At 39.2% G+C, this 67,074-nt stretch overlaps 1 protein-coding gene across 2 annotated transcripts; it reads right to left on the bottom strand.

Moving 5' to 3' along the window:
* Positions 1 to 6,639: 6,639 nt before the first annotated feature.
* Positions 6,640 to 31,905, bottom strand: kitlga (kit ligand a). Of its 2 annotated transcripts, none has more exons than XM_034288457.1 (10): positions 31,633 to 31,905; positions 16,981 to 17,088; positions 16,689 to 16,745; positions 16,315 to 16,467; positions 15,775 to 15,961; positions 11,466 to 11,519; positions 10,586 to 10,611; positions 10,023 to 10,135; positions 9,826 to 9,877; positions 6,640 to 9,641 (listed from the first exon to the last, which is right to left on the bottom strand). In XM_034288457.1, the coding sequence occupies exons 1-9, from the start codon at positions 31,645 to 31,647 to the stop codon at positions 9,847 to 9,849; spliced, it is 744 nt and encodes a 247-aa protein (XP_034144348.1). In that variant the 5' UTR covers positions 31,648 to 31,905; the 3' UTR covers positions 6,640 to 9,641; positions 9,826 to 9,846. The 2 variants fall into 2 exon arrangements, with proteins under 2 accessions (XP_034144348.1, XP_010881909.1); XM_010883607.3 differs by having other exon boundaries at positions 10,514 to 10,611; positions 31,633 to 31,904.
* Between the last annotated feature and the right edge of the window lie 35,169 nt (positions 31,906 to 67,074).

Genomic DNA, 67,074 nt, shown 5'->3' with positions numbered 1-67,074 from the left:
TCCAGAATTGGGGGCCATTATGGGCCCATTCTGCCTTTCAATTTGAGGCCTATAACATGGACTTGATCGAAATGGTGAAAAGCACCCAGTCTGTGCCCATCCAAATATGTAAAGTTTTCTGGATGAAAAAAGCACTTCCACTGTATGCCAGTCAAACACTGAAAAATCCCTCCTCAGAGTGTAGTGCTGTTCTTGGGCAGTTATTGAGTGGAAAACGAGAGCGAAAGCATGCAGTGAGGTGTTTGGGAATTACAGCTTTTGGACCACCCAAGAAAAAAATGATGGCACATGATGACTACATTGCTTTGCATAGTGTTGGTGATAGGGTGGAGAAGCAGGTTGTAGAATATTATGATCGAGTGTTTGTCAATGGTGCGATCGTTCACTCCCAGGCATACCACCGTTCAAAGAAGAGAAATTCAACTGTAGTTCGTTTAAAAACTGACAACACATACTTCTCAGTTAAAACATTCATGGTGACAGATGTAGGAAACGGCAGTACTTGTTATGCTATTGGACGCTTTTTTGAGGAGGGGAAGCACAGCTTTTCTGCTTGTGTTCAAAATCCTCTACACTTTCATTCAGTTGAGAAGGTGCTGTCTCACCTAACTGCTGTACATGCCTCAGCAATTGAACACAAATGTGTGTACATGCCTTTAGAACAGCACAGATGTGATTACATTTTGAATTTTCTTAACTATTATGAAGTAACCGTTTAATTTTGGTATTTTTTTGGTCTGGCATCAGTGTCATCAGTTTTTGCAGCTCTGACAAGCTTTGTTGAAAGCACCAAAAGTTTGTTTTCTTTGAATGCTAGTGGAGAACCCAGGGTTTGCATAGCTGCTTAAGTTAAGAGAAATGCGTTTAAATTAAGGACCCTGGATTTTTTAAGACAAACAAAACTGTATATTATTCTGTAATCTGTATGCATCTGCATATGTAGTGCATGTATGTACTTTCTTACATATATTGATGTATGGCTATTCATGAAAAAAATTTAATTTGTTTTCAAATAGAATTTGTGCATTTTTTTTTTTTAGATGAGCCAGTTAAAAAGTGGTAAAATAATAATAAATAATACATTTTATTTATAAAAGATTTGAAAATGGGATAGAAATTGAAATGAATTGTGTAGCCTTGAAGTGTGTAGACTAGGAGTGTGTAGACTTGATAAAAGTTCAAACTGTTCAAAAAAGGAAAACAAGGAATAAGGAAAACATAGGCATGTAAAATGTATGTTTAAATAGTTTTGCATATATAAATTAAACATATCGGTGACATATATGGTCAAAACATACATTATTATATAAATAATAAACATATACATATGCATGTGTCAATTTATAAATTGTCCATATTAAATAAGTATATTGATATATATTAATATGATGTATATGATTATTATTTATATGCTAAATATAAGACAATATATTGCTATCACATATATACTCATATCTCTAGATTTATGTTGATATAGGTTTATAACATATATGCATTTGCCATATTAAATGAGTATATGTTATAAACCTATCAACATCTATCTAGAGATATGTATATATATATATGTGATAGCAATATATTGTCTTATATATAGCATATAAATAATAATCATATACATCATATTAATATATATCAATATACTTATTTAATATGGAAAATGTATATAGGTTATAAACCTATATCAACATATATCTAGAGATATGTATATATGTGATAGCAATATATTGTCTTATATGTAGCATATATGACTGTGTCACTAGCGATATAGGGACATATATGTCATATATTACATTTCCGTATGGGTGATGTTGGGTCATGTTGGTGAACTGTTGTTGTTATTTTGCTGGCATCTACATTCAATCAAATTGAGCATTAACCAGATTCAATAAAGCAGCCTTCATGGGAGAGTGGCAACAGGAAAACAACCCACATCCAATCTTGGCTAGATTTTGCCAGATGCCATGTGGCAGCCTGTGAGACTAAGTGGAAGAGGATTATGTGGTCTGATGAAACCAAAACAGAGCTCTTAGCCTCAACACCACATATCATCCTGAGATCACCATCCCTACCACGAAGCATAGTGGGGGCAGTATCATGCAATGGGTTTGCTTCTGTGGATTAGGGCCTAGAAAGATTTTGAAGATAGAGGGCAAAATGGATGCAGCGAAGTACAGAGAAATCTGGGAAGAAAACCTTCTTGAAGTCTGCAATGGACCTGGGACTTAGATTAATGTCCACTCCAGGACATTGACCCAAAACATACAGCCAAAGCCAAACTGGAGTGGCTTAAAAACAAAAAGGCCAATGTCCTGGAGTGGCCCAGTCAAAGACCAGACCTCAATCCAATTGAGAATATGTGGAAAGAGTTGAACATTGTTGTTCACCAAAGGTCCTGATCCAGCTTGTTGAAGCTTGAGCAGTTTTTCAATTACGAATGTGCAAAAATGCTGTCCAGATATGCAAAGCTGATAGAGACTTAATCAAATTGACTCATGGCTATAATTGCTGCCAAAAGTGCCACTACCAAATATTGACATATGCAATCAATTATTTTCCATTTTGTATTTGTAATTGATTAAAGTTTTTGCCTTGGATATTACATACTTTTTTGTTGATTAGTGGCAAAGCTTCCTAATTCAATCTATTTTGATTCAAAGTTTTAACACAATAAAAACAGTTCAAGGTGGGGGAATATATATGAGAGCCATTGTATATGTACAGACAATTCTTCTTCTTTGCTGGTCAGCCAACCCAGTAAATATGTAGGAGAACATAATATGGAGTGTTGCCTTGTTAATATCTCGAAGTGGAAGTCCGTTTTTTTCTCTTCCCATTTCCGCAGCAAACCAAAAATAACTCTAAGATGCAATTATAAAGATAGTGTCACACTTTCAATGAGTAGGTCAACCTGCATCTTTGGATAAGAGTACTTTATTCATATCATATATATGTTGTTTACATTTTTACAAAAATACAGAATACAGTAGTTGCCCAGCTTTCGCCTGGGTCACAATTACTTTTTGTTTTGGCACCCAGGCTAACTTCCTGCCTACACGCCTGTTGTTTGTTTTCCTCAGTGGAACACATAGACGCAGAATTCCCCAATTATAATAATAGAATTCTAAATATGGAATTCTATTTCTATTGACCTGGTCCCAGAAGCACTGTTCAGGGACCTGGTCATTTCAATCTAAATAAGCAAAAAACATATAATAATTAATACCAGAACAGAGCTCTCTTCATCATGGACCACAGGACTGAGGCTCCATGGAAACACACTGTGGTTACTTTCCAAACAAACCCTATTCATTACAGTACTGTGAGGGAGAAGTACACTCCCTGAAAACCACTTTGTTTTTGTTTCATATTTTTACATGTATTCATTTATCGTAATTTCAACACTATTGACAGGTAAACTTAACCTAATTTATTGAAGAACACTGAAAATGATAAGTTGCAATAGTTTACATATTTAATAACAATAAAAGTAATTTTCTTTTGCAGAAAACGTTAGTACACCCATAGATGTATTATCCTATCAAACAATCAGGTGCATTAAAACAGGTATAGAAAATCATCAAATTCCACTGAAATTCAACACTACTGTTGTTTGCTCCTTGGGGTTTAAGGTCGAGTGTTTCTGTAAAAGCACTTTGTGACATCTGCTGATGTAAAAAGGGCTTTATAAATACATTTGATTGATTGATTGATTGATTAAAGAGCAACTTATATACATTCCTTACATAAAAAAAAAATGTTTGGTCTTTTTTTTATACATGTATAAGATCTTACCTATATCAAAATAACTCTGAGGCCTGCAGAAGGAAGGTCTTTGTTCTGCAAAAAAAACCTCCCAGTCAATTTTGGAGTTTGATAAACTAGAAAGGCCTATATTAAGTTATTTACAGTAATGGTGGCAACATTTGCACAATTATATTTTTATAGATACAAATATGTAAATAATTATTGCAAAGTGTAATTTCTCAGTGTTACTTGGTAAATGAAGTTACCTTTATGTGTCAAAAGTGTTGAAGATCATATATCCATATATTTAATCACACAATGCTTTCATAAAGTATTCAGACCACTTCATTTAAACCACATTTCGTTATGCTATTGATTAAATTTATAATTGATTGCTTAAATTTCTTTGCCATAAGTCTACATGTAATGACAAAGCAAGAACACTTTCCATTCGTGCCAATTTATTGAGGAAAGTATTCAAACATTTTCCTCAGAACTTTGTAGGACTTTTGACAATGATTACGGCTTTGAGTCTCTTTTCGGTTTGCCTCTAATGGCTTTTTATTTGGGCATTTTCTCTAGATCCTATCAATAAGATTGGATGTGGAGCATTGGTGAACTAAGATCTTCAGATTTTCCCACAGATGTTCAATGGGAATCAGGTATGGGCTTTGACTGGGCCACTCAAGGACATTCACAGACTTGTTCCAAAGCTAAAGCGTTGGATGTGTGCTTCATGTCATTGTCATGCTGAAGGATGAATCTTGAGCCAGTCTGAGGTCTAATGTGCTCTGAATCAGGTTTTCTTCAAGGACCTCTCTGTTTTTTTCTGTGTTCATCCTTCCCTCAATCCTGACCAGTCCCTGCCGCTGAGAAGCCTGACCATAGCATGATGCATCCATCACCATGCATCTTCATAGGTATGACATTCGCAAGGTAATTGTTTTCTCCAGATGTTGTGACTGACATTCAGGCCTAATAGTGAGGATGTATCTGAGCTTAAATGAATTAAAACAAACTTACATTTTATTTTTTTGCTTTGTCATTTTGGGGTATAGTGTGTAGATAGACATAACAAAATGTGAAGAATGCACTCTACTGTTAAAACGTTTGGGGTCACTTAGAAATGTTTTATTTTCCATGAAAACAATGGCTTTTTTTCAAATGATCTTCCATTTGCAGCAATTACAGCCTTGCAGACCTTTGACATTCTATTTGTTCATTTGTTGACATAATCTGGAGGGATTTCACCCCATGCTTCCTGAAGCACCTCCCACAGGTTGGATTGGCTCGATGAGCACTTTTTAACGTACCAAACAGTAAAACTGCTCCCACAACAGCTCAGTAAGGTTGAGATCCGGTGACTGTGCTGGCCACTCTATTATAGACAGAATACCAGCTGACTGCTTCATCCCTAAATAGTTCTTGCATAGTTTGGAGCTGTGCTTTGGGTCTATTTCAAGCGCCAAATCATACATGGCATGGTGTTGCAAAATGAAGTGATAACCTTCCTTCTCAAGATCCCTTTTAACCTGTACAAATCTCCCACCTTACCACCACCAAAGCACCCCCAGACCATCAGATGATTGACAGATGTCTTCAAGCACTCCTGCAGCCTCTTTACATTTGGTCTGCGTCCCACAATTGTTCTTATTTGTAATTGGAACACCTCAAACTTAGCAATCATTCTCTTTCCAGTGTCTGTGTTTTGGCCTTCTTAATTATTTTCTTATTATTGTCCAGCCTGAGATGTGCCTTTTTCTTTGCAATTCTGCCTAGAAGGCCAGCATCCTGGAGTTGCCTCTTCCCTGTTAACATTGAGACTGGTGTTTTGAGATTACTATTTAATGAAGCTGCCAGTTGAGGACCTGTGAGGCATCTGTTTCTCAAACTGGACACTAATGTATTGGTCCTCTTGCTCAGTTGTGGACCGCAGCCTCCCTCTGTTCTTTCTATTGTGGTTAGAGCAGGTTTGCGCAGTTCTGTGAAGGGTGCAGTACACAACAAGATAATTCGTTTCTTGTCAATTTTTCGCATGGAATTGCCTTCATTTCTCATAACAAGAATCGACTGATGAGTTTCAGAAGAAAGTTATTTGTTTGTGGCCATTTTGAGCCTGTTATCAAATCCAAAATTGCTGATGCTTCATATACTCAACTCGTCTAAAGGCCACACAACATGCCATTGAAAAACCACAGGACTGATGGTTGCTGATAAAGGGCCTCTGTATGCCTATGTAGATGTTCCATAAAAAATCAGCCATTTCTAGCTACAGATGTCATATACAACAGTAACAACGTCTACTCTATTTGTATTATTTGGACATAATTTGCTTTTCATTCGAAAACAAAAACATTTATAAGTGACCCCAAACTTTAAAACGGTAGTGTATATACAGCTCTGGAAAAAATAAAGAGACCACTGAAAATGTAACACTTCTGTTCCACACTCAAAACTTTCCTTTACAACTTTTTTGGAAAGGAAAGAAAAAGTGGCAGTGGTCTCATATACATATATATATACATATACATATATATATATATATATTTATATATATATATATATATACACACACACACACACACACACACACACACACACACACACACACACACACACACCCACACACCCACATTTAATTAACAAACCTCCAAGGGGTTGTACTTACTTCCTCACAAGTGTATATAGTGCATTATATTTGACCAAAGCCCTTTGGGCCTTCATTAAAAGTATTGTAAAATATATAGGGACAACTTTGCCATTTGGGGAACAATCCATATCTCTGTGTTTATAGGTCTAAGATGGACAGGAAAATGGGGAATGCCACCCCATTTCTGTTCACAGCTTAAACATGTTTCAAATCATATTAATATTCATACAAATGTAAAACACCTGCAAAACTTCTGGAGTTTAATCTTGAAAAGCTTACATATGTTGTTTTTTTGTTGTTGTGGCTATTGTTTTAATGTATCACAATGCTTTTTGTGTATAACATAATTCATTTGGGGGAAGGAACAACAAAACAACACTTAATCATAACAAGCATTTTCAGCTACTCATGCTGTCACTGTCACTTTTGTCCAGAACTATAAGAACACCAATGTGGTATTTTTTAACATACACTCCATTCATGTTACGATAACACTCTTCTAACAGAAAAGTCCAATAGCTGAATTCCCCAAATACACTGAATCAAATAAATAGGTTTCGCCAATAGAATTGTTTCCAACAGAAGTACAACAGTTAAACTGTACAAGCATACAGATTTCTTTTTAATATATGCAATTTAGAGCTCAATTCAATCAAATCTACATGGCCGTATTTACACAGTAGCTATTTCCCAATGCTCGAAGTAACTCATACTGGTGAACCGTATGAAAACCTACAACTACTACAAGGGTGACCTTCTTACAGGGAAGATTTTACTTTCAGAATTAAGTGTTTTTGCGTATTTAAAATAAAGACACCTTGTAAAGATTGCTTTGGAGGATTTGAATCAATGACAGACTTGAAACTTTAAGATATTTGTTTAGTGTAGAATTTCTATGTAAGAGTTTGATGTTGTGGATTATTATTGTTCAAATAAAGAAGACTATTGCTCTGACTAATGTGTTAATTATTAATTAGACTTATGGATATTTAAAATGGCTTCCAATTAGACTTGGAATTGTGTATTGCAAGAAGGGTAACAGATCAACATAAAGGGGCTGTAAAGAATATAGAAGTAACAGGTCACTTCCATCATAGGGAGATTATTACAACTAGCAACAACATGCTTATCTTATAGTCTGCAACACCTTTTAGGAGACTGTTTCATCTCTTTGGTCCGCGGCCACAGAGACAACCAGCACCTATCAATGAGATATGTTTGTGGACTGGCTTTTTTAGTCAACTGTGTACCTCCATTGTTTGGTTGTCTCTTGCTGGATTGGTGAAAAGTCATACACAAAATACTGGGTATTATACAATCTTCCAAGTGATCTTGAATAAACAGCATATTGGGATTTTTGAATGGATCCCCTGTATTGATGTTGGAGTCGCACAGCATGAATCCAAACAAGGCACAAATCCAGGTAGCAGCGTTGAAAACACCACAAGTGAGGGAATGCGTGTATTGGTAAAAGTACTACATATGGTCGAGCATCAAACTTAATACAAAAGGTTAAGTTCTTCATAACGTCTGTCAACAATAGGAGTGTATGCCTATTTGAGGGCTTGCATTTCTGCATTTGCACAACTGTGTATCGAGCAGTTTTATTCAACATGTAAGATAGCAACCAAATTGTGCAAATATGCTGCTGTTTTCCTACATACTCTTAATTCATATAATAGTTGGGTTCCTTCTGGATAAGGAGCTAAATATTCACCTCACAGATTATACCACTTTTCAAAATGTATAAATATACTAGTAATTTAAAAACCTTATATTCTGGGATTTGGTGTATGTGGAACACTTTCAAATCTTATTGTTACCACCAAAACAGATGTTTTAGCTGAATTTGGCTTTTCAAAAAGTTGAACTTGAGTGCAACTGTAACAATGCTGTATATGTGCAATACACAGAAAATGCATTATGGCTGGTTAGGCTGCCATGCTGAAGTGTAGGTACCTCTGTAACTGCTGCTCATCTGGTGAACCTCAATCTCCAGAATCTGAATCTGATACCATATCGGTTCACTTTAGGCTAGACCACCTCATTGCTGTGCATTGAAGGCATAGACAGACCTTAAGTTATTAAACCCTTAAATGTTAATTTCTGTCAGTATGGATATGTAAGATCTACACTTGATCTAAAACATAATTTGTTACTGTGTACAGTGAGTTAAATGGAAGTTAGTCAAAGCAGCACATCTGTGTTCATCCACACCTCCAACAAATGCCTTTCCTAGGACCCTTTCATAAACAACACCATGTATGTGTGTGTAAATAGCTCCATGTTTCTCTTAAGAATATACTACATAACACATGTTCATACATGCTTGTGTGCTGCTTGTGTAGGCTTTATGCATGGCAGAAGTATGGGTTATGTAGTCCTTATAATGTGCCTGTAGTCATTTGGGGCTCCATTCAATCAAACCTGCATTGCAGTATTTACACAGTAATTATTTTTCCAATGGTGAAACGAACTCAGAAATTATATTACTGGTCACAGGCCTGCTTATTGAAAATAAGGTTGAATATTGAAAATAAAAACACTGAGTAAATATTGCTATGGTGGGTTTAGATAAGCTGATTAATTTTCTTTTTTTCCCACAACCGCAGCAATAAGCTGCTATCAGCATTTCGAGTAAATAAATAAATACATCACACATGGCCAAAAACATAAACAAAACAGATGGTTAGATCCGTTAATATTTCTAGCTAACTAATTTGAACATTTGTTCTCAGGGAGTGGAATGCTGCTGAGAAAAAGGTGAGTTAAGTAAGGGCGACTAGAGGTAGTCCTTTATGCTTTAGAAAGCCATTTGTAGGAGGTTTTCTCTGCCCCATTCTTCAGTAATAGACCTCCAGCCAAACCCACACAATGTTCTTATGGGGGAAGGCTTTTTCCCGTTCACTGTGTTTTTGTCATATTTCAATAATTTTTAGTGCCTCCAGATGTTTCCACGGTGATGTTACTCTTCTTTTAGCTTCCCTTGACGAAAATGTTATAGTAGACGATGGATTAATATATTAATGTACGAAGAAATCAAGCTTTCCCCACCTCATAGCAGGTGTGATACAACAGAGTAGACATCCATTTGGTCCATGCAATGCCATTCTCTGGTTCTCTTATGTGAGCACTGACAGTTTCTGGGCAGGAATGAAGTCTTTCATCTCAGAAATATTCGTAAGAAATTCTGTTTTTTACGTTTGCTTTTGTTTGGTTGCTCTTTCTCCGAAGCGCCTATGTATACCTATGAGAGGTAGAGAAAGAGGTAAATATAAATTACAGTAGTGATAAGCTTTTCATACCTCTATCTGAAAATGGTCATAGTTCTAAACTCGTCATTGTCAAGCCATGCATTTCAGTCTAGAGTTGGCTAACTGGTTTTCCAACGTACATAAAAAACACAATGCGAAGACTAACATGAATCTTACCTATTTCCAAGGATTGAAGATTTACACCGTCTCAATGATGTTCAATCTGTTCCTGTAGTTGACAATATAAACAAAATTAAAAAACGTATGAATAATTACAAATTCTTGATTTAGTACATCTTCATAGAAAAATGAAAATGCCTATAACCCACTTTTGGGTTTGAATCCTACATTAAGTTAAAAACAAGTGGCTTTACTTTTCAGATGTTTCTTCTAGTGGAGGTACCACATTCCCTTCAATTCCTGTGAAGAGGCCTCCTTCCACAGAATTATTTTCATCTGGTTTATCTTTGTTCCTCCGGGATTTCACCTATCAGACACCAAGGAAACCCATGTTAACCGCAAATACAAAATTAAAGATGCATTAACAATGCTAAATAAATATCCTCACGCTGAACAACATCTACCTATAGCAGATGTTCCACAGCAAATTTCAGTAGTGAATGCATATATTTTCCTGTCCTCCCATGGGAATCAAACCCAAAAAGCTGGCTTTGGAAGCACCTTGCTCTACCAAGGCGCTTCCAATGCCAAGACCAAAACGATCTACAATTTGCAATCAAAGCAATCAACCAAATAACACAAACAGTACCATGTCAATAGACTAATCAACATTCTGTACAGAGTCGATCCAGACCCTTCTGTCACGTTTTAAGTGGCATGTTCTCAATGTCAAAAGTCTGCTTACCTTCCACACAAACAGAAACACGATTGCTACAATAGGAATGACAAGTAGTGACAAGAGGCTTTTCCCCAGTACCTCAGGCGAGACCAGAGACTCTGTCCCTGTGGGGACACAAAAGGTTATAGTCAGGAAAAGGTGAAGAAAAAAAGACATTTGACATCAGACCATTCAAATGTTTGAATAGTTTGTATTTTAAATGCTGCCTAATGGTATAATGTTATCTCTTTACTTACTTATCTTACTGATTCAGCTAGAGTGGCTTTGAATTAAACATTCATAGAGATATACAGTGGAACTAAAAAGTCTACACACCCCTGTTAAAATGCCAGATGTAAAAGAATGAGACAAAGATAAATCATGTCAGAACTTTTTCCACCTTTAATGTGACCTATAATGTGAACAATTCAATTGAAAAACAAACTGAAATATTTGAGAAAAAAATAGAAAAACTCACAATAACCTGGTTGCATAAATGTGCACACCCTTAAACTAATACTTTGTTGAAGAACCTTTTGATTTTATTACAGCACTCAGTCTTTTTGGGTAGGAGTCTATTAGCATGGCACATCTTGACATGCCAATATTTGCCCACTCTTCTTTGCAAAAATGCTCCAAATCTTTCAGATTGCGAGGACATCTCCTGTGCACAGCCTTCTTCATTCTTTTACATCACAAAAACCTGGCATTTTAACAGGGGTGTATAGACTTTTTAAATGTGCTTTGTGTGCTTTGCCTTGAAAATGTGACCGGCATTTTCCTTCAATCTAATTGTTGAAGACACGCACAGAACCTGCGCCTCCCTTGCAAATGTTGCTTTGACACATTCTCTGGTGGCCCTGAAAATATGCCTGACTGAGATGTTTTCTCACATTAAAATCAAAGTTTTCCTCATTGCATTAGAATTCTTAGGATACCATGCAGTCTTGAAAATTGTGCAACAGTTTTTGTTACTTACGAGTACTGCAGCTTTTTTCTGCGATGTCACATTTGGTAGGATAGTTGACTGGTTCTGCAAAGAGAGGCGAGCAAGATGGAAGAATGTAGATAGATGTAAAGTGGGGGGAAAAGAAAGGGTGGAGAGTTAATGCCCAATGATGAAAACAGTTCATTGTCAGATGGTTAAAAAGTCACAACACAGTTGCCTTTTTCTTCCCACTCAGACAAAACATATTATCTGTCCACTTCAGGGAAAGAAAGGAAAGCGCTTGGGAAGATCTGAAGATTGCTCTGTAATCAACACTTTCACAATTGGGGTTTCAGTTCTTTTTTTCCTTTCATGGGGTCCATCAAGGGACGTCTTCCTTTGGCTCCGTGACTCAGCTGCAGCATAAATGTCACAATGACTTCCAAGCACCTGGTACATTGCATGTTTTGTCATACAAAGTCCTTTGAACACAAAATAGAAGATTCTGTGTAGGACACAGAAAAAAAGACACGCAACACAAGCCACCACAAGAGATCTGACCTAAAAAAATATATTTTCACAAGAGGATTCATTTATCAGAGAGGTGCCACTGTCCATCCGCAAACAGGACAGACAGTAGTTCTATACTGGACATAGTATATGATAGCATTATAGTAGCATTAAAGTGTGCAGTATTACATGGAGGGAAATTCTTAAAACACCAGGTTGCCCATTGGACACATCGACACCATACTAGTTGAGAAATCTCTGGCATATGTTCTTAGTTAAGCACTGCATGCCTGGTCACTTTCTACATTGTGTACAGGATATTACTTTCAATACACTATGATGCACACTTTTGGTTACTTGAGATAACACTGTATGAGCCTGCAGTACATTTGACTATTTGGCAACATTGAATTGGTCTGGCAGACACCAAATATTTTAGTCCTATTAATTAGAGAGTTTGGAAATAGTTTTTTGATGTAGGGGTACCGAACATCAGTTGCTGACTTCAAGAAGGTGAAAAAGACTGGTTGGATATCTCTGTTTGTATTGAACCAATCAGGATCTACGATTACTAATTAAGTATTGTAGTTATAAGCTGACGATTTCCTTACCCCACTGAAGTTTGTCATTTTCCGTATTTGTCAATTTTAATTTGGTGTCCTCCAAATGCATGTTAATCAACAATTCGTCAAACTGCTATTGTAACTACAGTACTGTCCATGTGTAGTTTCAACCCCTCATTTTGCGAGTAACTCAAGCATTAATAGGTCATAGTATGACAAAAAAAAATGTGAGCTACATAATTTCAAACTAAAAGGTCCACAACAAAATGTAACAATAAAGAGAAAAAAATCAAAGCATGTGCGAATTCAGTTCATTTTACAGGATGATATAATGCATAAACATTTCTTTTGTTCAAGTTTTTGTTTGTTGTAACACAAGGGTCACCAGTAAGAGAGAAGTAGGTCTCTGTCTGGTTCTATATAAATATATGTTAAAGAAATAAATAAGAGATAAAAAACATGGAATGGCTGGGTGTCCCTGAGAAGGTGAAATGCTTTTTGTTTAGTGTAAGTGTACTGTACATAATGAACTTTATTTCAGCTTTCGCTCATTTTCCATTATCGATCAGTTATACATAGTGAACAACAAAGGACCCAGAGTAAACCCTGGGGAACTCCTTTGTGAACTACAGAATTAGATTCAACCCCGTCCATTAAAATGGACTAGGTTCTATCAGTAAGGTAATTCAGAAACCATGAGCAATTGTTCACAGCCAAGGCCAACAAGAACAATTTCTTTATCAAAATGTAATGATCAACTGTGTCGTAAGCCTTGTATCGGTCAACAACCAGAGCTACACAATAAGATTTGTCATCCAGTTCTTTGGGCATAGTAGTGCCTTGGTTCTTTGGGAAGTTAAAATATAATACATTCTGCATTAACCTGGTGATTGAAAATGTTCATATTAGTAATGCCCCGAGTCCACAACAGTCTTGTGTTTTGACAACAAAGTAGAGGAACTGTTCTTTAGGAGTTTTAGTTTCCAGAAATTTTCTGGATTCCCATTGTAATCTGATAACATATTTACATAATATTCAGATTTTGCATAGATTCCTGAACTGTTTAAAAGCCTGCCTGTCAGAACTTGAAGCTGTTATTTTAGCTTTAGCCTGCGCTATACATCCTTTATGAGTATCATCCGATACATCATGATTGAACCAAGGTTTGGATCTGTTCATCACCCTATCTCTTATATATGGAGTGTGTCTATCTGCAATGGAATTGAAAACACTAGTGAAATTCTGTAGTGCTAGCTCAGCTTCACAGATAGCAGAAATGCAGTAAAACTTAGAGAGCTTTGAGGTTTGTGTGTGGGTGGGGGATACTGCTTGAGTGATTGATCTAAAGGAAATATGGAAATATGGATCTAAAGTTGTCAATGTGCATTACTCAAAATCCAGAGCGGGTTGTGCTATGATTTCAAGATTAAAATTTGCTTTTAATAGGAAAGATCATCCATCCATCACAAAACATTCGATTTTTAAATGTTTTATAAATAAAGTATTTGATACACTGCCAATTTTGCAGGTTTTTCCTCTTACAAAGCATCTAGAAGTCTGTAATTTTCATCACCATCTACAACTGTGAGTGACGGAATCTAAAACAAAAATCCAGAAAATCACATTGTATGATTTTTAAGTAATGAATTTGCATTTTATCGCATGACATAAGTATTTGATACATCAGAAAAGCAGAACTTAATATTTGGTACAGAAACCTTTGTTTGCAATTACAGAGATCATACGTTTCCTGTAGTTCTTGACCAGGTTTGCACACACTGCAGCAGGGATTTTGGCCCACTCCTCCATACAGACCTTCTCCAGATCCTTCAGGTTTCGGGGCTGTCGCTGGGCAATACGGACTTTCAGCTCCCTCCAATGATTTTCTATTGGGATCAGGTCTGGAGACTGGCTAGGCCACTCCAGGACCTTGAGATGCTTCTTACGGAGCCACTCCTTAGTTGCCCTGGCTGTGTGTTTCGGGTCGTTGTCATGCTGGAAGACCCAGCCACGACCCATCTTCAATGCTCTTGCTGAGGGAAGGAGGTTGTTGGCCAAGATCTTGCGATACATGGCCCCATCAATCCTCCCCTCAACATGGTGCAGTCGTCCTGTCCCCTTTGCAGAAAAGCATCCCCAAAGAAAGATATTTCCACCTCCATGCTTCACGGTTGGGATGGTGTTCTTCGGGTTGTACTAATCCTTCTTCTTCCACCAAACACAGCGAGTGGAGTTTAGACCAAAAATATCTATTTTTGTCTCATCAGACCACATGACCTTCTCCCATTCCTCCTCTGAAACATCCAGATGGTCACTGGCAAACTTCAGACGGGCCTGGACATGCGCTGGCTTGAGCAGGGGGACCTTGCGTGCACTGCAGGATTTCAATCCATGACGGCGTAGTGTGTTACTAATAGTTTTCTTTGAGACAGTGATACCAGCTCTCTTCAGGTCATTGACCAGGTCCTGCCATGTAGTTCTGGGCTGATCCCTCACCTTCCTCATGATCATTGATGCCCCACAAGGTGAGATATTGCATGAAGCCCAGACAGAGGGAGATTGACCGTCAACTTGAGCTTCTTCCATTTTCTAATAATTGCGCCAACAGTTGTTGCCTTCTCACCAAGCTGCTTGCCTATTGTCCTGTAGCCCATCCCAGCCTTGTGCAGGTCTACAATTTTATCACTGATGTCCTTACACAGCTCTCTGGTCTTGGCCAATGTGGAGAGGTTGGAGTCTGTTTGATTGAGTGTGTGGACAGGAGTCTTTTTTATAAAGGTAACGAGTTCAAACAGGTGCAGTTAATACAGGTAATGAGTGGAGAACCGGAGGGCTTCTTAAAGAAAAACGAACATGTCTGTGAGAGCCGGAATTCTTACTGGTTGGTAGGTGATCAAATACTTATGTCATGCAATAAAATGCTAATTAATTACTTTAAAATCATTCAATGTGATTCAATGTTTTAGATTCCGTCACTCACAGTTAAAGAGTACCTATGATAAAAATTACAGACTTCTACATGCTTTGTAAGTGGGAAAACCTGCAAAATCGGCAGTGTATCAAATACTTGTTCTCCCCAATGTATGTATGTATATATATATATATACACATACATATATTTGAAATTATATATAGAAGACAAAAGAGACAATTTTAAGAGATTTTGGGACAAGCTGTGTGGTTGTGTTGTCTCATGTATCTAAAATAAGCTTATCTAATTTCTTTTGACCAGACTTTGCTCTCCAAAACCATCCCTACTTTTATAGAGGAAACACCTGAAAACGTACCTGATGAAGGGTATGGTAGTGGTGTCGTTGTTGGTGCTGTTGTGGGACAGGGAGGTGGATCACATTCCTCTGGTGAATTTCTATTAGAACGAGCTGTTTTTAGAATATTTTCAACAAAATGAAAATAGCGTCCTGTCTGCCATTGATCGTCTCTGTAGTGGCACTCAAAATCATTCATGACTGCCTCCTGTGAAGACAAAAGGGGGGTGAATGTGGTGAGATTCAAAACATTAAGATATGTGAAGACCCATGATATATTAATTAGAAATAAATGTTCATACATTTGCAAAATTAGCAATTAGACCATCAATGATATCATTCATTGATGACTAATAAAATGAGGAAAGTTATAAGCATGTGAAGAAAAATGCAAGGAAATAAAAAGACTTCACAGATAATTAACGAATATGAAACATATTTAATGTACAGGTTAAAAGTAAATTTGTAATAATCTTGGAACATCCCCTTAGTAATACAAAAAACTTGTAATGAGCTTTTACAGTTACAGAGTAAGTGTTAGATACAAAGCTGCAAACCTACCAAGTTCTTGATGTGATATCGTGTTTCTTTCAGCATTTCGATCAATATGCTGATATTATATTTGTTGGATGAAATGTTTCCAAACTTTTCTGCTAATCCTTGTAAACTGACTTCCAAACGAAAAACGTTTAGTGTTACCCAACACATTCCACCCTAAAACAAAATAAACAAGGAACTAGAAAATCAGGAAATAAGAATCATGGGACAGATATGAAACAGAAAAATGACATTTAACCACTTTTATGACATTTAACCACAGACAATGGTAGTCCACCCTCTAATGAAAGTTAAACAACATTTTACAAGTAATGTAAACTCTTAAAGTTGGAATAATATTGTCATACTTTTACTGAGTTCAAAAAACAATATCTCACCACGTCTTCAGGAATATAAGACACAGGAATTTTGTAATCTTTAGGTATATTTTGTTTCTGAAAAAAGTTGAAAATATCATGAAATATTACCAAACTTCTTTGAGAACAATGTGTTAGTTACCAAACCACAAAGAAAATGGTTAACACTAATGCCAGAAGTTCAATTTTGTGAAATATATTACAATAAACAATAGTTCAATAAGTGATATTAAAAATATGTCTGATTCTAGGTGAGTCTAATGGTATCCAATAACAGAAACAGAAATAGAAATTGTACTTTACGGGACCTTACCAATAGTGAAATGCTTGTGATGTCATCTGTTACAGCGTTTCCAAATTCACTTGATTGGACAAGTGTGATGATGCACAGCAATAAATGGACACACACGCGTATCCAAATCTGAAAACCAAGACACACACACACACACAATATCATGAGAGAGGTCTTCAGAAATAAAAATATACCTTTGCCTACAGTTAAACATTTTCACCTAACGTGAACCCCCAGGTAGTTCCCCTGCTAGTCATAGGTAGAGACCCTCCCAGGTGTGAGAAGAGAAGATGATGTGTCCAGGCCACATTCTTTTCACCATGATGATAACACTGTTCCCTTACAAGAAGTCTGTTTTCAAACACTAGGGTCTGTAAAACAAATTAGATTTTTTCACATTATGCGGTGATAATCAGCTGACTGGATTACTTCACTTCTGTTATTACCTAAGTGCCCCACTTCAATTGACTGAATTGCAGACCAGAGTTGCAGACCAAGCCTTTCAAGGTCTAATGACTAATACCTGCAGTGTTTCAAGGAGGGACTGTGTCTGCCCCCCCCCCCCCCCCCCCCCCCCTCCAGCCACTGCCTTCACCCCGTCCCCATGCTAGTCTGAGCCTGTTATGCAACAAACCAACCCAGACGCACAACTTCCCCTCACCTTCCCCCCAATGAGCGCAGATTAGGAACAGGAGCAGGAGCTGATTCCAAACTCTTGCTTTAAAGCCATGGTAGCGACCAGAGCCAGAGGCCCTCCAGAACCTCATAAACAAGTGCTGCGTCGAGGAGCTCAACAATTTATGGAGCACATCCCAAATTCACCCATTCCCCATACAGTGCATAACTTTTGCCCAGGGCACATCGTAATTCACTAAATAGGAAACAAGATTCCACTTTGAATCTCAGACAAATAACGTGCTTAATGTTGATGTGCTTTCGTTTCTATCGTCATGAGACAGCTTAGGTATACAAAGACTACCAATGAGACAAGGAGGGAAGATGAAGATAACACAAATTGAAGAGCAGACGGAACCTAATTCGATTCCACATCACTCTGTTTAATTATTCTCAACAGAATCATCTTTATATGAAGGGAGATGTCCATGACGGACACAAGACTGAAGTCAGATGGGGGGTACAGGGGAGGGATCTGATAGATAATAGGTCTACAGAACAGGGATTTTAATTAAGAATGTCACGTTTCCTTGGAGATACTGTACGTCATCAGTCCAAAATGACCAGGCTGATAATAAAACAGTAAGGTTACAATGTGGCTATAATGGCATGATATGAACAGTGACATAGCCGGTTAACCCAGCTTTACCGAGACAGATTAAATCTCTTTTAGAATGTGTTACACAATCCACCATGAGGCTGGCAGCGCATCTCTCCAATTCAGAGGGGTCGAGTTAAATGCAGGAGACGCATTTTGGTCAGACCTGGTGATCCATTGATGACAATCTTTTTAATGAATTCCTCATTTTCATCTGTAAAATAAATTATTCGTACTGTACATTTACTGCACAGATGAAATATTTGTTTGGTCAGGACTTAAGTGATCACAAGACCTTAAACTGTCAAAAACATTTCAATCAATTACAGAAAATGAACAAAATAAATAAATGGCACCCCTACACTTTAAAAATAATATCCAGGAGGTTCTGTCATTGCTTTACTATTTGACCTCAGCTGAGCCAAAGTTGGAAAAGGTCACTTCGGTGTCAAACTTTATCTTAGAACATGCCATGTGAGAAAGATAAGAATTCCATGTCCTGACGGAACAGCCTTTGTTTTTTAGATCCCTGTGGACTTCAGAGAGGCATGTTTGGACAGTGGTGAACTGTCACTGGTTAACCACTTTAAACTGGTATTGACTACAGGACCAATAATAACCCTAAAAAATATGATTGGAATTTGTTTAATTGCTGGTTTGAAATGGCCCCAGGCCATTGGTTGCAGATAATCTAAGCCCTAATTTGCATTTAATGCATCACAATCCTAAATAACATAGCAAACACACAAGTTTGGGGTTTCACTTTCTGGGGAACCCCCAAAATAATATTCCTAACTAAAACCTTTTTTTTTTAGCCCCAAAGATTACTCTAATGATAAACCTTTCTCTCCAAAGTGTTCAGTTGAATAACATTCCTTGCATATGAAACAGAAACATTTGTGGAATGTGTTTTAATGAGACAATTCTGCAAACACCTGTCTACACATATTGCATCAATTGTAAATTTTAACTGATTTATGTGCAAGATGTTAACAGAGGCAGTCCGATGGATGAGTATGAACTACCTAATTATAGACCTAGCTAGGGTTGCACCATGAACTGGCTGATAGCTGAGATTCTTTTAACACAGTCGCCTGGGGTTGATACCTGTGTTTTGTCATTTTTGTACCTGTGTGCTCTTGCATAAAATAAACACAAATTTAGCTACTACTGATGCTTCCAGTTTCAACAAACGGAAATTCAATCATAACAAATATTTCTATATGTCACAGTAACAAAAGACTCCCAAATAAGCCCAAATAATAATAATAATAATAAATCATAATAATAATACCGATTGCTGGTCAAATATCAGTGCATCCCTACATCTAGCAAGAATACGGTATATAGTGGTTGTGGTTGTCAAAGCCAAAAAAAGGTTGTTTTGGAGAAACGTCCCTAAATTTTGGAGCAGTACAATTTAATGATCCTGTTGACAAACTAGCTAAGGTTGTTTTTAGATGCTACTACCTATTGTTGGTGTTCAATTAATAACATATCTGTTAATAATGCCGCTTTCTTGAACAACATAATTAGTAACAATAAAAGTATGGCCAAAAGCAAAAATATTAAAAACACAGTGTGTTATTAATTGGAATTTTATGCTTTTTTTTTAACAATATGCATGTAGAGAACATTGGTTGTAAAAACATATAGTGGGTGGTACGTAATACAGCTTTTATAAATAATGTGTTGTTAACAAGTATGGTTAGAAGAGGATGTTATCATTCTGTCAGTGCTACAGTAGCACCCTCAAGCCAGATAAGCTCTCTGAGACAATTCCCTTGGTGATGTCAGAGCTGGAGTAGTTACCAATCGTTATGATAGTCTGTCAAGTGGGTACGCCAGAAGACTTTTTCCTTGAGCTGTTTATATGTTTGAACTCACAACAGACAGTATGGTTCCAATATGAAGATCAGAAAGGAAATAATGCGCTTGCCATCCTTAAAGAAAAATATGTTAATGGAAAATGGCTAGTTTCTAAATTCTAACATACATGAAGATAATTTCTATAGGAAATACAGTTGTCTCATAAGTTTGCATACCCTGGCAGAAATTGTGAACATTTTGCATTCATTTTGAAAATATGATTATCGTTAAATAAAAGTTTTTTTGCTTGCTCAGTGATCATATAAAGCCATTTATTATCACAAAGTTGTTTGACTCCTTTTTAAATCATAATGATAACAGAAATCACCCAAATGGCCCTGATCAAAAGTTTACATACCCTTGAATGTTTGGCCTTATTACCAACACACAAGGTGATACACACAGGTGAAAATGGCAATTAAAGTTGAGTTTCCCACATGTGCCATTTTAAATTGCAATTAGTGTCTGTGTATCAATAGTCAATGAGTTTGTTAGCTCTCATGTGGATGCACTGAGCAGGCTAGATACTGAGCCATGGGGAGCAGAAAATAACTGTAACAAGACCTGCGTAACAAGGTAATGGAACTTAATAAAGACAAAAAATGATATAAAAAGATGTCAAAAGCCTTGCAAATGCCAGTCAGTACTTTTCCATCACTTATTAAGAAGTGGGAAATTCGGGGATCTCTTGATATCTGATGAATGTAATGTTATTTTAATGGATGAAAAATCACTGGCAAACAAAAATGTGTTCCATTAACGATCCACACAATATTTTCTTTCTATCCCAACTTATTAGCACTTTAAATGAGTTGCCAATAAGTTGTAACTCTCTGTAAATAACAACTGTCACCATGTTTACATGTAGAAAACTGCCACTCAACATACAAAACACAAACACAACTCTAACACTCACAGGTGAGGTGTGAACACGTACAAGCCTAATTAGTCCACAAGCGATCAGGATGTTAGCATGTATATAAAGGGCTGCAAGGAAGCTCCACTGTGTTTGGAAACCATGGATGACCAGAGGTAAAGGTGGAACAGAATTAGAAAGAGAGGAGGAAGACGAGGATAAGCACTGCAGCACTGTTGCATTTTCCTGTATTTCAGAAATGAGAATCAGAAATTGAATTATCTGACTACTGTGACCATATTTCCTAGACATAACGTTTCAGTCTATATTATAGATATAAGACTAGATGTCTAAATGTCATAGTGGGATATCTGGAACACCGTAAGGTTGTTGATTTCATGTGAGTAGTTCTTGTTTTCATTAAAGCTGATGTATGTATGTTTTTTGCATTAACTCATTGCTATTCTGTTAATCTGGATCATGGACGAATTCCTACCATATCGGATGGGCCCAGGCCCGCATCTGAAAAACCTTGGTATGCTAAGGAGAAAAGTGGTTGGCCCTTGCAGTGGCGGTACATTTTATCCTGCGCTCAGGAAGTGATGCGTTTGACATATCACATGAAGAGCTGAGGCTGGACAAAATAAGGAAGTGGCTACTGTCATTTTGTGAATCAATTAGTGAAAGTCGCTAGACAATTTGTATTTGTTTTTTTATCGAAGAAGTTCAGAATGTAACGGTACCTAAGAAAATATGGCTTAGATCAAAAGAGAGCAAATCAGGTAAAAGAGAGGCAGATAGACGCCTTTCAGAGTGAACATTGGTGCAACTGTCTATCCACGGTGGATGGAACTCATTGAGCAAAATGCATTAAACTTCAATGCTGATGTGGCAATTCTGTTAAATAATTAAGAAAAATTAGCTGAAACACTAGGTACCTAGCTAACCTCATACTCTTGTTAATAATTGCCCTATTGATGTTAATGTGGTTAGTTATACGGACAGAGCAGACATGGCTATAGTTATTGACTGTACATCTATCCAGCAGACATTGTTCGCAAGTTTTGCTACTACTACCAGCTTCTAATAACGTCAGCTTGCCAGCAAGGACAATGTTTGCTGCCTATAATAACCTCATACTGTTATTATTAATTGGCTAAAACTAATTACCAGGCATAAACGATTGGCCAATTTGGTTAACTAGCTAACTTTCTGTGGATAAAGAGGCGAGCTGTAAACTCAAATGATTGCTGCCTTATTTCCAACAGTAAACCAGGTTTTTCAGGAATGCAGGTTGAAATGAATTACAACCTAACATTAAAATATGTAAGTTACACTGTTCTGAAGCTAGGGCTTTAAAGGCCTGTGTTCCCTTTTTTTTGGTTGCATTACTGCTCATGAGGTCTGTTGTGCTGGCCACACTGAACCATGTCCTCATTCTCTACAGCCACTTTGATCCTCGGTTATCCATTAACCAAATAGATCCAACAGGCCCTCCAGATACCCAGGCCTGTGCCTTCATCTCCAGCCCTCTCCAGAACATACAGTAATCTCATTGTAGAAAAACACAGGGCCATGCATATCATTAGTGCCACATGGCATCATTTAGACAGTCCGTTTCTTACAGGCAAAGCCTGTTCCTAATCTTATCTAAATTATTTTTGTCAAACGACAATACGACATCTCTGCCAGTTTTAATAAACAAGGGTTTTATAGGAATTCAAAATAGTCCGGATTACAGATAAAATCTGTTTCAAAGCTGTGTCCTATGAGAAAACGATGGTTCTCTAGTGGAGTGTCTATGACTACATTTCTGCAGGGTCCAGTACATTTCTTACTGTCTGGAAGGGATCAATAGTTAGTTGGTCCTTTGTAGGCTTCCGGTTTTTCTAACATCTGACTTTGTTTTAAGGGCAACAGAGCAAACATACATTCAGCATATTGGCACTGCTGAATAATATTTTTTTCAACATATCCAACAGCAACCGCAAAAATTAATACGGGCCTTCAAATGAGAGTGTGTTAACGTAATGGCATTAGGAAAAGTAAAGTCTATAACACAAAACAGGAAACACAGTTCTATTCCCACATTGATTCAGAAAGCGTACCGGCGCCCACTCAAACATGAATTAATTAAATTTGTATCCACAAATTACATTGTTCCTGCTTCTGTCCACTCAGGTGCACTTAGAAAGGACCATTAACAAAATAACCATCGAAACCGATAGCATAAGAACCATACTGTCTATGATATAAAGGCTAACTCAGTATCAGGTGGTCAACAGAAGTGTGGATAAATTGAGTAGCGCATCTTGGGATCAATAAAGAACTTATTCTTATTTTACTACTACTACTATTCCGAGGAAATAACAAAATGGAATCATGTAGAAACCAAAAAAGTGTTAAACAAATCAAAATACATTTATATTTTAGATTGTTCAAAGTAGTCACCCTTTGTCTTGATGACAGCTTTGCACACTCTTATTATTTTCTCAAACAGCTTCATGAGGTAGTCACCTGGAGTTATTGTTTGTAGTGATGGAAAACATTGTCTCCAGAAATACTGTGTAAGATGCCACTGAATCTGAAATAAGTATTCAACTGGCCTGAGATCTGGTGAATGAGATGGCAATGCATATCTCAAACAATAAATTGAGCATAAGTCTTTGTCACTGAAGGTCTTCACTGATATACATAGATCCTATAACCCAAGATCCAATCCAGTAGCTGTATTGGTTGTATCCAAAGTTTTGTAGTTGGCCTCACAAATAAATCTGTTAATATATTTAAAAAAGGCAATATCTGATGAAATAAAAAAAAAACACTATAAATCCCATTTGCTATGCATTGCATTTGACTGAGGACAGGTTCTTTCAACAGAATTAATCTCTCCTCTCCGCTTGTCTGCCTTGTTTTGTCTGGCTGGAGCTCACATTTTAGTGAACTTGCAAAGGCCTATTGGAACATTGTGTCAACTGAGCCCTCATGGTTTCCCGCGTCAATGAGCTGAGTACAGTTCTATTTGTGCATAACAGAACTGTTTAGATGGTCCATGTTATAGCATTTCCTCTGGAGATAAGGAATCATAAATATGTTACTTTCTTACACAAAAGTGCATATAATAGAGCAATGAAAAGTAATCACCTACAATCAAACCTCCCTGAACTGGAACTTTTATAGGACTGCGTTTGTGCTTCTAATGAGTGAAAGACGTTACATTTGGCACACACCCATTACCATCTTATTTTGACATTTAAAATGAAAAAACTAAGCTGCACAACACATCATGCATCACACAGGCCTGGTCTCCACAGGAACATGTAGGACTCCGTTTAGGTCTGGGTCCTATTGCATGGGAATTTAACTTTATATCAATATTGTGATCTGGACACAGAAGCTCCTGAAGATATTGCACCAATGATTTCCTTGGTGCAATATTTTTTCAATGATTCCATTGATGCAATATATTTTCAATGATTTCATTAATGCAATATATTTTCAATGATTTCATTGGATTTCAATGATTAGATTGGTGCCCATTTCAATTTACTGAAATCTCTTATTGTGTCACAGCACCCAGAATTATTGGAAATGGGCCTTCCTAACATTTATATACATCACCCTAGTCAAACATAGGTTCAGGAATCTGCTTTAGGGTAGAGTCTTATGATATTAACTGTATTTGGCAGGGATTTGGACATCCATATTATTGAACATGCAACTTGCCAATAAAACATTTACTTATCCTTCTGCACTAGATGTCACGTTTACACTAGATATCACATTTACACTAGATATCACATTTACACTAGATGTCACGTTTACACTAGATATCACGTTTACACTAGATATCACGTTTACACTAGATGTCACGTTTACAATAGATGTCACGTTTACAATAGATGTCACGTTTACACTAGATGTCAAGTAGTTTAAATCAATGTAAAAAAAAAAAAAAAGAATACTTTTTTGAATACTTAATAACATATCAAGGTTTCAAGGACTTGTGAGGCTGCTGAGGAAAAGGAAGTCACTATCTCAAAACGATTGTAAATAAACAGTGACTAAAAACACTTAATATCACCTGCATATTTGTATTTCACTTGCTTTCAATGACAAGCCAAACATAAATGTGATCAAGTGTGTGTTGAGAGCTTCAAACTCTTAAGGTCTGTTCGTGTATGGAAGATTTAGATAGTCATCTTGTCATGGACATTGAATCATTATGCACTTGTAGAACATTCTCAGCATTAAAATGTGATGGCACATTAAGAGCATGTTCAGCATGCCAAAAAAGGCTGTTATTGTTGATATGTGAATTGTAAAAAATATGGTGTTGCACAAATATGATTACCAAGCAAATTCAGCCGTATTGGTGTTAAACACTGCCAAGAACACACATTGAACACTGAGGAATAGTTCACCCACAATAATTTACTCTCCTCTGTAAATCATTGTCTGGCTTGCCTTGGCTCTTGCTTCCCAAGTAAAACTGCAGTAACACTTTCTTTGGTTGGTCAATCAGTAGATGCTTTACACACTATCAACAGGCTATCACTAAAATCTTAATTAAATATCTACTAACCCTAACCTTAAGCCTCATCCTATCCCTCACCCTTACTCTAACTGTTATTGTAACCCTAAATCTAACCTTTACCTTAGCAGACATTTACATAGTTTTTAGATATTTTGTTAATATTATGAATTCATATATACTATCCAAATCAAGTGTAACCAAAATTGCTTGTGAGGCCACGTCTTTCACAAACTCTTAACTGTAATCCTGATGACCAATTATACCCACACGGGAGGTTCAATACACAAGATTAGTCATACACAAAACACTCTAACCAAAAGGTTTAGAAAAACAGTGACTGCACTTCCCTGTGAGTTGGTGCCATGAGAGGGTACCTCTCAAATGAGTTTGCAAGCTTTTTAATGTGTTGCTGCTCTTTCTGTTGTGTCGGCCAGGTTTCACATTTACTTCAATGCTCTGAAGTCTTTTGTGTGCTTGTTTGCACCACTTGTGCTCTCATCAAACTGTTTTATAACCTTGGCGTCATCAATTCTGACTCACCCTCAGAAAATCCAACACACTGCCCTCACTTGAACATTTCTTTGAAAAGCAAAGTTCATTAATAATTTGACAGCGAGGGGGTGGGGGCGTATCTGCGGCCACAGGCGGACAGTAAACAATTAACTACACATCCTAACTGTAAGACCTTATCACATTGGACAGAACTGCGAGGGAAAACAGACTCACGTAATGACGAACTAGCAATGTTTGCTTTGTTGTATGACAACCCTCCCTCCGTGTGTCTCACCAAAGGACATCCCTTAGCCACAGTGTATTGGCCAAGTACCATGTACTAATTTTTAGAACCACGCAGACCACAAATTAACCTTCACATGCTGACCACTAGCATACCACCACAGGTCATTTATTTCTAGAACCCTAGCTTCAAACCCATATAATTGCACCCCTCAGAAGTGAAAGCTACACTTCTCTGAAAGAAAATCTGGTAAAAAACTTGCCAACATTATTTGCCATTTGAACCCCATTTGCCTTCATTGCACATCTATACATTCCACTCGTTAAATACATATACTTAATACTTGTAAATACTTGTACATTGCCCTCCTTTATTTGCACTTCTGGTTACATGCTAACTGCATTTTGTTGTACTGCACTTGTAGTTGTTCAATGACAATAAAGTTGAATCTAATCTAATTATTTAGCAACAATATGAGGAACATGGAATTTTTTTACTACAATTCCATAATGTTATTCCTTTGTCCAATGTAATTTATACATTTCCTATTCTTATTTCACATGTTTGTATTTCTCAGATAGCATTGGAAAACAGAACTAGTTGGGAACCACTGCTTTAAATGTATCTCTCTTGACCCTGCTTCTAGGAGTTCACCTCCAGATTAACGCGGCTAATCCTAGCTTTTATTAACCGGTCACTGAGTCAAGGTAGATACTTTTAGCTGTTATCACTTTATGCCAACAGATTACTAGGTAATAATATGCGGTATAATATGCGGTCAGCTTGTCGCAGTGGTAAAGGAAAGCATGTAATCCCAGTCTACAACTCAGACGCTGAGTTTACAGAGTGGTTTAAAAGTATCTCATGGATGACACGTCTTCTATAGACTGCAGTGCATTCTGCATAAAGACACGCCACACAAAGGTGTCACAACACCACTCTTTGGGGCTCTAAAATTTTAACTGCAATGTTTAGCAACCTGGGTGTTAAACACTGTAGCAAAAGTTAGACTTCTAGAGCTCAGAGAACTGATCTATTGCTCTTCATTAATCCTGTCACAAGACATCTGCTGCTGCCACATTAGAAACATCTACTGTAGTGAAAAAGTCTGAGATGTGGGTTCGGCTGTCTATAATGCTATAGATACAAGAGCTAATAAAGGCATTGATAAGTTCTCCCAACTTCTCTAATCTGGGCGATTGAATTCACTGCCAATAGCCAACAAGGTTGTCTGAGTATGGACTTAGCGCTGTAACTGTTCCATAACACCTGCCAAAAGCAGTTAACAGTGTTCCACAGAGATCAGAAAGCTGCAGTTGATAAAATGGAAGCAATATCCAACCAAGCAAAACCAATTACATCCTGCATATGTATATGTAGCACTAGTACTGTGAGTCATTCCCTGAGCCTATCCCCAGTCTTTGGTGGAGCACTGCAGGCTCCTACAGGCATTCTGCTGGTCAGTCAAGCTTAATTGGGTTTTGGCGTCTCGCAAAATAACAACAAATATGGCACTCAGTCACAGTGCTTCACTAGCATTTTAATATGGGTGAAGTGGGTGAATAACTTGCTGAAGAGTGAAAAGCCTATCTAGTGCCACGTGGGTGTAACATATGGTAAAAAAAAAACGATTGACAATTGTCCCGGCTGGGCATGGCCAGCAGTTGAATTAGCATACCTAAGCTGCTTACAGATCATCCAGTCTGATCCATTTGACTAGCAATTTCAGGCATGTGGAGTCAAGACCTACGGAGTCAAGACCTCTTTACGGTGCACTCCTTTTGAACGGCGCTCCATGGGCCCATAAAGCTTACCCAATTCATTGCCTCCCACTTTCTCTGATGGAACCCTAACTCTTTCTAAATGTGCTGGGCTCTCTTCAGAGGTCCCATCGTAAAGTGGAGATGTGAACAAACTGTCAGCGGGTGACCCCTCTCTGCACCCCCAGTGTCTCTGCAGGTCCCCAGAGGCACCGCCTTCTACGGAAACCTGGGAGCGGTGAGCCCCCATGTCTGTCCGGGAATGGGGAATGGAGGTTAAGAGTCCAAAAAGAAGTAAACTGATACATTGGCCTCATTATAGTCTGGGAAGGCTTAACTAGATTTGTGAATTTTGAAGGAAGAGGTTTTATAACCAACATAAAAACAACCTATGAGGCATGGGTTGCCTGTACGGTCTGTAGGCTCTGTACATGGCAGACATTTGGGGATACTTTTCATGTACTGTGGGTAGGCAGGCCTACAGTACATGGTATACATTTTTCTTGCCATGCAGCTCCCGTTTTGGACCTGTGTATGTGTAAACTACAGGCTGTTAAAGACCCTTAGGAAACAAGGAACATCAACCAATGTGAATGCCAGTGAACCTGTTACTAAGAAAGTATTGGCCTTTGACAGTTTTGTGCTTCTTATGTAATTGATTTAAAACTAACTCCATTAAAATAATACAATGTGGTGTTTATTTGGTGAGAATTTCTGTGGCACGCACGTTGTGGTTAGGTTTTGATTTTAGTTTATAATTATTCACATAGTTTTTAGGCTTCATCAATAAATAACTTATTCTTGTTTATTCACATCCTTAGACCTAATATGATTGGCTAAACCTCTATATCAATGTAAATGCTGAAGCCATGCAGAAAGCAGTGCAAAAAGGCATACATATACATTTTTGTCTACAATTTAACAAACTATAATGGACTAGCATTGGAATTCCAAAGCAATACCCTTAAAAACACTACTAAGCATACATACAACTTAGCCATGGAGCATAAGGCTACACACCCCTACACCACGTTGATTAATCAAAACCTGGCCCTTTTATGTCAATACAGCTTTGTTCCAAATAGAACTAAAGTACTTCCTTGAAATGGTTGGCCAATGATGGGGAAAAACACAGAAATTCTGTTTTATTTCTCAAGAATATGAATATCAGGGCAGAGCATTAGCTTAATTGTCAAGAATTATTTAAATTCCACTTGCTATCTTTTAATTTAGATTTGAAAGTAATAACTCCAGGTCTAATTACTCACTGTGTGTAAGATTTTTCAAAATAACTTCAATATTTAAAAAAATATATAATTAAAGTCCTTGAGCCTCCCTTTGACACTGAAATACACAATCTGTTTGATTGAGCTTAACTTATTGTGAATTTGGTTCAGAACCTGATTGGCTGAAAGGAAGGTCTAGAGCCCAACCCCTTACCCACCTGAAGACTCAATTATTTATTATAATCGATTCAGACTTGTGACATCACACTGTGGGCAAAACATATTATGTTATTAAAAAAACAGGAACATTTAGATTTCCACTGTACTGATCCTTTAATTATTTAATTTTGGGCTACAAACGCTGTATCTTAATTTGATCATCCTGTTGTTGCAAACATCTTCCTGCAAGGTGTATTCAGCGTTTTAAAACATACAACCCCGGAAAAAAATCCATAAATTGTTTGCAACATAATGATTCACACTTTCTGTTTAGGCAGTCTTGTTTTGCCACTGCGAGAAACTAGGTCAAATGAAGATAAGGCATTGGTAAATTCATTGGTAGCAATGACCTTTACTGAATAGCAATTTAAATGGAGAAGTAATTTTGAATATCCTAATTTGAATTCTGCTATACAACAAAATGAAGTGCTACATATATAATGTATAGTTGAAAATTGATGGGCTCTATGCCAAACTAAAAGGATCAAAGCATGGAACAACATCAATGTAAGGTTTTTATTTTTCATTTTCCCCCCACGAAGATTTCAATTTGTTTTTCAATTGAATTGTTCACATTATAGGTCACATTAAAATGGAAAAACTTCTGACATTATTTATCTTTGTCTCATTCTGTTACATCACAAAAACCTGGCATTTTAACAGGGGTGTGTAGACTTTTTATATCCAGCGTATTAGGCTACTGAGTTACGTATGAGTTCCACACAGTTGTGATTAATTAGGGTCAAGTATAAAAATGCGGGACAGGCACAGTTTTCCCTTATTTTGGTCAGCATGGATAAAATAAAATCTCTCAGGCACTGAAGGGGAGTTGACATTTGGGGCACGTTAAGGAGGAGCTTCACTGATAAAGACTGCAGATGTTTCATAAAGCACAGTGGCTACGGTAATCTTGACAAGGCAGTCTGAGAGTAAACACAATACACTGTGTTTGGGTTGACAAACCCTTTAATACATCTACATTTTTAGCTAATGGTGTAGCATCCGTCCAATAGAATATGCGCCTGGAATGGCCAAAATGCGGCCATGTGAACCCACTGAATACGGCTGGCGCCAGTGTTTTCTGATAAATTAAATACAAACATTTTTAAAAGTCTTAAACTACATACAGATTGTTATCGAATCGAATTAGACATTTATACATGTATATATATATATATATATATATATATATATATATATATATATATATATATATATATATATATATATATATATATATATATATTATATATATTATATTATAAAATATGCAATGTATGCCTACATACATGTATATCTTGCCATATATATCATATATCTTGTAGGCTATGCAACTTGTTTCGAATATATTCTTGTTTCAAATATATTGCTCGAAAATATAGTGAAATCCCGATGTGGCGCAAAATAATTTCCCACGCCAAAGCGCGTTGAAGCGCATTGGGTGTTCCAGCGCTCTATTTAGACATCGTATGTTGGTGTTTCCATTTACTTAGGAAATGACCAGTTGCATGCGTGCTGACATACTTAACTTATATTTTTTATTATCCAATAACCTTCAAAACTGGCAATGGCGCTTATAGGCTATTGCACATCAACATTGCCTACATGCAACTAAATGACATTAACCTATGTTTTCTATTTCAAATTACAACCACGTAGTTATTTTATGATGGCAAAACGATCAAGCGCGATAAGATCGTACTAAATAACTGGAAATGATTCCACACGTGCGTACTAATTTCAGTCAGCGTGCACTATATGCAGAAAAATCGCCTACAGCAGAGAAATTGATAATTGTAATACAGAATAATTAGGAGAAGTGGTTCTGACACCCACATACAATAGTCGTTTTCTGTTCCACCGTATAGGAACAACAGGTATTGTGAGTTAGGAGTAACTTGAAAAGCTTTTCCAAAGCCACAACGGGCTTCTTGTAAATGATATTGCATGTACTGTAGCCAGGGATGGTGCGTTAATCAATGTGTTAGCCATTAAATTAGGGAGTAAAAGTACCATACATTACTTTCCTCGTGGAGGCTATCCATTACTTCCCTTGGTATCTAAGGGGAGAAATATACTAATTCACACTATTTGTATCTCACCTGCCACCTGAATTTGCGCACCGCACCAGGCGTAAAATCACAAACTAGTTAATCCAAGAAAGATATGCACACGTGCAGTTTCGATTATAACTTACTTTTGGCTTCTTCATATGGAATGAGACGAGTAAATCCAATGTATGCGAAACCCTATTTTATCTTACTTCTGCGGGGAGGAAAGGGGTTTTCATCATCCCGCGTGCACATATCCAACGCTCTAGTGAGTAGTATCCAAGCAGGGAAAATAAATTAAACCTTATACAACTGCTTCAGTAAGCTCTGTTGATGATAGATATGGTATCCAAATGCACACATCATAGCGAGCGCATGAACGAGGAGATCACAGTGAGTTCGTGGATTTTTTACATGGCAATCCCTTTTTATGCGCGCTTCAAGTTCCGCCCACACGAAATCATTCCCATCCGCCTGCTGCTATCCAACGGGGGGCAACATATTTAAGAATGTAAGGTAATTGCATAGAGCCGGTTTTTACCTCTTTGGGTCCTAGATTAAGAAACACCGTGTGTCTTCTGAATGAAAAGATTCAGGGTGAGCGTCCAGAACTAAACTGTACATTTACACACTGCGTCCCACTGGATCAACGTAATTTGTCACCTTATTGTGACCTGCAAAAGGCATATAAAGCTATTGGGGAAAGTAAACTTACTTTTTTTCAACTGAATGCTATTTGGAGTGTGCAATTGCAACCACAGGATCATGTTAACTCCTTTTAAACATACAATTTACATTATATAGAAATGTTGACGATATGCTTTTGTATATTTTAAACAATCTCAGATCTATATCCATTACGAGAAAAGACAAATAGGCTGGCCAGCACCTCCTACTGGAAATATTGTGTATCGAAAATGAGTGGTCTTCAGTTATGGCAATTTGATTTATCACTGGCTATAACTGACAAACTGACTACAGTATAGCCTGCTCCCCACATACACACACAACACTCAACTAGACAAATCTATAAAACCTCTCCAAATACACACACAACCCTCAACTGGACAAATCTATAACCCCTCTCCACATACACACAACCCTCAACTGGACACATTTATAACCCCTCTGCACATACACACACAACCCTCAACTATACAACTCTATAACCCCTCTCCAAATACACACACAACCCTCAACTAGACAACTCTATAACCCCTCCCCACATACACACACAACCCTCAACTGGACAAATCTATAACCCCTCTCCACATACACACAACCCTCAACTAGACACATTTATAACCCCTCTGCACATACACACACAACCCTCAACTATACAAATCTATAACCCCTCTCCACATACACACACAACCCTCAACTAGACAACTCTATAACCCCTCTCCACATACACACACAACCCTCAACTAGACAACTCTATAACCCCTCTCCAAATACACACACAACCCTCAACTAGACAAATCTTGCACCTTACATATTTTTTGGTAATTTATTAATGCTCAGTCTACTGTTTTTATGCCCAGTCCACTGTTCTAGTTTGTTTTTATTTCCCTTATTCCTTTTGTATAAATTGTTGCAACAACAGCCAGAACAAATTTCTTGTTTGGTGTGGTTTTATTGCCAACTTACTTGGCAATAAAACCCTTTCTGATTCTAATGGGTAGGTTTAACACAGCAAATTGCCCATACGTTTAATGTAATAATGTTAAAAAAGTATACACTTTTGGGCCTAGATAATGTAAAGGCTTTCAGTCAACTCTAAAATGATTATATCCACTGATGATTTGAAGCAGGAAAGACAGTATACTATACATAATTCAAATACAGAGCTTGATTTTATGTTCTAAACCTTGGTAAAATTCTATTGGTGTAATACAATTTCTCAGAATAAATTATTTAAAAAATATTTTTCAAAATTACTAATGACTTCCCTTGGTGAGAATAACAACGCTTAGCATTTTTATTTAATGTTTTATGATCAAACTCAATGTTTTATAGTTTGCATCATGTACTTCTCTATAGATTACTCAGTTTATCAATGTCAAGAAAGCACTAGTGTGCCAAAGGTCTATATTTTCATCTTGTCTAACCAAAGCACTGGTTCCAGTCTAAGTGCCAATACTATTTAACAAATGTTTAGCAAACTCCAGGCGGTGTTATGGTAATATGAGTCCAGTGTGTGTGAGCTCTATTCCTGGTAAGCTGATCATGTTCTATTGCAGCCTCAGAGGTTGTAAAGTCAGGATGTTAATTTCAAGGCTTGTCTGTGCGTAAAAGAGCCAACCTACAAAAGATAAAACATAATTTTGATGTATTGATTTTCTGCTGAGATTGCTATTGATTTGACCAGCATTCCAGGAATTAATCCAACCCACTCTGTAAATGTTATCCACAACATAATTAAAAGAAAAATCTGGAAATTAGCTTTATAACAGAAATTCATAGATCCCGCAGATTACAAAAAGTCATGCAAGGTGTGTGTATAGATTATAGGTTAAGTGAAAAGTGTAAAAGGAGGCCCCAGAGAAAAAGGTTGTCAAACCCTGAGGGGCATATACTTCACATTCCAGCTCAAGCTTCAACTGCACCACAACAATGGATAATGTTGGCCAATCTATACTATAAATGCACATTATATTTTCCCCTGATTCATCAATAATGTAATAGCATAGTCATAGTAATACACATTTTATGTATTTTTATGTGTTTTCACTTTCAAATGTTTCTGGTCATTACAAAATGTATAATGTCATAGGTATTTTCATGACTTGCTCCAGAGCAGGTTAGTTCTAGCGGATACATTGCCTCCAGGGAGTTGTACCATCATACACCAACAGCTTTTTTCACACATCTTTTACACAAAGAGATCAATGATCATAATCTTCACAATTTCAAACAGGTATTTCCAAATTACGGAACTGGGCCTTTAATTATTTTATTTGGGGATAGAGGTGATTTAGATTAATGTAATAATATGGTTGTTGCAGGAAATGTGCAGTTAATTCATGGTGTAAAGTGGTTTCTATAGTTTGCAATGAACACATTATATCAGATCTGAACCCATATAAAATGTCCATGAATAACATTCCACATACTTACATCTCCTGGTTCAGCAGAATTATTTTCCTACTGTGAAAAATTGGGTCAAATTAAGATTAATTTTACAGCACTGAAAAGTGCAATTAAGTGTGAAGGTGATTTGGAATTTCCTCATTTAAAATCCATACCAAAGAACAATGATTATGAATAGACAACTTTATTTAGCAATGGAGCAAGTCCTGATTAGCTATTAAGGGTTACTTAATGACACATCTCCTACAAAAATATGAATAAAAATTTAGCCATATTACTTCAACATAAATCTTGCACCAGTTGAGTGTGAAAATGGCACAAATATTTCTGATTCACTCTCAAACTTATAGGTCTCCCGGCTGCCCTAAGATTTCTTATTAGTGATTTGCTACATGGAAACACTCAGTTACACTAAGCACCCCACTCCAGAACATACAGAATAATATGCAAAATCAAAACATCCTGTAAAATATCATGATATAGCTGTAGTTGATTCTTCTATTGGTACAGATTAATGTTATTGTGCGCAGTAGAGAAAACCTTTTTCCAAGTGACTATTAGTTACAGTGATGAAAAACAAGGTAGACAGAAATAACTGAAATTTGTTTGTCTTTTCTGTAATATATCACATCTGACAAATATTTTAATAGTTAATAGAGTCAATAAAGCTTTGTCCCAAGAAAAGTAAAGTACATCCTTGAAAGGGTTTAACCAAGTTAAAAACTTAGAAAATGTTTACCTTGGCAAGCACTGAAATACAAGTAATACTATCTGTTTGTATTGGTTAATTATAATAGATGTTGAATCTTGGTTTTGTAGATAATTTTGTAGCTATGTAATGTGTTTCATTATTAACAGGGGGAAAGCTTCAAGAGCTAATCTAGACATGTGCCAAGTATCATGTGAATTGATGTGGTGTATATTCTTTTATGTACGAGAGACCAAAGCGTAAAGAAAATACACCCGCAAATTCAGGACCATATTTTCACAGCATTTCTCTTATTTCCTCAAAACTGGCCCCAATTGCATAACATGCAACAGGTGAATAAGATTTGCCTCTTTAGCACCATGCATACATTACACAGAAAGCAGTTGAATTACCTGCCTAAACAAACCATGAGCAGCGGTGCCACACTCCTCGGAATGACTTGATGTTTTCTCTGCAAAGGAAGGAGAAATTATCATGAATGTTTTCTCTGCCAATAGTACAAATTATTATCACAGTATTTTCTATTTAGAGCTACAGTACATGTACAGTATTAGCAGTGCTATTTAGCAAACTCTCTTCAGACCACAAAGTGACCTTTTCAACAGAATGGGGTTGTGGAGTTATTGACAGGATGTTGCCTTTGACTATGGCCCACTGCTCTTTCAGCAAAAAATCTCTCCAACATATTTTCCCCTTGTCTGTACCTAATGAAGCATAAATGCCTAGAAAACATCTCATAAAAAAAATTACAATGAAGATGGGAACGATGATAGATGAGTATGCTGTTGAATTGAAATTACATAATTTTAGGTTGACAAAAGTTTAAATTGCATTTTAATACAATTTCCTTTCCTACACATGAAATTGTAAGCCTACATTCAGTTTACCTGCATAACGAGTCATGACTGTTCTTCTGATCTGAAGTTGAGTTGTGCCTGAGTTTTCAGACTGGTATAGGCTGTCTGATGAAAAACGTATTTCCTTGGTGTGTTGCGTGGCCCTGCTGGTCCACCCCTCTGAGAGGCATCTCACATAGAGTACTGTTTAAATATAAAGGGGGGAGATGGAAATGAAATGGGCTAAACAAAAAGTAGAGGTTTGCGAGAAATCGAAAATAGACAATTTCAGTTTGATCTTATTTAATTTGTGTTTATACTTTTTAATTTTGCATTGATATTTTTACAGATTCCCCATTTTGTGATGATTAAAAATTGCTACTCCACACCAGGACTTGGAAATGATTTGTGCCACTAATGCTAATTTAAAAACATGTGAAAGATACCCCCCATGACTGTTTGATAGTGACAGAAATGGGTAATGCCAGCAGCACATTAGGAAAAAGGGCATTTGATTGTGACACAACTAACCCACTAGAACAGCAACATGTGTCACACCTGTCAAAAAATAAACATCACATGTGAATGCAATTGTATCAGCTGTCACACAACCCAAGTCCAGTGAACCTAACCACAATCAGGCATTACAATAATAACAACTACCAGTTTGGTTTAATAAGAGTCTGGTTACGATGTTGGCTTTATTAGGCCAAGCTGTTGTATGGCCTAAAAAATTGAATATGTGCCCTATAATACCCATTGTATAACATAATCACACTACCGAAGGCACATCAGGTCACTTCTTTCAAAAAGTCTGTATTGTAACCCACATTAAAAGGGTCCAACTGGAGGCTGTCTCATCTGATTGCAGCCTGCTAAACCAGAGTAGACAGAGGGGTATGCACAAAAAGAAATACATCAAACTTACTACTTTGATTTTGTTTTTTATTACAGATTTGTCTGAGGTTCTTTTCAAAGAACTTTGGCCGATGGGGTACTAGATTTGCACTCATCATTGAGTCCAGATTAACACGGAAATAGGTGACTAGAGCGGTGATTGGATCAGTTCACTTCCAAAATCAAAAATGGCAATAAGGCAGGTGGCTTTAAGTTCAACCACCAACACGCCACATGCTACTTGTGCTGCAGACTGTTTATGGTTTGGTTTCATTTGGAATGAAAACAAGGGAGGTGTGTAATGCTGGTTTTATTGGCGTGATGTGTCTCTTGGCGCTATATCCTGTGCACTTAAATTACTTTCCTGGACCCTAGCTCTCTCTCCATTTGACTGTGTTGGAACCAAAGTAATTTTCATTCCATTCTACTGTTCTGACCATCAAAATATATTTTGTTATATATCCTCATTGAATTTACATTAACTTTTTTACATAATTCTCATCAATGCAGATTGAGGAGATTGTTATGGAATGGGCATGCTAGCATGTTGTTTTCATTAGTCTCATTAAGAACTGTGGAAGAAGCACAACACTTGTAGAAGTTCTCAATAAGTTACATTCTGCAGACTATGAATGGTGTACATTTGGAATGTGTACAGAAAGGGTTAATAAATTGCAGAAAATTGCTTAAACAATCTCTGCAAAGGGAACCATTAGTAGCCACGGATATGAGAATTGATTAATGTTACTATTACTCCCCCTCATGATTGGCAGCAGTGTTCCAGAAATGGAGACTTCATGGGGATGTTGATGGGATTGTCGAGCTGATTTTCTCCACACGATTAAATTAACTGCCTAAATTCCCCATGGGCAAAGATGCCACATTCATCAGATGGACCTGATATTTTCTGTGCTAAGGAAGCCAAAATGTTTTCTCTGCTGCTAATTGTAGAATTGATAATGTACATACACATTTGCATGTAATAATGTACATAATCATTTTTAAGAAATTATTCAAACCTTGTACTTTAGAGCTAAAGCACATGCGCTGTATTAGCAGTGCTATTTAGCAAACAATTTTTGGTCTTAAAAATGAGTGAGCTTTCTAGCACTCAGAAATAACAATGAAGGTGGGAAAGGTGGGAATTCCGTTGAGAATATACAGGGCTTGAACAGAATTATGGTAACAGTGCATGGAAAAATATGGTTATTTTGAAGTAACTAAATCACAGTTACAAACACAGCTGCAGAGGTCACATAAGGTTGATTGCTAATTCGCATTACATATGTGTCAGTTTTTGAATAAGAAATTGTGCCATTCTTGAAGAATGTTGCAATATCCCACTACAAACAGTTCAGGTCTTCTTTGACAGCATTCCAAGAAGGATTGGAGCTGTTCTGATGTCAAAGGGTGGCCCTAGTCCTTGTTAGAGCCTAGATATTTATTTATTATTCAGTGTGTCTGTCATTCTGTCCACCTGTTAAATGAGAATTAACACTTTCATATGGAATTTTGTAAAACAAAATAAAGCAACAGATTTAGTAAGAGGCCACATACTCAGTGACCAGATTGCGTGTGCATCAGTCAAAAAAACAGCAAAATTATTCAATGTGTTGAGGAGAACAGTCTTAAAAATCATAACAGCATATGCCGAACATGGACAAATTGCATTGGCAATGAGGAACAGTGGTTGCAAGTCAAAGCTGATTGACAGGGATAGACAGACAATTATCAGAGTTGATGCCCAATGCCCCAACAGTACAGCCTCAAAATGTAAACTACAGAATTGAATCAGCACATCTTGGATCCAGTCTTAGCAAAAGCTACTTTGTGAGCTTCGCAAAGCTGTAATATATGACAGGGCTGCCAATCGGAAATTGTATCCAAGGCCAACATGCAAAGACGCATAACTTAGTGTAAGGAGAACAAAATCTGGACTGCAGCGCAATGGAATACAGTAATATGGATGGATTAATAATCTTGCACCCATTTTCCTACACCCAGATAGATTTACGTTTGGGGAAAGCCAAAGTATACACTTAGCCCACAATGTCTGCACTTAGCCCACAATGTCTGCACTTAGCCCACAATGTCTGCTGCCAAATGTTAAACATGGTGAGAGATCCGTAACGGTATGGGCAGCCATCAAGGACTATGAGGCCATTAACCCAGACCAGGTGCACATTATGGTGCAAACATTGTTCCCCTATGATGCCCTGATATTCCAGGAAAATATTACCCCCATACACACTGCCACACAAATTCAAAACTGGCTTGAATTTGTGTGGCAAATTCAGTTGCCTCCCCAATCTCCAGATCTGAACATAACTTAACATTTGAGGGAAGTTCTGGAGTTAAGAGTGTGAAGTAGATTTCCACCTCTTTTATCACTCCAAGAACTGGATGTTTTTCTTCTTGAACAATGTTGCAATATCCCACCACACGCAATTCAGGACCTGTTGGACAACATTCCAAGAAGAAGCTGTTCTGAAGGCAAAGGGTAGCCCTACTTATTAAAACCTACAAGTTCAGATTTTGTTTGGTGTTTCCGTAATTTTCTCCATCTACTGTATTTTAGTTGATATTCATATCAAATATTTAAATTGCATTTAATAACATTTCCTTTGCTACACATGACATTGTAAGCCTTCATTCTGTTTACCTGCATAATGAGTCATGAATGTTCTTCTGATCTGAAGTCGAGTTATGCCAGAGTTTTCAGACTGGTATAGGCTGTCTGATGAAAAACGTATTTCCTTGGTGTGTTGCGTGGCCCTGCTGGTCCACCCCTCTGAGAGGCATCTCACATAGAGTACTGTTTAAATATAAAGGGGGGAGATGGAAATGAAATGGGCTAAACAAAAAGTAGAGGTTTGTGAGGAATCGAAAATAGACAATTTCAGTTTGATCTTATTTAATTTGTGTTTCATACTTTTTAATTTTGCATTGATATTTTTACAGATTCCCCATTTTGTGATGATTACAAATTGATAATCCACACCAGGACTTGGAAATGATTTGTGCCACAAATGCTCATTTAAATACATGTGAAAGATACCCCCCATGACTGTTTGATAGTGACAGAAACGGGTAATGGCAGCAGTAAAGCAGCACATTAGGAAAAAGGGCATTTGATTGTGACACAACTAACTCACTAGAACAGCAACATGTGTCACACCTGTCAAAAAATAAACATCACATGTGAATGCAATTGTATCAACTGTCACACAACCCAAGTCCAGTGAACCTAACCACAATCAGGCATTACAATAATAACAACTACCAGTTTGGTTTAATAGGGTCTGGTTAAGATGTTGGCTTTATTAGGCCAAGCTGTTGTTTGGCCTAAAAAATTGAATATGTGCCCTATAATACCCATTGTATAACATAATCACACTACCGAAGGCACATCAGGTCACTTCTTTCAAAAAGTCTGTATTGTAACCCACATTAAAAGGGTCCAACTGGAGGCTGTCTCATCTGATTGCAGCCTGCTAAACCAGAGTAGACAGAGGGGTATGCACAAAAAGAAATACATCAAACTTACTACTTTGATTTTGTTTTTTATTACAGATATGTCTGAGGTTCTTTTCAAAGAACTTTGGCCGATGGGGTACTAGATTTGCACTCATCATTGAGTCCAGATTAACACGGAAATAGGTGACTAGAGCGGTGATTGGATCAGTTCACTTCCAAAATCAAAAATGCCAATAAGGCAGGTGGCTTTAAGTTTAACCACCAACACGCCACATGCTACTTGTGCTGCACACTGTTTGTGGTTTGGTTTCATTTGGAATGAAAACAAGGGAGGTGTGTTATGCTGGTTTTCTTGGCATGATGTGTCTCTTGGCGCTATATCCTGCGCACTTAAATTACTTTCTTGGAGACTCGCTCTCTCTCCATTTGACTGTGTAGAAAGTCTTGCTACCAGATGTTGTAACCAAAATCCCAATAATTCTATTCTGTTTTCGACCAGCAAAATATATGTTGTTATAAATAAAGATAGATTTTATTATTCCAATGAATGTGGATTTAGCAGATTGTTATGGAATGGGCAAGATATCAAGTTGTATTTTTTTTGGTCAAAACCAGATTACGGAATCTGGTTACGGACATCTGTGATTTCCAATTAAGAACTATGGAAAAACACAACACTTCTGTAGAAGTACTCAAGAAATGACAGCGTCCAAAGTGTGAATGGTTTAAATTTGGAATGTGTAAGGGTTAATAAACTTGCTAAAACATCCTCTGCAAAGGGAACCACTAACAGCACCGGATAGGAGCATTGGGCATTGTTATCATTACTCCCCTTCATGACTGGCATCATTAGCAATGTACCAGAAAAGACCTTCATCGGAAATGTTGATGGACCTTAAAGGGATTGTCGAGCTGATTGTTTCCACACAATTAAATTACCTGCCTAACCACTCCATTGGCAGAGATGCCAAATTTATCAGATGGACATAATGTTTTCTTCGCAAAGGAAGCAGAAATGCTTTTACAATGCTGAATGGAGACATGAACTCTCTGCCACCCCAGCTATCACAAGCTAGCTATAAAATGTAATCTAATACCAAAGAATCTGATAAACCAAAATGTTAAAGCATGATGGGACATTGTACAATATTTGCAATATATATTGTATTTTGTTGTACTGTCTGTATAGTATGTACTATTTGTGGAATTTTGTTTGTTAAACTGAAAAACAAAACATTTTCCGATTTAAAATATCCAAGGTAATGACTGACACTTTTTTATGTTGACCCAATGTAAATCAATGAATTTGGTTTAACCAGCATTTCTTTATACATCCCAGCATACTTTTAAAAATAAATGTCAGAAATACCCACCTATGAGTGTCTGTTAGTGACGGACAATGTTGTTGCACTCAATAATTCACATATCTGTGGTCCCCACCTTATGGACCACACCTGTCAAATAAGTCACACCTTATGGGCCACACCAGTCAAACAAGTCACACCTTATGGGCCACACCAGTCAAACAAGTCCACTTTAGGGGCCACACCAGTCAAACAAGTGACACCTTATGGGCCACACCAGTCAAACAAGTCACACCTTATGGGCCACACCAGTCAAATAAGTCCACTTTAGGGGCCACACCAGTCAAACAAGTCACACCTTATGGGCCACACCAGTCAAACAAGTCCACTTTAGGGGCCACACCAGTCAAACAAGTCACACCAGTCAAACAAGTCACACCTTATGGGTCCCACCAGTCAAACAAGTCACACCTTATGGGTCACACCAGTCAAACAATTCACACCTTATGGGTCCCACCAGTCAAACAATTCACACCTTATGGGTCACACCAGTCAAACAAGTCACACCTTATGGGTCACACCAGTCAAACAATTCACACCTTATGGGTCCCACCAGTCAAACAATTCACACCTTATGGGTCACACCAGTCAAACAAGTCACACCTTATGGGCCACACCAGTCAAACAAGTCCACTTTAGGGGCCACACCAGTCAAACAAGTCCACTTTAGGGGCCACACCAGTCAAACAAGTCCACTTTAGGGGCCACACCAGTCAAACAAGTCCACTTTAGGGGCCACACCAGTCAAACAAGTCACACCTTATGGGCCACACCAGTCAAACAAGTCACACCTTATGGACCACATGGTTTTTGGACTGTTAAAATGTACCAAATTGGGAGGGCCCAGTATACACTGTGAGTAGTAAATGTAGGGTATATTGTGTCAATTTGGTGATTTATGACCCTGGTGGTTGGGGTTTCCAGATTTAAACGACAGGTGGGCGGGACATCCGTTTTGCAGGGTGAGGCTTCCTGTATGACATGTGTTAGGGCGGGACTTCTGGAATGACGTATGCATGTGGGATGACTTTGTAATTTATGATTGCATTGATGTGTCCTTATTTGATGTTTTACAATGACTGATAAGCACACCAGACAAGTGTGTTATGTTTGATGTTTAACAATGGGTGTCTTAGGGTTCCGCAATAAATAAGTGCTATATCAGCAGCAAGATATAATTTTTTTAACAAAAGGGCGTCAGGGTTCAGCAATTCTATAAAAAAAAAACAGCAAGTGGCACAACAGATGTCCTACAACCAGTGGGAGTTAACCTTCCATGTGAAAAACATACCGTGTTTCACGCAAGGTTTGTAGTCCAACTAAGCATTACCGTAAACATACATCAGATGAGCAATGCTATTATTTTGAAGGAACAATAAATGCCTGTGCCGACCACACATTATGACTAGGTAGATTGTATCATGGTTGGGTTTAAAATATTCTTAAAAATAAAAACAATGATTTTGGTACATGTGCATGTATGAGCAATGGTGATTTTTGTAATAAAATGGTTGTTTTAGGTCAGCATTAAGTTGCATTATATAGCAAAACGTTGCAAAGTTACCCCGAAGGTAGCATATAAATTTGCATGAAAAATGTCATGTCATCATGTCATGTCATGTCATCTTCTTCCGCTTATCCGGGGCCGGGTCGCGGGGGCAGCAGTCTAAGCAGGGATGCCCAGACTTCCCTCTCCCCAGACACTTCCTCTAGCTCTTCCGGGGGGACACCGAGGCGTTCCCAGGCCAGCCGGGAGACATAGTCCCTCCAGCGAGTCCTAGGTCTTCCCCGGGGTCTCCTCCCGGTGGGACGGGACCGGAACACCTTCCCAGGAAGGCGTTCCGGAGGCATCCGAAAAAGATGCCCAAGCCACCTCAGCTGACCCCTCTCGATGTGGAGGAGCAGCGGCTCTACTCTGAGCTCCTCCCGGGTGACCGAGCTTCTCACCCTATCTCTAAGGGATCGCCCGGCCACCCTGCGGAGAAAGCTCATTTCGGCCGCCTGTATCCGGGATCTTGTCCTTTCGGTCATGACCCAAAGCTCATGACCATAGGTGAGAGTAGGAACGTAGATTGACTGGTAAATCGAGAGCTTCGCCTTGCGGCTCAGCTCTTTCTTCACCACGACAGACCGATACATCGACTGCATTACTGCAGAAGCTGCACCGATCCGTCTGTCAATCTCCCGTTCCATCCTTCCCTCACTCGTGAACAAGACCCCTAGATACTTAAACTCCTCCACTTGAGGCAGGCACTCTCCACCAACCTGAAGCGGGCAAGCCACCCTTTTCCGACTGAGGACCATGGCCTCGGATTTGGAGGTACTGATTTTCATCCCCACCGCTTCACACTCGGCTGCAAACCGTCCCAGCGCATGCTGAAGGTCCTGGTTAGAAGGGGCCAACACGACAACATCATCTGCAAAAAGCAGAGACGAAATTGTGTGGTCCCCAAACCTGACACCCTCCGGCCCCTGGCTGCGCCTAGAAATTCTGTCCATAAAAATTCTAGGCGCATGAAAAATGGTGAATGTTATTTCTGGTAAACAAAACTTTCGTAAAGGCGTCTTATTAAATTGTACGACGGGGATCAACGTGAGATTATTTTCTTCACATTGGTAGAAATGTTCAACAGGCAACGATGTTTACAAACTTGTATTTGCAAATTTGAGAATACCTGTCTGTGTTAGTGTGGACGGATGCTGGGACTTCCGTGTAAGATGCGTGGCATTCTCGTAATGACTTGAAGCAACTTGTGAAATCAGATTTTTGACTGCTGTATTATGGACTAAATGTTGAAGAGATTAATGGCGATATGGTGACAATAGTCAGCGTTTATATGTAAGCGGACGACATTGTCTTTAATAGATCAAAATTAAATGACGTGATGTCACGGCTGAGCCGTGATTACTAATGAGAACGACGTTTCTACCGGACATGAAGTATCAATACACACTCACCTAAAGGATTATTAGGAACACCATACTAATACTGTGTTTGACCCCCTTTTGCCTTCAGAACTGCCTTAATTCTTCGTGGCATTGATTCAACAAGGTGCTGAAAGCAATATGTTGGCCCATATCTTACAGTTGATGGAGATTTGTGGGATGCACATCCAGGGCACGAAGCTCCCGTTCCACCACATCCCAAAGATGCTCTATTAGGTTGAGATCTGGTGACTGTGGGGGCCATTTCAGTACAGTGAACTCATTGTCATGTTCAAGAAACCAATTTGAAATGATTCAAGCTTTGTGACATGGTGCATTATCCTGCTGGAAGTAGCCATCAGAGGATGGGTACATCGTGGTCATAAAGGGATTGACATGGTCAGAAACAATGCTCAGATAGGCCGTGGCATTTAAACAATGCCCAATTGGCACTAAGGGGCCTAAAGTGTGCCAAGAAAACATCCCCCACACCATTACACCACCACCACCAGCCTGCACAGTGGTAACAAGGCATGATGGATCCATGTTCTCATTCTGTTTACGCCAAATTCTGACTCTACCATCTGAATGTCTCAACAGAAATCGAGACTCATCAGACCAGGCAACATTCTTCCAGTCTTCAACTGTCCAATTTTGGTGAGCTCGTGCAAATTGTATCCTCTTTTTCCTATTTGTAGTGGAGATGAGTGGTACCCGGTGGGGTCTTCTGCTGTTGTAGCCCGTCCGCCACAAGGTTGTGGCTTCACAAATGCTTTGCTGCATACCTCGGTTGTAACAAGTGGATATTTCAGTCAAAGTTGCTCTTCTATCAGCTTGAATCATTCGGCCCATTCTCCTCTGACCTCTAGCATTAACAAGGCAGTTTTGCCCACAGGACTGCCGCACTCTGGATGTTTTCCCCTTTTCACACCATTCTTTGTAAACCCTAGAAATGGTTGTGCGTGAAAATACCAGTAACTGAGCAGATTGTGAAATACTCAGACCGGCCCGTCTGGCACCAACAACCATGCCATGCTCAAAATTGCTTAAATCACCTTTCTTTCCCATTCTGACATTCAGTTTGGAGTTCAGGAGATTGTCTTGACCAGGACCCCACCCCTAAATGCATTGAAGCAGGCTGCATTGAGGCTGCAGTCCTCTTGTTGTATTTGTACAACTGGACGGCATTATATTTTTACTTGTTCAAGTCACTGTATAATCGCCAAAAAATACAATATCACACTCTAATCCTCAAAAGGAAAAAGCAGTGTCATCATACTATAGCGACACGAAATACAGATCAGCACTGAAACACACCGGTCAACGCCCCACAAAATACAGTTCAGCACTGAAACACACCGGTCCACGCCACACCAAATACAGTTCAGCACTGAAACACACCGGTCAATGCCCCACTAAATACAGTTCAGCACTGAAACACACCGGTCAATGCCCCACCAAATACAGTTCAGCACTGAAACACACTGGTCAATGCCCCACTAAATACAGTTCAGCACTGAAACACACCGGTCAATGCCCCACTAAATACAGTTCAGCACTGAAACACACCGGTCAATGCCCCACTAAATACAGTTCAGCACTGAAACACACAGGTCAATGCCCCACTAAATGCAGTTCAGCACAGAAACACACAGGTCAATGCCCCACTAAATACAGTTCAGCACTGAAACACACCGGTCAACGCCCCACTAAATACAGTTCAGCACTGAAATACACCGGTCAACGCCCCACTAAATACAGTTCAGCACTGAAACACACAGGTCAACGCCCCACTAAATACAATTCAGCACTGAAACACCGGTCAACGCCCCACTAAATACAGTTCAGCACTGAAACACACCGGTCAATGCCGCCCTAAATGCAGTTCAGCACAGAAACACACAGGTCAATGCCCCACTAAATACAGTTCAGCACTGAAACACACAGGTCAACGCCCCACTAAATACAGTTCAGCACTGAAACACACAGGTCAACGCCCCAATAAATTGAGACGGATTGTCCGCACCCGCAGACAGATTCCACGCGATAAAAATCACGGCCTGGTCGGATCGTCATTGGGCTTGTTCGACAAACTAACGCTTTTGCAATCTTGACAGTTCGTTATATGGCATAGTTTTACTACTCACTGTTCAGTTGTTCTCAGCAACCAGTAACCGGGAAAAACTACTTCTTCCTCGCAATTGCAAATTGAGCACCTAAGCTCTCCAGCTGAAGTTCAATAGAATCGTTGAGACTTGTCCATCGGGTCGCGGCAGCCGCGTGTTAGAAATCAGCCGTTTCGTATAGTGGTTGAAATAATTATCGTAAACCCTGTTGTCAAGGGAGAGTTTACAAGACAGTAACCCCCATGCCAAATGGTCAATGTAAACATTCCTATGGTTATCAGACCACAACCTAAAGAGAGAATCTAAACAGAGAGGTTTCTGTTGTTCTCATTATCTAGGCACATTCACTTCCAATGAAACATACATTCATATTGTAATTGTTAATGCTCAGATTCCACAGCTCTTTTCAATCCCTTTCTACCCACATAAGCACCAGGATTTGCCGGGTCATAGTAAATACTTTTCATAACCTGTTCAGACATCGTAGAGCATTCGGGCAATAATGAAAAGTAGTACATATTTAACATTTTATTTGAGTTTTTGAAATTACACATCATCCAAGAAATTCAGAAAAGTTACACAAACATTCAGATTTCTGCTGATTAGAAAATCTGTAAACAATTTAGAAATACAATCTAGATCCACAGCATCATTACTCAACAATTGTATCACACAAACATCTGTTACATACGTAAACAAACATAACAGGTGCCCAATTTTAAAGTCTTTGTTGTCAACATTTGAAAATGTTAGAAGTTTATACATGAAGTTGTTTAGAGCCGTTGATTCAACACCGTTTGACAACAATTGCCGCCAATCGTCAGGTGTGTTACTGACCGTTTCCATATGCTTGTTCAGATTATTAAAATGCTTTATACTGACATGGTCTCGGTTATTAAAAGGTCTACAACCATCAACACTGCTCTTGATAGCTTTGTGCATCAACTGTTCAATCGCTAAACCCATATAGGATTTGTTTATATAAATTTAAACACGACAACTGAAGTTACCCATCCTTAGACAACAGACTCTTTGCTTTCGTCGCACCAAGACGCCACTGCGTCGCATACAGCATCCTCATTAAATGTATCCATGTATTCATCCCTGTTCTCACTCAGTCTCTGTGTGATGTTCGGCTCCAACTTGAAATCATGCAGAAAGCTCTCAGAGGCCACATAAACATCGGTCAGGGGTGCATGAAACCCTGATGCGTTCAAAGCCTTGACCAACATATGTTTCAGTCGCAGTGTTAAAACTGTCTCCACGATGTCATCATAATGGATCTCAAAGAATAATCAGGCAGATCGAGACAAGAATGTCTTGTCTGGCTTGGGTGGTCCACTTCACATCCGATGCATGCTTTGTGGAGTATAGCCACAACAACATTTTCCAGAATCATACCCAATGTTGCTTTGATGATCTTTAAAACTTGTGGTGCAAGGCATTTGTCCATTTTGTGATAACTCTTGTCAGCATTTAAAAGATGTCCTAGCTGATCACCAAACCGGTCAACCCAATTGTAGCTTCTTGTTGTGAATGCCTGTGGAATTGATCTGTCGGTGTCCGGGGTACCATAGAAGTCTACCACGTTGTCAGCCATGGCGTCACACAGCCAGGCCTCAACTTTGTGGAGTTCAAGATTTGGTTGGTTGTAATCTTGAGACATGTTTCGTAAATTCTTCCGACTGCTTGATAGTCACAGGTGTCTGTCTGTTTTTATGCTATGTTGACGGTGTTAGCTTAAGGCGGGGCTTCAGGGTCTTACGTCAGTCGAACAGTCCGCAGTTGCAGTCACAATCTAACCCACTGACATTTTCCGGAAATAGTTCCAATCTGAACAGAGTCATACAGCTTCATTCCCTCAACAACTTTAAACAGTACTTAAAAATCGACCGTATTATGTGTACTCTGTTTTGGGCCCGAATAAAACACTTTTTGAAAGGTGTTCCATAAACTGGCATTAAAAACCATTTGATCATTCACACCAGCCTTAAACTCTTGGCCTACGGTAATTCATGAAATGCAACCTCCGGTATCTCTGGGTTGAAAATGTATCCACTGATCCGACCGTCGTCCAACTTCCATTCCCGTTCCAACATATCCTGCATTGGTTTCTTCGGGGCTAGCATGTTGATTGCTTCTCTGCTGTCCATTTGCAATCTCTTTCCGACTTTCCGAGCAGCAGTTAAACTGTTAGCTTTCAATGGTGTTTCAACCCAAACATTGATCGCTGCACAACCTGCCATGGTTTGTAATGTGTATGTACGTTTAATCAGGCAAGACTGAATGACCATCACCGATGTCTGTGTGGTTTAAATACACAGACCACGCCAATCATCCCATAACACATGAAAGGTTAACAACCACCGGTTGTAGGTCATCTGTTGTAGCACTTATCGGAACATAAAATTCCGGGTGGTAATAGCATTGCTGAACCCTGGCGCCCCATTTGTTAAACACCAAACATCTTGCCGTGGATATAACACCAATTTATTGCCTGGGAATTTAACATTCTTCACCAGTCGTTGTAAAACATCAAACACGGACACACCAATGTAATCATGAATTACGAAGTCACCGGACATGCATACGTTATTCCAGAAGTCCAGCCCTAACACACGTCATACAGGAAGTCTGTACGTCACACCGGAAGTCCCAACCAGCAAACCGGATGTCCCGCCCACCTGTCAAATCAATCTGGAAGCCCTGGCCACAAATCACCAAAGTGACACATTATACCCTACATTTACTACTACTGTGGAGTGAGAGAGAAGGATCCAGTGGGCATAGAGGAACCGGAACACACAGCTCTGTTGGCTTTTATTAGAATGTTTACAGTACAAAGCACACACTGACAGAAAAAGAAAAATAAGGCACAACAAATCTGTGGAAAGTAGGTGCAGAATGAACACACTGAGCATAATCTAAGAGGTGCAGAGTCCTGTTCCAGCAATATTTGGAACAAATTAACGTCTGCCTGTTGGCATCCAGCAGTGAAGATGGCCTACACTTTTAATATTTTATCACCCACAATATGCATTCAGAATGACTACAGTGGTAAAAATCTTGCTATACAAGACTAGCTAAACTAGCTAGAACCAACTGTATTAAAACAAACAAACAAAGCATTCTGGGAAATGTTGATGGTGTTGCCAAATCCCTTTTCGCTCAACCTGAAAAACATGCATTGAATGTTTTTCAGGTTGAGGCTGAAACATTTAGGTTTGCACTCCGCAGGAAACTTTACTTATCACGTTGTACAAATTAACTAATAATTTATGATTCAATGGAATTAAAATATGCAATGGTATGAACAGCAGCTCGTCATACTCATGACAGAGTATTCTCTATAAGTATATTATAATAAAATACAAAATGCTTAAGCATGGAGAATGAAAACAATGCCTGGGAAACAAAAGTCTGGATTGCTGCCAAACAAGCTTCCTCATTGTTTACAGGGTAAGAAACCAGTAAGTCATTTTGTCAATTGGGTGAACTTTCTTTTCATGAAATCAAACTTCTGATTAAGCAGACCCAAGATGGCTGATTTTAAGATACAGCATGTGTCCTCCAAGGCAAATCTGGTGCCATTCTTTTTACCAATCTGCTTCCTTTTTACCAAGTACATCAGAAGGAGCAAGCTCTCCAGCCTTCTACCTTGTTTAAGGTGTCACAAGAAAGCATGCATGATGCTGACCAGTTGAGTGTAACTGATTTATTTTTGTATGTAGCTCAACCGTTTAGTCCTGATGTTAGTTTTTGTGACAAGACAGCTTTGGAAAAGGGAAAGTTAATTTATAGTGCTGGCTGAGAAACTATAATTTTTTACAGGCTATTTGGTAGCAATTGCCTTTTCTTCTTTCTTTGATCAAACAAGAAATCCTATGCAATTAAATAAAAACTAAACATTATAAAAACTATACATTGATAATAATAAAAACACATAGGGCTATATAGAACAGAATGTGAGAAGTTTACTCTGTTGCACATAAATATGCAATGGTTTATGTTAATGGGCCTGTCAGGTCCAGGCTGGGCTCTAGGCATCTCTGCACTGCTGTTTTTGATTGTCCCCAATTAGAGACAGCTGCCCCACGTTGCCTCTAATTTGGGACACTATTTTAAGTTACCCTTGTTTGCCTTAGTTTGTGGATCATTGCTTGTGGCGGTTATGCTGTACTGTGCCTCAGTTTGCGATTTGCCGCTCCTTTTGTTGTTTTTGTGGTTACAATAAAAAATATTTTACCCTAAACTCGCTCTGCACTTCGTGTCCTGCTTTCCTTCAACCGTGACAGAATGATCCACCTACCCTTGACCAAGCGGAGCTGGACCATGGGGCAACTCCTCGGATGCAAGCAACTCGTCACAGAGGAGGAGTACCCCCGTGGTCTAGTGATCCGGGGTGGCAGCGAATCCACATCAGCCCAGGAGACCCTCCATGACATTTTCTTTGGGGGGGGGCTGTGGGTCCTGTACGAAGGAGGGGAAGTGGTGCCCCTGCCGCCAGACCAGTGGGGGCTCATTGAGGAGCTCCTACAGTCAGGGGAGCAGGAGCACCAGGAGGCCAACGAGTGGCTCCTGCCACCCCACTTGTGGGGGCTCTGGGACAAGCCCCTGCAGCACAGGGACCAGGGGACGGTGCAGGAGACAAAGACCTGCTGGGCCTCCCATCCCGGCTCGCTGGTCCCCAGCCCGGTACTGCCAGTTCCGGCCACTCGCACCAGGACTCCTGTGCCAATCCCCAGCCCGGAGTCTCCAGTGCCAACCCCACAGGAGGTGGACACCTGAACAACTACCCCCACCTCCTCCAGAGTAGCTCGAAGAGGGTTTCCTGCTGCCACCCCAGGATGGGTGGGACGATCTGATGAGGCCCTGCTGATCTGACGAGCTCCTGGCGTTGCCAGCTCCTCCAGCTTCGTTGGGCGGAGCCTCCCCTTCCCCCTGCGCAACATCCTGCCTACCGTGGCGCCCCACCCTCCCCCCACTTGGCTGTCCCGGGTGTTTCAGTCGGGAGACCACGCCTTGGGGGAGGAATACGGTTAGGTCCTGGCTGGGGGCCTCTAAGTTTGTGCCAGTTGTGTCTCAGTTAATGGTTTGCCTCTCCTTTTGTTGTTTTTGTGGTTACAATTAAAAGGATGTTACGCTACTCTCGCTCAGGGCATCGTGTCCCGCCTTCCTTCGATCATGACAGGACCTTAATGTTTGGGTGCGTACAGTACAACAAGAACACTGACATTCCGGTTCTCACTGAAACCTGGCTAAATTATATTTGGATGAAGACATAAAAATCTCTGTTTCTATGTTCACTAGGTGTCAACACTACCACAAAACGTTTTTAATATTTTGTTATAGATGTATTCCAAGCCCACAGTCTTCTACCAGATCTAATCATGGGAGACAGAAACTGATTTCTTTTTTTTTAATACTTACTAATTTATAGAAAAAAGTTATGCAACACCCCATGCCCCTGTGTATCAAAATTATAATGCCCACTTATAGAGAATTGTCACGTCCTGGCTGTGCCCCTAGCCATCTCTGCGCTGGGCTCGGGGCATAGCCAGGACAGGACAGGAGGTGGCCTTTAGCCACCTCTACTCCTTTTTTTGGTTTCCCCAATTGGAGGCAGGTGTTAGTCATTGCCTCCAATTGGGGACCCTATTTAAGTTTAGTTTGTAGGCCCCAAGGCGTGGTTCATTTTGGTTTTGTTTATCCTGTGTAAGGAATACCCACGTCACTGGTTGCTGCTTTTTGTTTTGTTGGAGTCCTGCATTTTTTATTTTGTATTAAATGGATTACCTTACCTACCTCTACTCTGCGCCTGTGTCCTCTTCATCCCACAACCGTGACAAGAATAACTTGATGTGCCAGCTTTAGTTGATTTGCCTTTCACATTACTTTGGAGGGATTATGTCCCTGTCATTAATAACATGGTAAGAAATTATCAATAATTAAATTGTTCCATATTTTATGGTTTTTATTTTAAGTGTTCACCAAGCTGTAAAATGTATGTTACTCAATAATTGCATTTTCACAGAGAACACAAGTTATTTTAGCTTTTCACAATTTTCTCAATGAATCTGTGAACTGTGATTGTAAATCACATTAAAAGCCAGCATGATATTGAGACTACATGGACCATGACCATGGCATGCTCCGCCAGGTCTCTCAAACAAAGAAAGTTTACTAAAATAATATTTAATGTGATTGAAAAGGGAAAGCCTAGATATTACTGGCAGCCTTGTCAGATGACTCACCAGATCGACATGTGTTGGGTTGGGATGGTGAACACTAAAGCACCAAGTCGCTCATGCTAAATAAATATGAAAAGGGACATGAAAGACAAGTTGAAGCACAAAGGTATAGGGGTTAGTAGGATTGCTGAGGGCCTTTGTGTGTATGAATAGAGTGCTTTAGAAACTGTTTACATTGAAGGTCACAACCTTTCTCTTAAAACACGCCCTTCATAACCCACGAAACCCAAGCCCAAAAAGGTAAAGGCTCCACAAAGACACATGACAAAAATGGCTGGTGTTGCCAAATACGGGGGCTTAGGATGTGGTTAAGGTTGACCCTGAGAAGATACATATGTTTGACAGGGCAACTTACACAGTGGATATAAAAAGTCTACACACCTCTGTTAAAATGTCAGGTTTTTGAGATGTAAGAGAATGAGACAGAGATAAATCATGTCAGAAATCTTTCCACTCTTAATGTGACCTATAATGTGAACAGTTCAATTGAAACGCAAACTGAAATCTTTGAGGGGGAAAAACTTCAGGCGTCCTTTGTCTCACAAGAACCTGGCATCTTAACAGGGGTGTGTAGACTTTTTATATCCACTGTACATACTTCATATGAATTTGATATGCTGGGGTTAATGGATTCATGGGCTGATAGGATGATATGCACCCTAGTTCAGTTATTTAAGCCTGCATGAATGCACAGCTTTTTTTCCAGGATGGATTTCCCATGAAACGTAGAGGGGAAAGGTCCATTTCCCTCTGACGTCGTCATCTTAAGTGATCGACCACATACAATGAATAAAGGCTCTGGCTAAGATACAACATTGAGATAGCAGATAATATATTAAGGCTTAAAAGTAGATTTGTTTTTTATGGTACAGGAATTTTCGAAAAAAACGAATGTCTGATCTTGAAATAAATAGACTATAGAATGTCTAATAATTGAATATGATATCCTTGGGCCCAGTAGGTATAGTCTAGATTTGTCATATGACATACACCGATCAGCCATAACATAACGACCACCTGCCTAATATTGTGTAGGTCCCACTTTTGAAAACAGCCCTGACCCATCGAGGCATGGACTCCACTAGACCTCTGAAGGGGTGCTGTGGTATCTGGCACCAAGACGTTAGCAGCAGATCCTTAAAGTCCTGTAAGTTGCAAGGTGGGGCCTCCATGAATCACACCTGTTTGTCCAGCACATCCTACAGATGCTCGATTGGTTTGAGATCTGAGGAATTTGGAGGCCAAGTCAACACCTTGAACTCGTTGTTGTGTTCCTCAAACCATTCCTGAACCATTTTTGTTTTGTGGCAGGGCACATTATCCTGCTGAAAGAAAAAACTGTTGCCATGAAAGGGTACACATGGTCTGCAACAATGCTTAGGTAGTTGGTAAGTGTCAAAGTAACATCCGCATGAATGGCAGGACCCAAGGTTCCCCAGCAGAACATTGCACAAGGCATCACACTGCCTCCACCGGCTTACCTCCTTCCCATAGTGCATCCCGGTGCCATGCGTTCTCCAGGTAAGTGATGCACACACACCTGGCCATCCACATGATGTAAAAGAAAACATGATTCATCAGACCAGGCCAACCCCTTCCATTTCTCTGTGGTCCAGTTCTGATGCTCACATGCCCATTGTAGGCGCTTTCGGCAGTGGACAGGGGTCAGCATGGGCACCCTGACTGGTCTGTGGCTACGCAGCCCCATAAGTGACAAACTACGATGCACTGTGTGTTGGGACACCTTTCTATCAGAACCAGCATTAACTTCTTCAGCAATTCGAGCTACAGTAGCTCGTCTGATGGATCGGACCACACGTGAATCAATGAGCTTTGGTTCATCACTTTTCCTTCTTTGGACCACTTTTGATAGGTACTGACCACTGCAGACCAGAAACACCCCACAAGGGCTGCAGTTTTGGAGATACTCTGACCCAGTAGTCTAGCCATGCCAGTTTGGCCCTTGTCAAAGTCACTCAGATTCTTACATTTGCCAATTTTTTCTGCTTCTAACACATCAACTTTGAGGATGGAATGTGCACTTCCTGCCTAATACATCCCACCACTGACAGGTGCCATGATGACGAGATTATCTGTGTTATTCAGTTCAACTGTCAGTGGTCATAAAGTTATGGCTGATCAGTGTATATTTTATTATATTGTATTGCTTTGTAGTGTGACATAAACACTGTTAATGTTTTAATATGTTTGTCAAACAATCACTTTAAAACACTGCTTTTGGGAACCCATAAACATTTTGTCCAGTCACTCGTGTGGTTTTGTATTATTGGCTTAGCCCTCTAAAGCTCAGGACTAGACGATTAAAATGTTTCTTGTTTTTAACACTCTAACTCTGACTAAAGCTTTTCACATCACATGACAGCCTCTGAGTGAATTAATACTTATTAATGACTGCCTTCAAACATTACTTATTGTACTTAGTGGTACCCATGCAAGTTGTCAATGTTTTTACAACGGAAAAGGCAATTGATTGGCTGAGGATTGCGTTTAACACTTGACATGTGAGGAATGTCTGTGAAGGTCTGAACCCACAAACCTGGCATTACAAGACCAATGTTCTGTCAACTGAGCTACGAGGTACAGTTATCTCTGATCAATTTATTATAAGGACATTTGGTAGAAAATCAAGGTGACATCCAAGGGAATTCATAAGAAAATGTAGGAAATTAATAAATAAAACCAAACTGAATTAAGGAAAAAAAAAATGCAGAATTTATGAGCAAATGTAGGGAATTAATATAACAAGAGCTGAATGGCAAAATAATATACTGTAGAGCAAATACATATAAAAAAAATGAGAGAACAAATAGAATATACGGACATTAGATAAAAGGGAATAGATAAAAGCATATTGAGGGACCTAATCTTTTGTCATTTGTCATACTCATAGTAACCTCGTCACCAGGCAATTGTGCACCACCCATATTGCCTGAAACGCCTTCCAGGTTGACCTTGTAAGTAAGTAATTTTTTGTCATCATCCTATTTTAGCAAAAAACAGTACTGCCTGGTATGGTTACAAATAGAGGTCTCTGGCAGGAACTGCCTGGTATGGTTACAAATAGAGGTCTCTGGCAGGAACTGCCTGGTATGGTTACAAATAGAGGTCTCTGGCAGGAACTGCCACAGGGCACATGCCAAAACATTCCCACTGACGTATGACAGACAAACAAAATAACCTTTCAAAGTCCTAATCTAGCAAAGGGAAAATCTGAGCTAGCAAGCTAGCAGCCTCAATAAGAAGAAAGACTACCCCCATAAAAATGTGGTGGATGTGTGTCACTCTTGTCGAGGTAACTCCCCCAATAAGAAGTTCAAACGCTATCTCTTTACTGGCGTGACGTTGGACTGATGCGATTATACTAGGGCCACTACACTGTAGTAGATAACTGGTCCCATTACCTAGGGAATGATCTTCACATGGAATTTTAACGTGGTTACCTGGAAGTGGATTTAGGGAGAGAATGAGTACTTTGGTGGAGATACAACAGAAGCTATGCATACTCAAACCGCTAATTCAACACTAAAGGGCCAAATCACCCCCTTACATTTGTTTTACCTAGATATTAAGCATGTAGGTTGGGTGCTCCTGCTGTTTCATACCAACCTGAGCAGTATCGCTGATTGGCACATGGGCCCCCAGACCTCGTGGACATCTCAACAGTGATCAGCCCCTGTTTAAAGATATTTGCCTAACCTAAATGTTGACCATCATCGATACCCAAGTGCAAGAGGTAAAATACATGAAAAGGACACAAGCTTTGTGAAACCAAACGTGCACACTCATGCACACATCACACATAACACCTTGCTTTAAATGCCTGTTAGTCCTAGAATTTGCAACACTGGGCAAAAGTCTGAGGCCATCTGAGAAATTGTTTAAAGCTATTTAACACAATAATGACACAAAACAGTCTGCAAAGACAATTTGAACCTACTTGGAGCAGATGGAAGACTACAGATGGGACCCTCATAATATTAGTTTGGCCACCTCCCATTGGGGTCATTTGGTTTTTGGGGCTTCAGCCCAGACTCTTTTTGGTCTAGCTATGGCTTTTTTTATGGTCATTATTATTTTTTATTATAGGTTTTATGAATACTTTTGAGTTTGCATAATCACATGCATCACTTGCTCCATTACGTACTGACAGGGCAGTATTTACTCTGAGTAAAAAGCATGGCACTTGCAGCGCCAGGGTTGTGGATTTGATTCCCATAGGAGGCTGGTATAAAAATGGACGTTTTCAGTATTGTAAGCTTCTGTGGATAATAATATATGTAAATTAGATATGTCCTGTGAAGTTTTTACACAAAAAAAAGTCTGGAAAACAATCCATTGACTGGTAAAATCCAGATGTTGTGTTTTACTTCAGAAAGACACTCTGCCTTCTTCCACTGCTTAAAATGTGACCATAGCCTTTGAGAACATAACAAATATCTGAAATGTCTGAAAAGTTCCACTCATGCACCAACATGTCTCGACATAGTTGAACAATTCATACCAAACTCTGCATTGGTTTCGTTGAGGCCACTACTTTCATCACATCTTTATCATTCAGTTGTTGCCTCTTGGCAGCATGGTGTTGACCTAACCTACTGCTAAATTTCACAGGTGTTTCATCTTCAGTGCAGGGTGTTCCAGTCTCCATGACTTGTCGTGTTTACCTGCACAGATTAACTCAGGAACGTCTGAACAAAACACACAAAAGGACGTAATTCAGACGAAGCGCTGGAAAAGGAGGTTGCGAAGCGGAACCACTGGATCACAATGCAGAGACTGGTCCCAGTACACTCACACAATGTGTGGAGCCGTGGGCTAAAAACTGAATGCAAATATCAAGGGATTCCAGCAGGCAGGATGCTGTCTTGTTGGCCCAGCAGGCAGGATGCTGTCTAGGTGGCCCAGCAGGCAGGATACTGTGGCCCAGCAGGCAGGATGCTGTCTTGGTGGCCCAGCAGGCAGGATACTGTCTAGGTGGCCCAGCAGGCAAGATGCTGTCTTGGTGGCTCAGCAGGCTGGATGCTGTCTTGGTGGCCCAACAGGCAGGATACTGTCTAGGTGGCCCAGCAGGCAGGATACTGTGGCCCAGCAGGCAGGATGCTGTCTAGGTGGCCCAGCAGGCAGGATACTGTGGCCCAGCAGGCAGGATGCTGTCTTGGTGGCCCAGCAGGCAGGATGCAGTCTAGGTGGCCCAGCAGGCAGGATGCTGTCTTGGTGGCCCAGCAGGCAGGATGCTGTGGCCCAGCAGGCAGGATGCTGTGGCCCAGCAGGCAGGATGCTGTGGCCCAGCAGGCAGGATGCTGTGGCCCAGCAGGCAGGATGCTGTCTAGATGGCCCAGCAGGCAGGATGCTGTGGCCCAGCAGGCAGGATGCTGTCTGTAAATACTATGTTGTAATGGCGGTTCTAAATTGGTATTGGTTATCCTGCCTTACTCAATTCATAAATGCTACTACAAAAACCCAAAGGACGATTTCAAAGCACCGCTTTTAGACATGATTCTTACCAATTGCCCTCTTAAGTACTACGCCATTGGAATTTTAACACATTGTTTAAGTGATCATTGTGCAACATGTTGGAAATAAGTGGTTAAAAGTGACAATTAATGGTTCCCAGAGGAAATCTGATCCAATACAGAACTGGAATGTACTATTGGCTAAGGCCAAAGAGGTATTGAGGAATTACTGCAAATGCACCATGCTAAGAACAACATTTAAATCAAGCTTTTATTGTGCATCTATACATTTATAACCTGACATCAAACATGGGATCTTACCCTGTAGAAACCCTTATTGCAGTTGCAAAACTACACATCAACGTAACCATGATGTCGTGACTAGCAATAGTTAATATTCAAGGAATGAACAAGGAAACGGATTATTCAATTAGATTGGATTAGCCAATGCTCTTTGTCCCCTGGCGACTTTCAGTCAGAGACAGTCTGTGTGGAGTAGTTAAGTATTGCCCTTTTAGTTGTGCCTGAAACTAAGTATTGCCCTTTTAGTTGTGCTAAATTTCACAGGTGTTTCATCTTCAGTGCAGGGTGTTCCAGTCTCCATGACTTGTCGTGTTTACCTGCACAGATTAACTCAGGAACGTCTGAACAAAACACACAAAAGGACGTATTCCTCCACCCTAAGCAATTTATTATTCCACTTTGCCCAGTTCACACTAGGTGTGATCCAATCCTGTCATACTTGTATCTGTAATCGTATCTGTTTGTAACAGTTAATACTCATAATCAGATATATTCCTGATCAGAAAACCTGAAAGTCTGCTTTTAATAGTTTTTGAATGCTGGTAAATCCTATATCACTGTCTGTTATTGTGCCATTGCTTAGATCACTAATCAGTGTGATTCTGATGTTCCTTCACTCACTCACTGTGTTTACAGTTTAAAAAACAATCCCCACAGTTGATTTGGCAAATGTACATTAATTATGTTTATAGACTTTATTTTAATAAAACAATCAAGTGTATAAGGTATGCAGCTGCTTCTGAGAGTGGCTTAACCTTTCTCTTCCATGCTAAGACATTTACTTGTACATTTACTTTTCATAATCAAGGGATTAGTAGGCATATTGAAAGAATTCAAGCATCGGCTTAGGTCACATAACTACATAAATGCATCTCCAACCATTAAACAATGTTAAGTAGGCCTAGATGAAGAAATATTTTGGCAAGATAAAATGTTGCTGACTAACTACAGATTATTTTATCATATTATGTTAGATCTGGAGAAACAGCTATACACAAAAGTGAAGAATTGGGAGACAAAGTATATCAGCTCCAGGCAGTTCAGAGGAGAGAAAGTGAAATCCCATGTTTTCTTGTGAGAAAATGTTGTACATTTATATTACTACGTTACATTACCTTTGTACAATAACTATCTTAATAGCTGCCCATCAACAGATTCTGATTGAAACACACCATGTGTTTAAAAAAAGAAATGGTTCAGCGTGTGGGTGAACGTCTCAGTGCTAGAACGTCTCACGTAGTAGCTCCTTATGCAGGAGCTAATGCGTGCGTGTGAGCACTTCTCTGGGAAAACGATGAGAGGAAAGCGCAACCTATTAGAATCTAATCGTAGCAGCTGGCTCAACAAACACTCTGCCTGTGTCTTTACTAACAGCTGAATTAGCCAATTGAGCTCCCAGCATTCCTCGCCTTGTGAGTGACATGAGAATGTCTGGTTTTCAGTAACTTTCTCCGATCACGGATAATTACATTAAACAATTGTATCATCTTTGTATCCGGCACATTACTCGCCTTGTGAGTGACATGAGAATGCCTGGTTTTCGGTAACTTTCTCCGATCGCGGCTAATGACATTAAATAATTGGATCATATTCATATCCGGGAAATTCCTTGTGTCTGTAATTATGTGTGTTTTGTCTGAGTACTCGGCATACCCCTAGTTCACACAGTCTGTAAACACTTTTATAATACTCAGTCACGTGTTAGATACAACAGCATCTAGATGCCTGGTTGTCTTTGGTCCCATTTGGGTTCATAATCACTGTCCCAATTTAAGTTAGTCCTTCTCTCATATGTCATCAGTCGATATTTGGATTTTGCTCCATTGTAACAATGCTTTGTTCTCGTGTCATAGTTTCTGTTTTTGTTACATCCTAGATAATATAATATAAACATTTCTGCAAATGTCTGCTACTTTTTCATTGTCACAGGAGGTTTTGGCCAAAATTCCATTTACCAAAACGAGGGGATCAGGTAAAGATTGAATACAGTGCCTTTCTGAGAGTGGCACCGTTGGGAAATATGACAAAATGGGCTTTGAAATAAATATCTTTGCTGTTTATCAATGTGGTCTTTCATTGGAAATATTCACAAAAAAGGAAATTTTACTTGAAGTAAGATTATTGAAAAAAAGTTTAATAGAGTAAATAATTAGTTTTCTACAAAACACATGCCTCAATTATTGGCACACCTATAAATTATAATGAGTAAAATTAAAAAGTATATTCCCATTCCCATTTAAGGTGACACACAGGCCAAATTCTCATGCTCATCCATTAATATGGGAAAGACCTTAGAATGCAGTGATGATGTGGACAATAGGTTGTTGATCTGCACAAATCAGGAAACAGCTATAAAAAAAACGGTTGAAAATGGCCAATTTCAATATCAGGGCAATAATTAAGAAATGTAAAGCAACTAGAGACGTTAACAACCAGCCTGGAAGAAAACGTGTGTCTATATTGACCCCAAGCAAAGTGAGGAGGATGGTTTGACTGGACCAATAATCAACAAGGATTGCAGCTGGAGAATTGCAGATGTTAGTTGGGTCTTGGGTTCAAAAAGGCTTGTAACACTACAGTCAGATGCCAACTACATAATCACACGCTGTTTGAGAGTGTTGCCATAAAAACTACTTTGCTGTCCTCAAACAACAAACTCAAGTGCCGACAGTTTGCCAAACATTACTGGAACTTTCAATGGGACCAGGTTCTATGGTCAGGCAGAAAGATAGCCATGCAGAATAGCCGGCTTCTGGTATGAAGTTCAAACTGGACCATGGTTGGATCTTCCAGCAGGACAATGATCCCAAGCACACCTCAAAATCAACACATGAATGATTAACTCACCACAGAATCAAGGTTTTGCTATGGCCATCAAATTTTTCTGAACTAAATGTAATTAAAAAGCACTTTAGGATGAGCTAAAGAGGAGAGTCCACAAGTGTGGAGCTCGGTATCTGAAGGACCTGGAGAGATTCTGTATGGAGGAACGGTTTCAGATCTCCAACTCCATTATGCAGTATAAGACTCAGAGCTGTTATCTTAGCAAAGGGATGTTGCACAAAGTATTAAATGATGGGGTCCCAGTAATTGTGGCACACATTTATTTGAGAAAAAATATTTGTTTGAGGATAATAATTGATATTTTCTTTTAAATTAATTAAAGGTTAGATTTTTGTTATTATTTTTAATTAAAGATCAAGATGATAAAAAATTAATACTTTTTTCACAGACCTTTTGCTCATATTAACTAAGGGTGCCAATATCAGTGGAGGTCACTGTATACATTGATGAGCCAAAACATTATAAACTGTATACATTGATGAGCCACATGCATTTACATTCTTTCCAAAGGCACTGTAGATTAATTTAATACTGATTTGAAATCATTTTTATTAGGCATAACAAGACAACAACACAGACAATGTCACAAAGAAATACAGAATGTATGAAATTAAGGAATGGTTGAGAACAGTGTATGTTACAAGTAGAATGTATACAGTAGATGTGCAATGAAGGCAAATACACTGCAAATGGGGAGGGCAAATAGGGGAGGGCAAAAATGTACAAGTATTAAGTATATGTACGTACAAGTGGGAATGAGTAGTTGTGCGATGAAGCAAATGCAAGTACAAATGTCAATTTGAAATGTGCAGTGCAGGCAAATTGAAGGTGCAAGGTGGCATGTACAACTGAAATCAGGGATAGCATAAAGTCTCCAAGGTAGACAAGTAGTACAAGGGAGTAGTGCAACAAGGTCCCTGAGAGGCAGTACTAAGCAGTGGGCGGGTGTGTATGGTTAGTGATGGGTCTGAGTTTACAGTAAATGCAGGTTAACTGTAAAGCATGTTTGCAGTAAATGGGAAGAAACTGTTCCTGGGCCTGCTGGTGCGGTAACGCTTAGATCTGTACTCCCTGCCTGATGGTAGGAGGGCTAAGAGTTTGTGGCATATTCAATGTAGATAACTTAATAAAATATAATTTCTAAGTCACAGAGTTTGAAATGTATGATTACATTTTGTATTTTATGTATGTAACACATTGCAAGAAACACAAGTGTGTTCTAAACTCTTTGGCAAGGGCCAAAGTGTCTAAAACTAGTGTGAAGAGGATCCTGACAGGATAGCAGAATTTAATGGATGGGGCGTGGTGCCATCCCTGATTTCTTTTAAGAATAGTCACAATTCAAGAAGACCAATTTGAGTGTTAGTTTAAGTTAGTTAAGCTTATTTCTAATGTACTAATACTAATAAAGAAAACTGTGCTATGGCCATAACTCAATATAATTCTCCCAGAGGCCCCCTGTTAACACTAAAACAAGTCAGACCAAGATAGATGAGCCAGCTGTGGACTGAGTTGGTGGTCTGTGGTATTTGTTTAGTTCATGTTTTTTACTGGGTTGTTAATTTTCCATATGGCTGGTCCCCATAGTCCACATGTAGCATTGAGTTATAAAAAGCTATACCTCATCCCAGGTAGTAAACAAAACACTCATGTCCTAACACTTGCCCTGAATGAAAACCATTGCTATTCTGTTATATCACTGACATCTAAGTTATAAATCCTGAAACTTTGCCCGGTTCTATCCACACCTAGGATGTAAAGCAACCATTCCCAAAGCACATGATTACTCACAAAAGCTTTTGAAGACCAAATGAAGGCAGAGCATGACAGCATGGTCCGCTGACAACAACCTGACCCTCAAAGCAAAGAAAACCAAGGAGCACATTGTGGATTAACAAGCAAGCAAGTTTATTTACAGGACACCTAAAGGCTTCAGTCACGCCACAGTTCTCATCGATGGCACTGAGGTGGAGCGTGTGCCCAGCTTCAAATTCCTGGGAGTCCACATGTCCAAGGACCTCTCCTGGACCCCCAAAACTGTACCCCCAACCCTGATCAAAAAGGTGCAGCAGCGCCTGTACTTTTTGAGGAGGCTGAAGAAGGCCCGTCTGTCCTCCAAGATCCTTGTGAACATTGTGTATCTACACAATCGAGAGCATTCTGACAAAAATGCACCAGAGTGTGGTATAGTGGTTGCTCCATAGCCGCAACAGGAAGGCCCTACAACCGGTGGTGAAAACCACCCAGCACATCACTGGTGCCCAGCTTCCAGCCATCATAGACCTCCAAAGCAAGCAGTGTCTGTGCAGGGCAAGCAGCATCATCAGAGACCCTTCACATCCATGTCACTAAATCTTTGCCCTCCTACCATCAGGCAGGCAGTACAGGTCTCTTCGTTTCCACACCAGCAGTCTCAGGAACAGTTTCTTTCCATCTACTGTAACCCTGCTAAACTCTGTGACCCATCACTAACCATAACCCACTGCCTCTCAGGGACCTTGATGCACTAATCCCTTTGTACTTCTGGACTTTGACACTGCCTTGCAAAGTCTGATGAGGAAGTTTTCAGTTGTTACAGGTGTATCTACTTCAGGACCTCATTGCTGCTATCTCTGCACATGCTACCTCACTCCTTCAACTTGCCTCGATTGCACATCCAGGATGCCTATGATAAAAATTACAGACCTCTACATGCTTTGTAAGTAGGAAAACCTGCAAAATCGGCCGTGTATCAAATACTTGTTCTCCCCACTGCATGTGATGCAATGTGTCAGAGTCTCCTGTTAACAGGAAGATGTCATTCTACTGTTTCATTCCAGAAACACAGCTCCAAGGTTCTCAACGGAAGACTTGATTGAGTTATTATTATAAACTTTTATAAAATGGTATAACAACTTTTATTTGAATATTAAAAAGTATTAATTGAAATCAGTTTCCCAAAAACAGTTATGTAAAACATCTGGGGTGGAGCGAAGAAAGGGTTGGAAAATGCTGATCCAATCCTCTGTCTGGGGTGTCAAACATTTCAGTGGAGGGTTGGTGGTTTTTGGGTTTTCCTTTAAATTGTTGACAAATGAAGGCCACAGGCTACCAGGTGAGGAGAGTTCCTAACTAATTAGCAACATTAATGAAGCGCTCAAGCAAAATGTTGAAGAAAAAAACAGCAGGCACCTCATGCAATGAGTTGACACATGCTAACTTTAATGAACAATGCATCTGTAACACCAATGTGATCTCTAGTATTTATACCAAACAATGCTATGATTTAAAAAAAAATTACTTTCCTTATCATTATCTTCAGCATCAAACAAAAAAAGTCATTCTAACAATGGAAACAATTGTCCACTTTTTTATTACAATTACTGTTACGAACCCTGTAGCTCTAGCAGTCTAGGGTGGATGGTACAGAGACCCGTAACAAAACTCGTGCAAATTAGTGTAGTGTAAATGGACAGTGAGAACAAACGACACAGACAACCAAAGCTACAAACAAACAAAACGGTTATTATAAACACACGGTAAAGGGGACAGGGGAAAGGGGCTGAGCTGGACCCAATAAATTAAACAGTCCAAACACCTCTAAACTGAACTTGCCTGCCTCAATAACTGCTTAGCTGACTACTAACCAATAAAATAATAGAGTGGGAGGTCCACTCAGTTCTAACTAGTGTTTTTAGACAAAGTTTTCCTACAGGTTGTGTATGCCCAAGGGCGACTTGCTATAAAACCCCTTTTCCCAGGGACACAGGGACAAACAAAACAAACAGGTTGAACAAGGACTAAACAGCAAACAATTGACTAGACAACACCAAAAACAAAACTCCACAGCAAGATATAATCACATGAAACAGGAAAAAGTGAGATGTATGTGCTAAACTAAGTGATGTATGAATGAACAAAGTGTCTGTCTATCAAAAAAAGGTACCTCAAGATTGTCTATATCCATGTGGGGTAAAGCAAAAGAGTCTCTCTGAGAGAACCAACTGACTGGGTTTTTAAACCAGAGATGTGTGATGCGATTGGTTAATGGAAAAAGGAACAGGTGGTGCAATTAGGAGGGGCGTCCACTGATTGGTCCACCTCAGCAGTCATGTCATGCACTCATGACTGCCAGGTGGGAAACACCAACCAGCACAGACACATAAAGGACACCTGGGGAGGGGAAAAATACAAATGCACATACAGGGTAGCTGCATGCGTAACAATTACACCAGTGTAGCACCTTTCTTTCACCTACCAGTGAAACTTTCCTTTCTGTCAGCGCAGGGCTGGCAGGAAGTGCTCGAAAAAGTAGTAGATCAATTTAGACTCTTGTAAGTGGGTTGGTAACATGGTAGTCATCCTCATAATTTCTCTTTAGGGGTGAAGGTTCCATCTGCAACTGGTAAAATTGTCCTGGTCTAGGCACCTGATCTCCAGGAGGCTGTAGACATTGTTAGCTATTGTTAGTTACTGTTGAAGTTAGTTAGCAACCAGCTAGCTGTAGCAAGTATACATTGTCTTACCATGTACATTACCATGTACGTTAATATCGCTTATCCTCATCGCTTACCCTCAACTGCATTTATACCTCTCACAAATTCACCTGCTTATTTTTCAGTTAAAAGCAACATTGTTTTTGGCAACAGCAACTAGTACTCCACGTCATTGTTATTGTTTTTTACACTAGCCTGGGTGACTGGTCATTAGGGGCAGGTGGGGCACAGAAAGAACTGCAACAACATTTGTATTTTTTGAATATTACTTCCTATAACTATTATCTATGAATATAGCATCTTCCTAAATTGCATATAATTTGTGTTAGGATTTTATTTCATGTTCATTGGTCCCTGCCTTGCTGCTTCAGACTGTGTTCTGCCGATTCGAGTTCGCAGTAGTAGGCCCTAGGCTAAGCGTGAATGTGGGTCTAGCCCCTTTCTCACAATGCAATGTGCATTGTACGTGTGAAAATATGAATACGCATGCTCAGAATGTTAGTGTGATCAATGTAGATCACACAAATTTGATGCCAAGTGGGGCTGACAGCCGGTAGCCCCAGTACAGTGTTATTTCGTATTTCAGACATGATTGGCTGTCTGTCTGTCTGGCGCCAACATTAGTTGGCAAGAAGAGCGAGGAGGGTAGATTGTCTTAGCTAGCTTGTTAGCTTCACAAAAGCCAGATAACTTGAGAAAATGAATAAATTGGATTTCAGACTCGAGCACCGGTTTGAAACCCTTAATTTGGAGGAGAAACTTGAAGTAAAGCGACTTGGTGTCCATCGGCCACAGGATATTGTCATCACTCAAA

This window comes from Esox lucius, chromosome 19, assembly GCF_011004845.1.
Source record: "Esox lucius isolate fEsoLuc1 chromosome 19, fEsoLuc1.pri, whole genome shotgun sequence".
NCBI classification, from domain to species: Eukaryota; Metazoa; Chordata; class Actinopteri; order Esociformes; family Esocidae; genus Esox; species Esox lucius.
Note: the sequence above shows the minus strand (reverse complement) of the source record. Positions and strands in the feature narration are given on the sequence as shown.

What these genes read in the sequence shown, in the direction of transcription:
- kitlga (XM_010883607.3), bottom strand. An exon ending in CTTATATTCCTGAAGACGTG is followed by an intron (nt 16,468 to 16,688) that starts GTGAGATATTGT and finishes ATTTTGTTTTAG; the next exon opens with GGTGGAATGTGTTGGGTAAC. An exon ending in ACTACCATACCCTTCATCAG is followed by an intron (nt 11,520 to 15,774) that starts GTACGTTTTCAG and finishes CTCTCTTTGCAG; the next exon opens with AACCAGTCAACTATCCTACC.